We start from the raw sequence: 58,269 nt of genomic DNA, 5'->3' as shown, positions 1-58,269 counted from the left end.
ATTTCTAGACAATGGTCCTAATATTGTCCACCACCTACTGTAGGTCCTGTAGCATCTAATCTGGAGAGGGCATTCTTGCCTGAAATTTCATCCCACAGGAAAAAAAAAAATCACTCACCTGCTTTAAACCGAGTTCTCATGGGCTAGATGAGGCGAGGCACAAGGTCTCCGAGTGACTGGCGCCAGGGCCCTGAGATTTTATGTATTTGCCTGAGGGCCTCAGAGGCAGCTGTTATTCCAGAGAGTCCAGATTTAGAGCTGTCCTTTCAACAACATCTCCTTCCTCCCACACATGGGATCAAGTCATTATGGCTCTTCAAGTCTTTTCTTTGCACATCCCTTTGTTATTTGCGTTCATGTACTTATTTCTAATAAATTGTTAGCATTACCACAATTTACTCCTGTTTCTATTTTAATGCCAATTAGTAAATATTAATCCTGTTCTCAGTCAGCACAATTATGAAAATCAACATAATTTAAAAACAGATAACAAAAGTGTTCCTTGGTAATGTAGAGAAATGAAGTAAATTTATGCTACATTTTGTTAAGTCAATACAACTTTGGGGTTTGTAATAATGTTTTAAGTATTTACATGAAAATACTTGAATAACTTTTGGAAAGTGTACTTGCACTACTTAATGCGAATCAAGGTCAACTATGAAAATCACTCTGTATCATCTTTTCCTTTGGCTACCAAATGATCTACATTTAATTTTCAGTTATCTTATTCAGCTCTGCTTCTGGTAAATGTATCTCCACTTTTTCGTATCTTTTTATTTTTATTTAATTAAGCCAAGTAACTGTATATATAAATACTTGTATATGCCTAAGAAATATATTTTTATCTGTGCATTATGTTTAAACTATAGCATTCTAGTCAAAATGATATAAGAAGGTGATCCAGAATTCTACTTCCACTTAATTTATACACTGAGTGGCCAGGTTATTATGATCTCTGAATGCATAATAATCTGGCCACTCAGTATATATATATACACACACATACACACACACACATACATACATACTAGCGGCCTGAAATTAGTGCAAGAGGGTTGTCCCTCAGCTCGTCCTGCACCCTCTCCAATCTGGGACCCCTCGGGGGATGTCCAATTGATGGTTTAGCCCTGATCCCTGTCTCTCTCGCAATCCGGGACCGTTGGCTCCTAACCGCTCACCTGCCTGCCTGCCTGAATGCCCCTAACCATTCTGCCTGCTGGCCTGCTTGCCCCCAACTGCCCACCCCCGCCGGTCTGATTGTTCTCAACTGCCCTCCCCTGCTGGCCTCATGGCCCCCAACTGCCCTCCCCTGCCGGCCTCATGGCCCCCAACTGTTCTCCACTGCTTTCCCTGCCAACCTGATTGCCCCACCTGCCCCCCTTGCCAGTGTGCTCGCATCCAACTCCTCCCCCACAGCTAGCTCACCCCCAACTTCCCCCTGCCAGCCTGATTGCTGCCAACTGCCCCCTATGCCGGCCTGATTGCCCCCAACTGCCCCCCCCCCATCAGCCAGCTCGCCCCTAACTGCCACCCCTGCTGGCCTGCTCACCTCCAACTGCCCCCCCTTCCAGTCAGCTCACCCCCAACTGCAGGGGAGGGCAGTTGTGGGGGACCAGGCCTGCAGGGGAGGGCAGCTGGAGGTGAGCAGGCCAGCAGGGGAGGACAGTTAGGGGCGACCAGACTGGCAGGGGAGGGCAGTTAGGGATGAGCAGGCCAACAGGGGAGCAGTTAGGTATTGATCAGGCTGGCAGTGGAGTGGTTAGGGGTTATCAGGCTGGCAGGCAGAAGCGGTTAGAAGCAATCAGGCAGAGGCAGGCAAGCTGTTGGGAGCCAGCAGTCCTGGATTGTGATAGGGATGTCCGACCACCTGTTTAGGCCCAATCCTACCTGGATCAGGCCTAAATGGGTGGCTGAACATCCCTCAAGCCCTGCCCCCCCGTGCACGAATTTTGTGCACTGGGCCTCTAGTATGTGTGTGTGTGTGTATATATATATATATATATATATATATATATATATATATATATATAGTATATATGCCTGTTCTCATATATTTACCCATTCATAGGTTGATGGACAATCAGGCTATTTCCATGTATTGTAACTGTAAATAATGCTACAACATTATGGGAATGCAGATATCTCTACAAGTTCCTGATTTTAATTTCTTTGGATGTACACTCAGAAATGGAATTGCTGAATCATATGGTAGTTTTATTTTTAACTAGAGGACTGGTGGATGAAATTCGTGCACGGGGGTGTGTATCCCTCAGCCCAGCCTGCACCCTTTCCAATCTGGAACCCCTCGAGGGATGTTCGACTGCCCTTTTAGGCCTGATCCCAGTAGGATTGGGCCTAAAAGGGCAGTTGGACATCCCTCTCACAATCCAAGACTGCTGGCTCCCAACTGCTCGCCTGCCTGCCTTCCTGATTGACCCTAACTGCTTCTCCCTGCCAGCCTGATCACCCCCTAACTACTCCCCTGCCAGCCTGATTGATGCCTAACTGCTCCCCTGCAGGCCTGGTCACCCCTAACTGCCCTCCCCTGTAGGCCTGGTCCCCCCCAACTGCTCTCCCCTGAAGGCCTGTGTGTCCCTCCCCCCATCAGCCCTTCCCTTATGGCCCGGTAGCCCCCAACTTCCCTCCCCTGCCAGCCTGGTCACCCCTAACTGCCATCCCCTGCAGGCTTGATCGCCCCCAACTGCCCTCCCTTGCAAGCCTGGTCCCTCCCAACTGCCCTCCCCTGCTGGCCATCTTGTGGTGGCCATCTTGTGTCCACATGGAGGTAGCCATCTTTGACCACATGGGGACAGCCACCTTGTGTGTTGGAGTGGTGGTCAATTTGCATATTACTGTTTTATTAGATAGGATAGAGGCCTGATGCATGGGTGGGAGCTAGCTGGTTTGCCCTGAAGGGTGTCCCGGATCAGGGTGAGGGTTCCCTTGGGGTATGGGATGGCCTGGGTGAGGGGCTTGTGGTGGTTTGCAGGCTGGCCACACCCCCCCGGCTACCCATGTGGAGGCCCTGGTATCTGGGATTTATTTGTCTTCTATAATTGAAACTTTGTAGCTTTGAGTGGAGGCCTGGGCCAGCCAGGGTGTGCGAAAAGCTTGGCTTCCTCCATCGCTGGGGAAACCTAAGCCTCCTGCTCGCTCTGTGGCTGCAGCCATCTTGGTTGGGTTAATTTGCATACTTGCTCCTGATTGGCTGGTGGGTGTAGCGGAGTGATGCTTAATTTGCACATTACTCTTTTATTAGATAGGATGTTTTGAGGAACATCCATACTGTTTTCCATATTGATTGTACCATTTAGCATTCCACCAATAGTGCACAAGGATTCCCTTTTCCCACGTGTTCTCATGGCTCCTCGTGCGGTTCCACCAGAGCCTAGGCTAGTGTCTTCCATCTGTGAATCTGCTTAACAAACCTAATCATTATGGGAATGTAATATAAACTACAATGATGTACCTTTAACAACCTATTAGAATGCTTAACTTGAAAAAAAAAACACCAAGTTCTGATAAGGATGTGGAGTAATGGCAGCTCATACTTTGCTGGTGGAAATTCACAAAAGTATTGGGACTTTGGAGAAATTGGGCAATTTTTAAGTAATGTTAAATACATGCTCAGCTTAAAATCTGGCAATCTTAGATTGAGATTTTTCTTTTAAATCCTCACCCAGGGATATTTTTTACCCATTGATTTTTTTCTTTTTTATTGTTTAAAGTATTATATATAGTAGTACATATATCTCCTTTTTTTCCCCCATTGACCTTCCCCAGCCTCCCCTACCCCCTGTCGCATGCCCTCATCCCACCCCTACAGTGTCTAGGGTCCATTGGTTGTGCTTATATGCATGCATACATATAAAAATACATGACCTCTTTCCCCCACTCCCCAATACTCCCCAGCCTTCCTGCTGTAATTTGGCATTCTGTTCAGCGCTTTACTGCCTCTGTATCTATCTTTTTGTCCATCAGGTTATAATGTTCTTTATTTTCCATAAATGAGTGAGATCATGTGGTATTTTTCTTTCATTGCCTGGCTTATTTCACTTAACATAATGCTCTCCAACTTCATCCATGCTGCCGCAAATGGTAAGAATTCCTTCTTTTTTATAGCAGTGTAGTATTCCATTCTGTAGATGTACCATAGTTTTTTAATCCACTCATCTGCTGATTGGCATTTAGGCTGTTTCTAAATCTTAGCTATGGTGAATTGTGCTGCTATGAACATAGGGTTGCATATATCCTTTCTGATTGGTGCCTCTAGTTTCTTGGAATATATTTCTAGAAGTGGGATTACTGGGTCAAATGGAAGTTCCATTTTCAGTTTTTTGAGGAAACTCCATACCGTTCTCCACAGTGGCTGCACCAGTCTGCATTCCCAATCAGCAATGCAGGAGGGTTCCTTTTTCTCCACATCTTTGCCAGCACTTGTCGTTTGTTGATGATTGTGATTCTGACAGGTGTGAGATGGTACTGCATTGTCATTTTAATTTGCATCTCTCGGATAATTAGTGATTTTGAGCATGTTTTCATATGTCTCTTGGCCTTCCTTCTGTCTTTTTTTCAAAAAGAGTCTATTTAGGTCCGTTGCCCATTTTTTTTTATTGAATCATTTATCTTCCTTTTATTAAGTTGTACAAGTTGCCTGTAGATGTTGGAGATTAAACCTTTATCAGTGATAACATTTGCAAATGTTCTCCCATACAGTGGGCTTTCTTGTTGTTTTGTTGATGGTTTCTTTTGCTGTGCAAAAGTGTTTTTTTGTGTTTTTTTTAATATATATTTTATTGATTTTTTACAGAGAGGAAGGGAGAGAGAAAGAGAGTTAGAAACATCTATGGGAGAGAAACATCGATCAGCTGCCTCCAAACACCTCCTACTGGGGATGTGCCTGCAACCAAGGTACATGCCCTTGACCGGAATCGAACCCGGGACCTTTCAGTCTGCAAGCTGACGCTCTATCCACTGAGCCAAACCAGTGAGGGCTGTGCAAAAGCTTTTTTTAAAACTATATTTTATTGATTTTTTACAGAGAGGAAGGGAGAAGGATAGTTAGAAACATCGATGAGAGAGAAACATCGATCAGCTGCCTCCTGCACACCTCCCACTGCGGATGTGCATGCAACCAAGGTACATGCTTTTGACTGGAATTGAACCTGGGATCTTTCAGTCCGCAGGCCGATGCTCTATTCACTGAGCCAAACCAGTTAGGGCTGTGCAAAAGCTTTTTATTTTGATGTAGTCCCATTTGTTTATTTTCTCTTTAGTTTCCATTGCCCTAGGAGCAGTATCAGTGAAGAAATTGCTTCGGCATTATGTAGTGAACCCCTTTTACATCCCGCATGGTTCAGGGTTCGGGTTTAGGGTTCGGACTCTGGAGGAGGCCGCACACAAATGAAAGAGACTAGACAAGCAAGTATAAATTTTTGAATTGGGGACTCCGCCTTGCTCTGGCCTTCTGATCCCTTTTATTCAGGTTTTGGGATACACCCAGGCAATTCCAATAATAGCCAATCAGCAAGGATTTACATAAAACTAAAAGGTGGAAGTTGCTTTAGCTACCATTGTCTTAACTAAACAGTGGTGGTTGGCTCTGACCTTTCAGAGCTTCAAGGTTGACCAGCCTTCCGGGTTCCTTGTCCACACCTCTCTGGTGGCAAAGACAATGGGCGGCTTCCAACAGGCAAATGTCTGAGATTTCTCTGCCTGTGGATTCCTCTAGTATTTTTATGGTTTCCTGTCTTATGTTTAAGTCCTTTATCCATTTTGAGTTTATTTTTGTGTATGGCGTAAGTTGGTGGTCTAGTTTCATTTTTTTGTATGTATCCATCCAATTTTCCCCATACCATTTATTGAAGAGACTGTCTTGACTCCATTGTATGTTCATGTCTCCTTTGTAAAATATTAATTGAGCATAGTGGTTTGGGTGGATATCTGGGTTCTCTGTTTTATTCCATTGTTCTGTATGTCTGTTCTTGTGCCAGTACCAGGCTGTTTTGAGAACAGTAGCTTTGTAACAGAGCTTGAAATCTGGTATTGAGATCCACCTACTTTATTCTTCTTTCTCAGGATTGCTGCGGCTATTCAGGGTCTTTTTTTATTCCAAATGAATTTTTGGAGAGTTCTTTCTAGGTCTGTGAAATATGCGTTGGTATTTTAATGGGGAGTGCATTGAATCTATAGATTGCTTTGGGTAGTATGGACATTTTAATAATGTTGATTCTACCAATCCATGAACATGGTATGTTCTTCCATCTGTTTACGTCTTCCTCTATCTCTTTTTTCAGTGTCCTGTAGTTTTCCGCGTATAGGTCTTTTACCTCCTTAGTTAAGTTTATTCTTAGGTATCTTAATTATTTTGGTGCAATGGTAAATGGGATTGCTTTCTTAGTCTCTCTTTCTGTAAGTTCACTATTGGTGTATAGAAATGCCATAGATTTCTTGGCATTAATTTTGTATCCTGCTACATTGCCGAATTCATTTATTAAGTCTAATAGTTTTTTGATGGAGTCTTTTGGGTTTTTTATGTACAATATCATGTCATCTGCAAATAAGGACAGCTTTACTTCTTTTTTTCCAATTTGAATGCCTTTTATTTCTTCTTGTCTAATTTCAATGGATAATACTTCCAGTATTATGTGGAACAAGAGTGGTGATAGTGGGCATCCATGTCTTCTTCCTGTTCTTAGGGGAAATGGTTTTAGTTTTTGCCCATTGAGTATGATGTTGGTTGTGGGTTTATCATATATGGCTTTTATTATGTTGAGGTATGATCCTTCTATTCCCACCTTGCTGAGAGTTTTTATCAAGAAAGGGTGTTGGATTTTGTCAAATGCTTTTTCTGCATTAATTGATATGACTATGTGGTTTTTATCTCTCAATTTGTTTATGTGATGTATCACGTTTATTGATTTGCGGATATTGTACCATCTTTGCATCCCTGGGATAAATCCTACTTGGTCATGGTGTATGATCTTTCTGATGTACTTCTGGATCCGATTTGCTAGAATTTTGTTGAGGATTTTGGCATCTATGTTCATGAAGAATATTGGCCTATAATTCTCTTTCATTGTGTTGTCTTTATCTGGTTTTGGTATTAGGGTGATGCTGACTTCATAAAAGGGCTTGGAAGTGTTCCTTCCTCTTCAATTTTTTGGAATAGTCAGAGGAGGATAGGTTTTAGTTCTTCCTTGAATGTTTGGTAACACTCCCCTGTGAAGCCATCTGGCCCTGGGCTTTTGTTTGCTGGAAGCTTCTTGATGACTGCTTCAATTTCTTTTATAGTGATTGGGCTATTGAGGTGTTTAGATTCTTCCTGATTGAGTTTTGGAAGGTTGTATTTTTTTTAGGAATATGTCCATTTCCTCTAGGTTGTCCTGTTTGTTGGAATAGAGTTGTTTATAGTATTTTTTAACCTTTGTATTTTTGTGGGGTCTGTTGTTATTTCTCCACTTTCATTTCTGACTTTGTTTATTTGGGTCCTCTCTCTTTGCTTCTTGGTGAGCCTGGCTAGAGGTTCATCAATCTTGTTTATCTTCATCCATTGATTTTAGAGAAAGTTGAAAGAAGGGAGAAGGAGAGAGAGAGAAACATCAATCTAAGAGAGACACACATTGATTGGTTGCCTCCCACACCTTCCCCAACCAGGGCAGAGTTCGAACCTGCAACCCAGGTACCAGCCCTTGACTGGGAATCAAACTCGAGAACCTTCTGTCTGTGTGTCCACACTCTAACCAATGAGAATCACAGGCCAGGGCTAGACTTAGGTTTTTAGCCAAATGAAGTGTAATTTAGTTTTTACTTCATATCAAATATATAAAATTTTAACATCTTTATTTGTAATTATCAGAACCTGAAAGCAATCCAAATTTATGTACTCCAGCTGGAAAATGAATGACTTAATCTGGTACATCCATATAATGGAATACTGTCAGCAATGAAGGAATGAACTATTAATACAAGTACAACATAGAAAAATTCAAATGCATTAGGTGAAGTGAAGCAACCCAGACTGCAAAGGGTATGCACAGCATGACTCCATTTATAAGACATTTTGGAAAAGACAGAATTGTAAGCCCAGAAAACAGATAAAAGGCTACAAGGGCTGGTGGGAGTTGACTAAAAGGGTGCCCATGGGTGTTTTTTGGGAGGGTGATGGAACAATTCTGTATTTTATTGTGGTAGTTGCATGTTTATTGAAACTCAGAAATATAAACTAAAAAGAGTGAATTTCACTTTATTAATTTGTATGATTAAACATGAAAAAATAGAATGATGAAAAATGGTACCTTAAATTCTCATTTTGCTATTGGATTCCATTCAAATTTTGGAAAACATGAATTTTCTAGAATTTCTAAAAAGTGCATTTAAAAACTTTTTGCACATAAAAAGCACATATTCAGCAGGATACAGTCACCCTCTTCTAGTTGCAGTAAAAATTTTCAGAATCTCTCCTAGTTTACTAAAATAGAGTATACCACATAATAGTATGTTATACATTTATTCATCTTAATATGTATGTAATGTTCTTGATGCCAAAGAAAAATACTTGTTATACAACATTACATAAAAAAGTAAGGCATAAAATATGTGAAAATCTGCATAAAGAACAAAACATTTTGTAATTATGAACTATTTAGCTTAATGAGTATGATTAGTGATAATTAAAATGCCTCTTTGTTATTTTATATTTTTATACCAACAGACATTTAAAAATTATTCAAATGCTAAATTAAATAGAAACAATATTTTAAAATAATATAATTCATGTTTGATTTTGAAGCACTTGTGAAGAACACAAAAGAAACAAAAAAAGTCATAATTTGACTATATAATATTTGACTGATGTATAACTAAGATTAATAAACAGGCAAAATAAGGAAATGTTTTAATAAACATTATGTTCTAGAACAATGGGAAATTTTTAAATAGACTGCATGTTAATAATAATGAAATGGCTAGGTGAATTATAGTTCTTCCTTAAACTTTTATATTTTACCGCCAATTCAGTTATGTTAAAAATTATGTTAAAATGCTTATAAGTCTATGTGAAAATGTAGTTTTATATTTGTAAAACTGTAAGTAGATTTTACATAGAATATGTATGTAATCTATGTGAAAAATAGTATCAGATGTGTAAAAGTCTAATTAAAAACAAAAAAGGTACATCACATGAAGAGAAGTAATAAATTTAACTTCTCTATGTATTTTATTATCTTCAATTTATTTAAAGTGATAAATTCATAGCTTTATAGTTTACAAAGAAATGTATTTTAAACATCTTAACTTAGTGTCTACTCTTTCAGATGACATAATGGACATTAGGAAAGTAACGTATATAGAATGCTGAGCTTGCTCTCAACTGGGAAATGAACAGTAAAAAAGTAATTAAAATTTATACAGAAAAATGCTTTTTAAAAGCATATGCTTGTCTAAATTATATATGGCACATAGTTGTATGATTGCAGTAGAGAGATAATAAAAATGCCTGCAGAGGTGTACAGTTTTAGCATGAGATTATATCTGCATTAATTTGCTAAGTGAGAAAGGTGCATTCTAGAAGAGTAGGTGGAATGTAGTTCAATTTAAATTTTTTATTTACCGGCATACAGATATACAGTAGAAAATAAATAGCAATCTGTTGTAAAATGTTAGCAGTAAATACCTCGAATTTGAAAAAATGGGTTTTTGTACATATTTTATTTCTGCTATACTGTGCAGTGGTTCTCAACCTTTCTAATGTCGCAACCCTTTAATACAGTTCACGTTTTGTTGACCCCCAACCATAAAATTATTTTTGTTGCTACTTCATAACTGTAATTTTGCTACTGTTAATGAATCGTAATGTAAATATCTGTGTTTTCCGATGGTCTTAGGCGACCCTGCTAGCAGTTCTCAACCTGTACAGTTATGAAGTAGCAACGAAAATAATTTTATGGTTGGGGGTCACCACAACATGAAGAACTGTATTAAAGGGTCACGGCATTAGAAAGGTTGAGAACTATAAGGTGAGATGAGTGAGGAGTTTCTCAAATGAGAGAATGCTTCACTGTGTCAGATGGTGCTGATGTGTCAAGACCTTGTCTGATGTTACTATTATTATTATTATTGTTATTATTATTATTTTAATTCTCACTTGAGGATATGTTTATTGATTTTAGAGTATGAGAGAGAGACAGAGACAGAGTACTGACCATTGGATTTGGCAATGTGGAGGTTACTGTGCCAGGCTGTGCCATGGCATAGGAAAACTGTCTGACTAGGGTGAGGTTAAGAAAAACAGAAAAAAACTATTGACTCTTGAATGTAGAGACAACTCTTTCAAAGTCTTTTACTGTGATGGAGAGAGAGAAAGAAGATCAGGAAGAGGAAGAGTAGAAGGAGGGGAAGGAGCAAGAGGGGAGGGGAAGAGGATGAAGGCAGCAGAAAAGCTGTAGGGGAATAGGATGCCAGAATGTTTTTGCTTGATCTCTCCCTCCTTCCTCTCTCCTAACCTCATCACCACATCAAGACATGAAAAAAACCAGAAAGAATAATCTAACATTATCCATAATTGATCTCTTTTAAAATACTTCTTTAGAGTTATAGACTAGGAATGAATTAAAAAGGTGAACTGGTTTATTTTTCAGAGTCTGAGATAGCTCTATTATTATTACTATTACTATTATTACTATTATTATTATTATTATTATTTTAATTCTCACTTGAGGATATGTTTATTGATTTTAGAGTATGAGAGAGAGACAGAGACAGAGTACTGACCATTGGATTTGGCAATGTGGAGGTTACTGTGCCAGGCTGTGCCATGGCATAGGAAAACTGTCTGACTAGGGTGAGGTTAAGAAAAACAGAAAAAAACTATTGACTCTTGAATGTAGAGACAACTCTTTCAAAGTCTTTTACTGTGATGGAGAGAGAGAAAGAAGATCAGGAAGAGGAAGAGTAGAAGGAGGGGAAGGAGCAAGAGGGGAGGGGAAGAGGATGAAGGCAGCAGAAAAGCTGTAGGGGAATAGGATGCCAGAATGTTTTTGCTTGATCTCTCCCTCCTTCCTCTCTCCTAACCTCATCACCACATCAAGACATGAAAAAAACCAGAAAGAATAATCTAACATTATCCATAATTGATCTCTTTTAAAATACTTCTTTAGAGTTATAGACTAGGAATGAATTAAAAAGGTGAACTGGTTTATTTTTCAGAGTCTGAGATAGCTCTATTATTATTACTATTACTATTATTACTATTATTATTATTATTATTATTTTAATTCTCACTTGAGGATATGTTTATTGATTTTAGAGTATGAGAGAGAGACAGAGACAGAGAGAGAGGAAGAGAGAGGAGAGAGGGAGGAAACATTGATATGAGAAAGAAACATTAATTCGTTTGCCTCCTTGACCCTGACCAGGGATTGAACCCACCACCTAGGCATGTGCCTCGACTAGGACTTCAACCTCCAACCTTTTAGTGTATGGGATGACACTCCAACCAACCAAGTCACCCAGGCAGGACCAATATATTATTATTGATCAGAGATGTGAAAATATATGTTCCCAAGCTCACCTGTGGATTTACTTCAGAAACTTACACTCAGTGAGACATTTATCTAGTCTCAACTGTTCCTTAATCTAGTAGGGGTTCCAAAGCTCACCTCATAACTGTTGGGAAAACAGTAGCTTGGTTTCCATTCTCAAAATCATATTTCTTTTGGGAAGAAGACATGAGTCATCTGATCCCTGATTTGTTTGGTCTTGATCCCATAAATGACGGTGAAGCATCCATCTTATATAAAAACTGCTGTTTTAAATTTTAACCCTGCTTTTTGGCTTCTGTAAATGCTTGCTTGTTTGAATAATAAGGAAAATAAGACTACTCCCACTTCTGAGAGGCCATTAAAACTTCCCCAGATGAAATTATGAGTGCTGGCACCAGGCCAAGGCTTTGGTTGAGGTCTCAAAGCCACAGCACATAGGGGCTCTTTAAGAACTTGCAAAGGGGGCCGGAAACACCCCATATTTGGGAGTCAAAGAAGGTAAAAACATATAAATAGGGAAAGTTCCTCCATGTTGGGGCCCAGAATTTGAGAGACATTTTCCTCTGGACCCGCGCGTAATAAATGTAACTCCATCTCTCTAAGTATTGCTTGGTTCTTCTCCGGTTTTCTGTAATAATGGGATTCAGCATAGGAGGAACCAGAATGCAGACACTGGCCAGCAGTACATGGATATGGGGTGAAATGTGCCGTCCAAACCGGTAAGTGAGGCTGAGAAGATGATAAAAGTGAATAATGACACAGACATGGGAACCACATGTGTTGAGAGCTTGTGACGAGCATCTTGGGAAAGGATGAGAAAGACAGCACGGAGAATAAGCATATATGAAACACAAATTAGCATAACATATAAAATCACTGTTGACATTAGGACAAAAAGTCCATACCAGATGTTATTTGTATGTCATCACAGGAAAATTTGGCCAACCCAATGTGCTCACAAACAGTGTGTGGAAGAATGTTACTTCTGCAAAACTTCAGTCTTTTCAGAAGAAATACTATGGGGAATATTGTACTATAACTTCTCAGAAAGATGGACCAATTTTTCCAATCAGTGTATGTATAAGAATGGTGTTGTATCTCAGTGGGTAGCATATGGAAATGTGGTGGTCAAATGCCATCATCAGCAAGATCCCTGACTCAAAGACAAAGGTGGAATTGATGAAGAATACCTGAACAATGCAGCGATCCAGGGAATCTCCTGAGCATGGAACTAGAAGATGGCCAAGGCCTGAGGTACTGTGCATGTGGAGAGGACAATGTCTGCTGTGGCCAGCATGCAGAGGAAGAGGTACACGGGGTCATGAAGACTACGCTTGGTGAGGATAATGAAGATGAGTAAGCTGTTCCCAAGCAAGGCGATGACATAGGAAATGAAGAAGGGGATGGAAATCCACATGTGCTTGTTCTCAGCTCCAGGGATACCCAGAAAGTGGAAGACAGTGTGACTAACACCAGTGTGGTTTAAGGTAGTTATACCTGGAGCATATGACCTGGGACTTCACCTTCTATTTACAGACATAGTCAACATTTCCAATTGTACTCAAACCTTATGGCACCCAATTCTTTTCCATAGCCAGTGGTCCAGGAAAACTAGGATGAAAAAAGAAATAGGGTATTGTCTTTTTTTTTTTTTTTTTTTTTAGTGAAGCAATAATTTTACAGAAAAGATAGATATTTATTTAGCCAATAAAATAATAACCTAAGTGAACATGTTAATTGTAAATAAAGCTACTATAGGAACCTAATTGAGGGGGTAATTCAGCCCATTTAGCTGTAGGATGTCAAGTGAATTAGGTGGAGAATGGGATGAAGTCGTCTTGGAGTTTAAGGATTGACTATTGTCATATAAATATTTAATTCATTTAAAACATATTACAATCCTGTGTGATTGTGTGATCGCAGCTACTATGCAATGGTAAAAAGATCAAAACAGAAGTATATTGTTTGGTTACAAATTAAAGAGCTTGGATGCTATCCTAGCAGGAGGTCATCAACAACCTTCAGCTTTAAATTGGATTGGAGAGCATTAGATATTACTCTGCTTACTTAACATCAGACAAGGTCTTAATATTCTCAAATGTTTACCTTAGGCCCCATAGCCCTTTAATATATATAGGATACTCTCATTTTTACTTCCTAGAAGATTACCCCACACCAATACATACCTTATTCATCTGCTTCAAATGTAGTCTTTATATCCTAGAGCATGATGAATCAAGCAGGTCTCTGAGTTTTGGGCTCCACAGAGCAGAGAGTTTTATGTATTTGCCTGAAGACTCCAGGAAAAGCCAGTTTCTCGGGGAACTCAGATTTACTTCAACAACAACCCTTCTTTCACATACACATGGGTCAAGTTATTATGGCTCTTTATATCTGCCAACCCCACTCATCCTATACAACTCTATCCCTGGATTGGGTGTGCACATATATTATTTCCAATAAATAAAATATTAGGATCATTACACCAAATATTTCTGTTTCTGTTTTCATGAGAAATAGTAAATATTAATACTATTTCGATCAGCACAAATAAGTTGACTATAAGATATGGAGATTATTTTAAAAACACTTATTCCTGCAAGGTTTTCATTGTGATTTTGATAAATTTAAAATGAAATTTGTACCTGAACATATGTAATATTAAGAAGAAGGAGCTCCCTGGTTTGGCTCACTAGTTAGAGTGTTGGTGTCACAGCTTTGATTCTGGTCAAGGACTTGCACCCTGGCTGCAGGCTTGATCCCAGGCCATGGTCAGGGCATGTGGGGGAGGCAACCAATTGATTGGTCTCTCTCACATGGATGTTTCTCTTTCTTTGTCTCTCTCCCTTTCTTCCTCTCTCTCTCTCGCTCAAAAAAAAAAAAAATTTTTTTTTTCAATGAAAAAAATATCTTTGGGTGAGAATCCTATCTGATAAAGCAGGAACATGCAAATTGACCATAACCCCATGACAAAGATGGCGGTGCCCATGGCCAATAAGGAGGGGATATGCAAATTGACTGTCACTCTGCAACCAAGATGGCGGCTGGGCCGGGGTGCAGGCATTTTGCCCCACATTACCTGCGGAGGGCATCTGGGCCTGCTTCATTGCCACTGCCATGGGGGGCCAGAGGAGCAGAGACACAAACCTGCAGGGGGGCCCGGCACCCAGCAGCCTCGAGCCCCAAGGCAGCAGTGGCACTGGGACCACAGTGGAGACAAAAACCTGCAGGAAACCTGTGGAAAGGGAGATAAACTATCATAACTTTATCTCCCTTTCCACAAGATGAGAAAACTGATCCTGATTTATTTAGTGATATGGCCCACACCTTTCTACAAGCACAGGGTATGTTATGACCACTCCCAGGAAGGTCTGGTCAGAATACTGTCTCCAGGGAATAGCGCTATTGTGGCAAATCATCTAAGAGAGAAAACAAGCTTTTGTTGGGTTTATTTTGAGGGTCAGAGAACATGCTACCCCAACATATGCCGTGTTTTTATATTGATGATCTTGAGCTGCAGATGCTTGAAAAACATTAAATGCAAGGAGAGGCTTTCACTGAAGTCTCCTGATCTGCCTAAAATCAGACCCCCCTAAAGGAGTTTAAATGTCATAGGTCCCCTCGATGGGAAAAGTGTCATCAGCCAGCGAAGACTGACTCCTGTCACGGGACAGGAGACTACAAGTTGACATCACACCCAAACTTTGTTACAAACTATCTCCCCCAACCCCCATTCATCTTTCCTAAAAATCATTTACTCTCCTCTAAGAGGCCTACATCTCCCAACCCCTTTCCCTAGGAAGAAGGTTTTTCAATCTGGATTCTAAGCCACCTTGGGGGAGTTATTCATTTTTCCCTGGGATATCCTACATATACACGAGGTACACATGTTAATGAACTTCTGTTTTTCTCTTGGTGATCTGTCTTTCATTACAAGGGCCTCTGCTAATAACTCAGAAGGGTAGAGGAAAACTATTTTTCCTCCTCTATAATTGTATCTCGGGAAATCAAGTTTCAGGCTGAACAGTGAGGTTGGCTGAAGTGCCAAGCAGTCCCGGCTGAGGGGAGAGAAGCTTCTAGGGGGAAATCAATGATATTGGCATCAAAGTAGAACAGAGGGCACATGCATGGTTAATGGTGGGAGTTTAAAGTGGTTCAACAGTTTTGGAGGATTTGGCAAAATCCATAGAAATGTTCAAGGTACATCCAAGAGTCTTATTCTAGGAATCTCATCTGCTGAGATAAAGTATGAGTGCATAAGCCCTGGTCAGAACCCAGGATGCTACTGTGGGTTCCCCTTCCATGATAGGAAAACCTGTTATCAACCTGCATTTTTAGGACAAGGTGGCATCTATCTATACTAATAGAAGGATAATATGCTAATTAGACTGAACATCTTCCGGACGACCTTCCAGACAAAGCCATGGTGGCGGGGCGGAGGCAGAGGTGGTTAGAGGTGATCAGGCAGGCAGGGGAGAGCAATTAGGGGGAATCAGGCCAGCAGGGGAGAGCAGTTAGGGGGATCAGGGCAGTGGACAGGTGAGCAGTTAGGAGCCAGCAGTCCAGATTGGAGAGGGTGCAGGCCAGGCTGAGGAACTCCCCCCCATCCCTGTGCACAAATTTCATGCACCAGGCCTCTAGTTAATAAATAAAAGAGAAAAAAAAAAAGAAGCCAACAGAGAGGAAGAGTGAAATCCTAGAGTGACAGATTAATGGGGAGAAGTTTTTAAAGATAACAGATGGAGGGCAAAGCAAAATAGGAGGAAGAGGAATAGAGGAAGAGATGAAAGATGATTCAAATGTAAATGAATTTGAAGGTGGCAGAGTGAGGATGGGCAGGTTAAGGGAATAAACAACAGATAAATCTTCTGTTTTTCTTTTTTGAGCCATGAGTCAGGAATCTCCACACATCACACATCACAATCGCCTGATGAAGGGGTCTAAGGTGGCCTAGGGCAGACAGGAAGTGATTGGAAGATGTTCTAGCTCCACCCTTCAACAGGCAGGGGACCTTGGGTAGGGAAATTATTTAAACTCTCTAAGCTCTGCTTGCTCCCTCATTAGAAAAACATGGGGAAATGACCACAGTTATCTCACATGTGGTGACTGAGATATTGCATGTACAGCCTTTAGCACTAAGCCCCTCCTAACTCTGTCTTCATTCTGTTCCCAACGCCCATATTGCAATCCAATTCACCTCTTTAGGAAGAAAGAAGAGGTGATGGCCAAATCCTATATACCCACTTGTATTGTCCTGGGCATGGTAACCCCCAACCACTTTGGCACTAGCCACTTGGTCTTCATTCTGCTGGGCATCCCTGCCCTAGAAGACCAGCATGCATGGATCTCTTTCCCCCTTTAAAACAATTTTTCCACCTTGCTGCTCCCATTGGGAATAGCCTCTTTGTCTTCATCATTACTGAACACAGCCTCCATGAACCCATGTACCCCAGGCCTTCCCATGCTATTGTCTGTGTCCATAGGTTATCCATATATGTATATATGTTCTTTGGTTAATCTCTTCCTGTCTGCTCCCCCCCACCGCCACACACACAATTAAGGTTTGTTATTTTGTTCCAGTGGATAAAATTTTAATTTCCTTTTGTCTTAGCAGGTTTATCTTTGAAATTTCAGTGTAATAATTCCTGCCTCTTCTGTGCAAAAGGAAGTTATAGAATCAAAGAGATCACAAAAGTCAATAGATCCCATTTGAATTTTAAAGGATATTAATCAAAATTAGAATAGATGGTAGAATCTTCCCCCATTTCTCAAGAGATACCTGGATCCAGGGGGAATACCTGGATCACTTGCTAGTAACTATTTGTGGGAATAAAAGCTGAGATATATAAAATCTCTACTACTTAATTCTTCTTGATGGAGACCAAGGAGTTGGTAATATGTCATCTGTGTAATGTACTAGTAACTGTCCAAACATCAGAGTAACCTGATATGGCAAGGTATTCGGATTTTGAGAAATGAGAATATTTAAGGTTATATCATTATGGTACTCTTCTCCCACTATAATATGTCAATTGAAGGGAACAAGCCATCATTTAACATTGACCAATCCCAAGGCAGACACAGAGAAGCAGAAAAGCTGATTAATATAGTCTTTTAAAAAGATTTCTCCATGATCCTGACATACAGAATCCAACCATTCCCAGTACACCCCCATTCATATAGGACTGATTTCTCTTCCATATCCTTCCTCTGGTTTATCAATCAAGGCACTGGTTGATTTTGCCCACTTATATTGATTTAGCTCCTGTAATGATGTCATCTAGCCTGAGAATTCTGTTCTCTTTATCCTTTCTATTCAGTGTTAAGATAGAAAGAACTTTTTTTTTTTTGTCAATAAACTCTTTTCAAGGTCACCAACATTTTTTACAGTATCTGAATTTTTCATGAAATTTAGCAGATGTTCTAAGGGCACATCTGAGATTCTATTTTAGATAAGAAACCAGGCTTGCTGGAAGGATAATGGCTCTCTCATGGCCTATTATTGCTCAGGTACAGAGCTTCATTGTTTCAACCTTAAAAGTTTAAACTCAAAAGTGTTGGCTTTCACTAGGTGGTGCTGTCATCTCAGTCCTGGCCTTCATACCAACCACAGTTCCACTGGAGAAGCAGAACTAGTAAGTGATAAATATTGAGATTTATTGCAAGGGATTCACTTAGGCCAGTGGTCGGCAAACTCATTAGTCAACAGAACCAAATACCAACAGTACAACGATTGAAATTTCTTTTGAGAGCCAAATTTTTTAAACTTAAACTTCTTCTAACGCCACTTCTTCAAAATAGACTCGCCCAGGCCATGGTATTTTGTGGAAGAGCCACACTCAAGGGGCCAAAGAGCCGCATGTGGTTCACGAGCCGCAGTTTGCTGACCACGGACTTAGGCAATTATGGGGGCTGGCAAGGCAAGTTCTAAATCTGCAGGACAGACCATTAGGAAGGGCAAGGCTGGAGCTCTTGGGTATGAGCTTAAGCTGCTCTTCATAGGTGGAACATCTTCTTCAGGGAAGGCTTGGTTCTGCTGTTGGTGCCTTTCACCTGATTGAATCCGACCCACTCAGCTCATCTAGGGAGATCTCCCTTACTTACAGTCAAATAATTATGGACTTTAACAACATCTACCAAACACCTTCACAGCAACATGTGGATTAGGGTTTGATTGAAAAACAGGGTGCTTAGAACCTAACCAAGCAGACACATCAAAAATCCATCACAACTTTCATTTAGATTGATGTGCCCTTTAACAAACTCCATTATCAAGATATGGTTGGGAGATAATGGTAAGAATGGGTATTCAGGCTGGATATTGGCAATCTAAGGTGTGCATAATTCACCTTAAAAAAAAAATGTGGAGCAATCTATGATGTGTTTGTGTTAGAAAGATTGTCCCAAACGAGTATGAGAACAAGAGTTGAATGGGGTAGATTGAGGCACAATTTCCTTGGAAAGCCCTTTTGCAAACTATGTAAGATAAAATAGAGATCTGAGCAAAGGCCTAGAGATGGGGAGGAGAAAACAAAAAAAGAAGGCAGAACATGTTTTGGTTGATCCAGATGAGTTTGGGCCAAATATAATTAGTTTCTTTTGTAGCAGGAATCATAAACAATCTAGGGCAGGAATATTGAGGTTGAAGATCATTTGACATAGATGTTCAGTGACCTCCTTGTCAAACCTGGCTTGCTGGTATCCCAACACCTCTGCAGAGACAAAGGCAGTTCAGAGGCCATGGGGAAATAAGACAGGATCAGTGGCTGAGGAGGGGAGTCAACAAAGGAGGTGTCAATGTCCAGAGAGAGCCATCAACAGTCAGTGGATCCCTATCATCCCATCCTCAGAGGACAGAGGGTCAGAGGGGCCGAGTTTCTTCCGCCATCATTGAAACCAGGATTGAAGAAAGGCCGTAGGGGCCCAGTGAAGGCACATTCTGAGAAGGTGTAGATGAGGGAGCCGTGGTCAGTGATGTTGTAGAAGGAGACAGTATGGGCCTCATAGTCCAGGAAGATCCCAATTTGGCGTGGAGGCACCGAAAGGTGGAGTGGAGTCTGCGGGCAGGTGCCAGCCTCATATCTTTGTTTCTTCCACAGCCAAATTGTCCAGAAGCCATTCATGGGGCTGAGTATAAAATGCCCCTTCCTCTGCACAGAGTCTCTACAAACACCCAGGTCCCAGGCCTCCTTTCCCGTCACATCTACCTCCCAGTAACGTTTTCCAGAGTCGAAGCACGGGGTACCCAGGACCATAGGATAAGTATCAAATCTCTCCTCATTTTCAGGCACCTTCTGTTGGGTGTCTCCAAGCCTTACTTGTCTCTTGTCCTCTGAAATGATAAGCCACGGATTGGCTGTGTGTGGATCCAGAGTGATGTGTACTGCAGAGAGAGGACCACAGTTAGGCCGGGAGAGTGTGTGTGGGGAGTAACTAACTCTGTCTCTGTGGTGGGGGGATGATAGGGTGAGCCTGACCATCACTGTGTGAAGAAATGACCCCCAAGCCAAGCCAGCTCCAGCCCTTGTCGGGACTTTTGAGGGAATCACTTTCCCTAGCTCTGTTCCTGCCCCACCTACTTTGACCTGACATCTCTTTCTGACCCTGGACCTAGTCACACTCTTGTCATCCCATTGCTGTTCAGCAGGCCGGCTCTGTGCTCCTGGAGCTTGCCTCACCTCCACACATCCTCAGCATACTCTTCAGCCCCGGCACAAGGCACACACTCCTCAGGTCTGGGGAGGTGATGTCCATCTCTCCCAGTTTCCACGATTCACTCCTGGGGGAAACAGAGTTAGACGCCTCATCTTCAACTCCTCCCCAACCCTCCCCAAACCCTAATGCGATAACCTCTCTTGCAGATGACTGATAACTTAATTAAACATAAATTTACAAACACCTGTTATATTAGAATCCCTGGGGGTGAGAGGCAAAAGGAGGCAGGATTTACACGCTATCCAGGCCTCCCATCACATGGGCCTCTGGAGCACGTGCATAGTCCGTAGCTCCTCTCCAAGCCCGAAGTCACCAAACAAGCACATCCAACTTCATTTTACAGGCAGGGTGCTGATCTACGCTGAATCATTTTCTAACGAACGTCATGGAGTCGCACCCATGCCGTGGGTCCTACTCATGGCTCTTTCTGGGAGGTGTGTAGCTGGTTAGTTTTTAAAAGAAGTCTCATCAGGCTGTAGACCCAGAACTTCCCAGAATTTCCCTGTTTGTCGGGGCTTCGTTTTGTGAAGATGTTATAGTCCAATTACTATGGACAACTCACCAAATGAGATGCCCAAGAATTAGCCCTTTGAGACCAGAAAATATTTTATGGAGGATTGTATCTCTGAGAATAGGAAGGTGCATGGGGAAGACTTCAGAGCATGTTTCTCTAACTCAATAATCATTTATGCAGGTAAATACACTTCCTGCCACCCCTTCCTCCAATAAAGAAAACCTCTCCTTACCTTTCCAGGACACTTTTCACCTCCTGAGGAAAAAAGAGGCAGAGAGTAAGTTCCAGAATCACTGGTTTAACGACTGAGACGTCAGTCCTGTGGGTGATGTGATGCCACCCCGAGGTCCTTAGGACACTGCTCTGCCCAGTTCCTCTGGGCCATGGCCCAAAAGACATCTCTGACCAACTTGGAACTAAGGGATGTGTGGATGCTAGTGGGTAACCAGAAACCCACATATAACCCTATGTAACTTATAGCCAAGGGGATGATCAAACAAGTTAAAAAGAATAGATTCTTGGGGAGAGGAAGTGGGAGGCGAGAGTGGAAAGAAGTAAATAGCCCAGCCTGGCGGAGGCCCAGAGACAGTCACAGGGAAAGAATAGCCAAGTCAGGATGCACAGAAACTGCTCTGTCTCATTTGTGGGCTTGAGTTGTTTGGAGAGAAAAGGCTGGTTAAAGCTCTGTCCTGTGCTGTCGTTAATGTTGCTCCCTCACGTATGTGAAATCAAATCACCTGAGAATATTCTGTTGCTGAAGTTGGGAGCCCGTATCTGATCCTGGCAGGCTCCTCAGTGCTCCAAAAGTGCATTAGAAGCTTGGCAAATGTATCACTGGTGGATATGAGATCATTTTAAGTAGCATATACACTGGTGACTTAAAAAAATAGTTATGTACTTATTGTAATCTTAGCTCTATCTCATACTATTCGGGTGAACTTGGTCAAGTTATTTAGCTTTTGTCTCTCACTAAGTCTCTTAACACCTCTGTGCCTTAGTTTTCTCATCTAGAAAATGGAATAATAGGAGTACCACCTCAGCACAATGCCAGGAGGGATTCAATGCCGGGCGTATAATATGTGCTATTTAAGAATATTCAGCCCTGACTCGTTTGGCTCAGTGGATAGAGCGTCGGCCTGCAGACTAAAAGGTCCCACATGTACCTTGGTTGTGGGCACATCCCTGGTAGGAGGTGTGCAGGAGGCAGCTGATTGATGTTTCTCTCTCATTGATGTTTCTAACTCTCTTTCTCTCTCCCTTCCTCTCTGTAAAAAAAAAAAAAAATCAATAAAATATATTTTAAAAAAAGGAATATGCAGTTATTCTTATTCTTATGAAATAGAAAAATTATCAGCAACAATATCAACATGATTGGCTATTATTGGTTAGGACAAATTTCCTTTTAAACTAAATTTATTCTGGCAAAAGATTGAGACAATTGAAAAAAATAACATGTTAAGATCACTTAGGTAGTTCATAGAAGTAGCAGAAAGTATAAAGGAGATACAATTATGACTAAAGTTTGGGGAATTCTCGTTTTTTAGTCCATCTCCTTTCCCTTATTTTTCACAAATGGAGAAATTAGGTCCAGGAAAGGAAAAAATGGCTTAACCTAGAGTTAAGGGAATAGAGGGAATTGGTGACAGGGCTGGGGCTGGGCTACCGTCTCTTAATTTCCAGTTCAATATTTTTAGTTTTTTAGGAAAACTTTCCCATGGCCAGATACTCATCAAAAAGCCTTAGTGGATTATCTCATTTAATTCTCACACAAATTCTTTGAGATATGTAATATTATAATATCCATTTACCACATGAGAAACCTGATTAAGGACCTTTCTCAAGGTCATGAACCTGGTACACGTTAGAGCAGGCAGTTGTCAGAGACGTTCATTTTTAAAAAATTGCTGCATGGATTACTCCCTCCTAAATCTGTATCTTTCCATGCCTTGAATGCAAACCATTCATGGGTCTGAATTCCAGTTTGTTTTATTAAAAAATAAAAATAAAAAATTCCAGGGACCAGGTTTCTGTTTGCTCTGATGGTAGCCCCGGGGAGCTCTGGCTTTTGTTTGGTTCCTCCTTGAGAGCAGAGTGGGAGCCTCTCCCGTCTCACCTGCAGCAGCTCCAGCTCCGAGCCCCGGCTTCTCCTCTCCAGCTCTGAGATCAGCTCCTGCAGGGCCTGGCAGCGCTGGGCCAGCTTGTCCTCCGTCTCCCCCAGGATTCTCAGCTGTTCCCTCTCTTCCTTCTCTAGCTTCTGCAGTTGCCTCTGTTTCTCTTCAGCCAGGAAGTTTTGCTGCTGCTCAAACTCTGCGTGAATCCTCAATTTGTGTTTCTCAACCTTCTCCTTTGGTGTCATTGGAAAGAGAGAGGTGGGTTTTTTTAAAAAATCAAAATCTCCCAAGCTTGGAGAATTGAGGTGTCCATACCCATTTCTACTCCCTGTCGACTCACTACTCTGGCTCTGTCTGGGAACACACACACACACACACACACACACACACACACACACACACACACACCATTTTGCTGGGAAAGTGGGTGGGTGAGGCTTCTGGGATTAAGAAGGGAATGGGATTGGTGCGGCACACTGCAGTTGCCCTAGAATAACAGCCGCATCAGCCCATGGAATCAGAGACTCTCCTCAACTTCTTTTAAAACCAAATCAGCACTCAAATGTGTCCTTTTATCTTCATATCTCAGTGTTACTGAGGAGTAACACCTGTCCCCACTCAACCTCACAAAGAAGGTCCACAACACCATTCTTAAGTCCTGGGGCAAGAAAGTCTTTGTGCTATCTATACTTTGCTCGCCCTTTTGTGCTAGTGGTTAGAGGGCTACCAATGACACAGATGACTCCTTCTGCTACCACAGCTTGGTTCACCCTCCCTATTTCCTAAATCTTCCTCTTCTGGTATCTATTGGCCATGACTTCCTTCCACTCCACTCCTGACCTGCCTCCCCTCCATATCACCAGTGCAGAATACGCTTTAGTTCCTCATTCTACTTTGGACCAGTGATCTGGACACAGTCAAACAATCACCTGGTCAGACTGGTTTTCCCAGCTCAGGCCTTGGCGGTTCCCTTAAGTCTGTTCCTCACAGCCCCTGTCATTTCCTGACAGGTGTAGCCGTATCTCTCCTGGGTTAGCTCTGTCCCAGATACTAAGGCATTGGTGCGGTCATCCCCTAAGACTGGGCAGGAGCTTCAGGGTCTGGCTTTTCCCTCAGCATCTTCTCTTAAGACTCTCAATTTTTGTGTCTGATTGGGAGCTCTCTTTGAGCTCCATATTGCTTATTTCCCTCTACCAGGAGACCCAGAGGACTGTTAGTTCTTGGAGAGTGACATACGCTGACTCTATCACTCTTCAGACAGGTAGTGATAAGGTTAGGGTTTTCTTGAGGCTAGGACCCTGGCCTCTGTCTAGGCGTTTGATCTAAGACGCCTTTGGGGATGTGACTCTTGCCTTCCAGGCTGCTCTCTTCGTTACAACATCCATTTCCAACTTCTCAGCCAATTCTTGCTCTTTTCTCAGTTTCTTTAATGCCACCTGGAGCTTCTCCTGCAGAGAAAGATAGCAGGGTAATGCCCAATCAGACCAAGAAGGAGGTGGGGGAAGATCATATGAGTTCTCAGAAAAGCCTGAGGGCAGAAAAGGAGGGAGGACTAGAGTCCTATTGGGGTTCAAATTTTTGTGACATTTTTTTGGAAAAAGCCTCATGTTTCTTAAGAAAGAGCCACACTGTTCAGGTGGCAGGAGTGGGGGCACTACTCATTCCTAATTAACCAGGAAACCACAAGGAAACAAGATCTTTGCAGCATCTTCCCTGCTCCTGGGAATAAGAAAGTGCTGATGAGCCTTAAATTAGACAAGAAGGTGGGGAACGCGCTCCCTTTCTCCAGTCCCCCACCTCTACAGGCAACTCCCTCCCATCCCGTCTCCTGTTCATGCCTCTGTGCCCAGACCTCACCTGGTACTCCTGGGCAGCCTCCTCAAGCGGGACCACAGGGTGGTCACGGTGTTTCCGAGACTGGGAACACACCAGGCAAAGAGCCTTCTCATCTCTCTCACAGAACAGGAGAAGTTTCTCTCCATGCACCCCACATTGCTCCTTCTGTGTGCCCTCCTTGGCGTTTTGGCTGATTTGTCTTAGGTTGTCCACCATGTTGGCTAGCTGGAGATTGGGCCGGAAGTTCCTGAGCAGGAATTGCTTCCTGCACACAGGACAGGTGCCGCCCCCAGCTTTGGCGACCTGAGAGATGCATTCATGGCAGAAGCTGTGGCCACATTCAATGCTCACAGGCTCCACTGTGGGATCCAGGCAGATGGGGCATGTGACCTCCTCCCACATCATTGCCAAGGGCTTTGCTGACGCCATGGGGGGGGATGTTCCTAGTAAGCAGCACTGTCGAGATCGCGAGGTGACCTAGTGGGGGGGGGGGGGGAAAGTTAGGGAGAAGACGAGAAAGGGTGTGAGGAAAACAAAACAATTCAAAGGAAGATACGAGGGAGAGTGAACTGGAGGGGTTAAAACAAGACAAGAACATTAACCTGAATAACAAAACCTCCTCCTCCATAGTCTGTCTGATTCAGTAAGACAGAAGGGGGTAACTGAGTCCCCAAAAGAGGCAGTGAAAACTGTCTTCCCAACCAGGGATCCAACTCCCAACCTAGGTTATGTGCCCTGACCGGAATTGAACCCACAGCCTTTGGTGTATGGGAGGACACTCCAACCAAATGAGCTGCACTGGCCAGGGCTATTCTTATGTATTCTTATAAGTATATGTAAATTTACACACACACACACACACACACACACACACACACACACACACACGTATGTGTTATCAGCACTCTCTGGGCTCTTCTCTCAGCTACTCTGAACTTGGCAGCTGTCTTCATTTCCTCCATCCTAACCCTGCCCCTCTTTCTTCCAGAGGAGTATTTTTTTGAGAGAGAGAGAGAGACAGAGAGACAGAGAGAGAGACATTGATGTGAGAGAGAAAGTGCCCAATGTCCGGGGATCGGGTGCCATCCATAGGCGCCCCGTTCGGGGATCGAACCCACAACCTTTCGGTGCACGGGACTATGCTCCAACCAATGAACCGCACGGGCCAGGGCTAGAGGCGGGGATGGGAGTCTCAGGATCGCAGCCCTCCCCGACACTGGACTCCTCGGGACCACCCTCCGGCTGGGTTTTCGGCTTCCGCCCCGGTCCCAGCTCCGGCGCGGGCAGCAGGGCAGCCCTAGCTCCTTCCACAGGACTTGGAAGTCACGTTCCCAGCCCAGCCTCCTCCCTGGAAGACCTGCTGCGGAGAAGGGGAAACTGACCCCCAAGGCTCTAGGGTGGGAACTGGAAGAAAGGGGATCTTCAGGCCTGGGCAGGGGTCCCTAAGCCCAACCCGGTTCACTCACCTTTTCGGGGGACTCGGGACGGCAGCCGGCTTTCGATTTCACTTTCGATTTTCTGTAAGAGGCAAGTCTGAAAGGGAAGCGGGCCCCGGGGAGAGAGTGGGAGGAGCAAGAGGAGGAGAGGAAACTGGAGGGGTGGGGCGAGGCGGGAGAAGGGCGAGCGGAGGTGGAGTTGATAGCCGCTGGGGTCGGAAGCTGCAGACGCCTGGGCTAGTGCTACTGGGCGGCTGGGTCCGAGTGACAGCTCCGCAGCGTTTGCTTCCTGCTTTGTGCCCCCGCCCACGTCCTCACTACCTAATACAGTTGTACATCTGTCTCCTAGATGGAGGGGCCATCAGCCCACCCCGACGTGCTGTGCCCCCGTGTGGGAGCTGCTCTTAGGGAGGTTTGGTGGGAGAGAAGAGCGCCTGGGGTGCGCCCTCACTTGCCATCATCTGCTTCCTACTTTCAGAAACAAGTCCTTTCCCCAACACGTGTTATTCTTTTAACATCAGGGCATAAGAGATTTATTTTGCAGGACCTCAAGGCGTGTATCACACCAGTGAGTGGAAGAAGGGAATTGACAATGATTGAGCACCAACTGTGTTCTTGTCACTGAGCTAGGGATTTTCTTCGATTATTTCTTTATTATTTTAAAGATTGTGCTAAATACCCATAACGTAAAATGTACCATGTTAACTATTTTTAGGTGTACAACCCAGTGGCATTAACTGCATTCACATTGCCGTGCAGCCATCACCACCATCCATCTACAGAACTTTTTTCATCTTGCCAAACCAAAACTCTGTCTCCATGAAACAATGATGGCCCATTCCTCCCTCCCTCCCCCCCCCCCCCCCCCAGCCCCTGCAACCGCCCTTCTAAGCAGACACGGTGTGGTACCCTGCATTGGATCCTGGATTAGAAAACAGGCACGAATGGGAAAACTGACGAAATACCGAGGAAATCTGGATTGTAGTTAATAGTCATGGACTATCAGTAATTCCTTAGTTTTGACAGATGTACCATGTTTGTATTAACATTAAGGAAACTGGCAGGAGAATATACAGAAACTTTTTATGCTATCTTTGAAACTGTTCTGTAAATCTAAATTTATTTCCAAATAAAAAGTTTAGTTAAAAATCCCCAAACTCTGACTATGAGTGGGAAGCATGACATGTGGATGGACAATGTAGAGGAGTCCAGACTACCAAAGCCTGTTCTCAGTCCCATGTTGGGAAGGAAAGGGAGTATGTATGGAGAGTCTATGAGGTTTCAAGTCCTTTTCGGAGTGCTCTCACGTCTTATTATAATTCTAACAATGGTCCCCTGAAATAACCATTATTCTCAGTTGACAAGTGAAGCATAAACGGCCCCAGGGGTTAAAGTAACTTGCTTATTATCACAGTTGATAAGTGACAGATCTAGAAATATGTCTCAGCTTTTCCATTACATCATGCTTGATGGATGATTTCCAAGGGTTAACACTGGCAGAGAAAGGGAGAGACATTACTTCACCATCATAGGTTTATTTTCCACCACCTTCATCCCCTAGGTGTAGGCATAAGGTTTGAGAACTTCTCTCCTCTCTGACATGCTCCCCATGTTTAAAGCGCTCGTGCACACCCCTTTGGCTGTGTTGCCTGATTTCTCGTTGGCAGAATTTGGAAAAAGCTTAGGCTTAGTCTCCTGAGAAATTGAAATGCCTCACTGTCTCTGTTGCTCCAGAAGGACCGAGTGTGTCCCAGTCCCTAACCATCCTCTTGGTCGCCACCTGCCTCTGTTCGTCACCAGGCAACTCGTGGGGCTGACTCTTTGGGAAGAGCAGGTGCTCAGGACAGGAAACCTTAGTATTCTTCTGGTGCCCTCTATGAAAATTATCAGGATGTTACCACCTGATGCTTCCTACCAAGTCCCAGAGCTGCCTGGCCCAGGACTCAGGGGGTTCAGTAAGTTCAACTCTGAAAATCTCTTGGATTTGCACCGGGATCCCCGCAGACCTGTTATTTCCCTAATTCTACCAGGAGGATTATAAAGTTCTGGTCTTTATTGACACAGCAAGAAATGCATTTCACAAATGGACAGATAGATGAGAGGAGACACAAGCTCTGCAGCTATGGTGAGTGCTGGGCCTGGAGTGTCAGAGCTGGGCTTGCGATGGGGAGACTGAACACCGAGGCCTTGCACCACCAACTTACATCAGCGTTTCTACTTCTGGGCAGCACTGAACGCTTTTTCACATGTCCCCCTTCATCCCTAGAACATAAAAGCTCCAAACAGCTAGAAAGCAGCTGGAGGTGAAAGGGATCTGAGTTGTTTCTGGGGAGCTGGAGACCCTCCAGATAGTGTTTGACTGCCCAGGTACAGATGTCTGGCCTAGACAGGTTTATGCTAAGCTTATTTCTGAGCAGAGCAGTATCAGAGCTAATTTTTCAACCACCTTCATCCCCTAGGTATAGGCATAAGGTTAGAGAACTTCTCTCCTTTCTGACATACTCCCCATGTTAAAGCACTCATGCACACCTCTATTACATCATGCTTGATGTAATAGAAAAGCTGGCTATGTTGCCTGATTTCTCATTGGCAGATTTGTTTTGTTTTGTTAATTTTCACCCTAGGATATTTTTCCATTGAGTTTTAGGGAGAGTGGAAGAAAGAGAGACACATTGATGTGAGAGAAACATATTGATTGGTTGCCTTCTGCAGGAGCCCTGACCAGAGCTGAGCCAAGCAGGAGCCTGAAACCAAGGTACGTGCCCTTGACCAGTACAGAACCTGGGACCCTTTGGTCCATAGGCTGATGCTCTATCCACTGAGCCAAACCAGCTAGTGCTGGCAGAACTTGAAAAGAGCTGGTGCTCAACAGCAACACGGGCTTGGGGAAAACTTAGGTCCCCAGCTCTTGACCGTCTTTGCTAGGCTAAGGCTGCTGTGCCAGCGCCTATTTCTCTGTCATTTCTCTTAGCCCCAGGCATGGGGCTTCTTCAGTCTCAAGACTCAGTTGGCAAGTCCAGAGACTTACAGCCTAATATCCTCTTGAGTACTGGAGACTAATGCCTGGTTGCCATGGAAATCTTCTCATGGGAGAAGGGTCTCCAACCTTCTCTAAGCTAGGTATTATTCTTAATGGCTCTTAGTTTGGCCATGAACCATTTGGGGACAGACTTCCCTGATCAGAGGAAGACACAGTCTTTGCACTATTCATGGTCTTCTGGAACCAGGATGAATAGATGGTAGAGGGGCAGAGAATGTGGTTTAATTTCCCCCACACCCTGAGAAGGTTCTGCTCTGCATTGATTCTCTGTCTCTTTCTTCCTCCCTCTCTGTTTCTTCCTCTCATTGTTTTCCTTTGCAGGTGTAGGTTTATCATATTTCTCCTTTGCTCTTTAGGAGATTTGATTTTTTTTTTTAGAGGGAAGATTTTCTTAAGCCATGAGTCTATATTGAAACTCATGCACTATGAAATGTAGGGATGGCAAATTAACACATGGACCTCTGATAAGCTTAGAACTTTTCAATGGGGAAGCTCAAGGATTGATGCATATAAGAGGTGAGGGAGGAGGTAGGGGTGGTAGATGAGATTGCATAAATCTGAAATTGTATTTCATCTTCTTTGGGAATGAAAATTTTAAGCATTAGTGATATTAATAATCATCATAGCTAGCAGAAAGAAGCAACATAACACAGTGCTGAAGAATGTGGGCTCCGGAGTTAGACTGCTTAGATTTGAATGCTGGCTCATCTACTTTCTTACTTCACAATCTTAGGCAAGTTATCCAACTACTTGGTACCTTAGTTTTTCCATATGCAAAATGGAAATGATAATTATACCCACCTCATAAAGTAGTAAATACTAAAACAACCCATAATAGTTAACATTCATTAATTGAATATTATGTGCCAGGCACTATTCTAAGTGCTTTGCATGTATTCTCATTTAATCTTTATAATGATCTCAAGAGACAAGTATTATCATTAAAGATTTTAGAGATGAGAGTGCTGAGGAATGGACAGACACATGAGCTTTGGAGTCAAATGAACTGCACTTGAAGCTGGTCTCTTATGCTTACTCTTAATGTGGCCATTGACAGATTTCCACACCTCTCAGGCTGTTTCCTCATCTAAAGAAAGGAGATGGTGCCATTCACCGACTTGGGAAGGAGGGAGACTTCATGAGATAATGGATGTGAAATCCTAGGGTATCTCTGCTTATCATCACATTTTCATAAATGCCTACTGTGTGCTAAACAGTTTGTAGTCTTTCCCATGTCCACACCATTCTGTGAAGTCAGCATTATTGTCCTTTTATTATTATTCTTAAACATGGCAAAAACACAACATTTTGCTGAACTCCTTCTCACCCCTGCAGCATTAGAACAGGGGGAGGAGGATGCCTTTTCCCTTGTATCAGACACTGCAGCATTCTTGGGTCTTGGGTAAAGATGAGTTGTGGAAGGTAACTTGGCCATTGCATCTGGAGGATGAAGGGACTGGTCCTGAGAACTACTTTCAGCAGGTGACCTCACTCTGATCTCAAAATGCTGCATCTGCTTTAGAGAGACATGGGGTTGGATAAAGGGGAGAAAAAAAACTGTCCTTCAAATGATCTTGATGGCTTATGTGAGTTTTCTTTGCTATCTGTCATTTCCTAGTACTGTGCTTGACACATAACAGAAAGTCAGTTTAGTAAGATAGTGCTGGTAAAAATAATAAAATCATATATTCATTTCTTCAACAAACAGACGTAAGTTTGAATGAAGGAAGGCAGATAGAAAAAAGTATATCCTACATGATTGTAATAGGCAAAACTAACCTGTGGTATTAGAAGTCCGGGTGATGATTAACCCTGAGAGGAGGGGTAACTGGAAGGGGTCACAGGAGTTCCCTGGGGCTGACAATATTTTGTTTCTTGATCTGAGTGCTTGTTGCTTTGAGGTAATTCATTCATCAAGCTTTACAATTATAATATGCAGGCTTTGCTGCGTGTATTTTGTACTGCAACAAAAGAGATATTTTAAGAATTATCAAATATGGTAAATATTTGGTGAGTAGAAAAATGTCTTCTGAATAGTGTTTATAATGCTTAGGAGAGAGGTAACTGAGTAGGTTAGAAATGTAGGATGGACAAGGTCCTTCCCCTTATGGACCTGTTTTAATGATCTCACTTAGACTTGATCCTGCAGCCTAAGGGACCTGTGAGAGTTATGAAACAAAGATATTATAGGAGACATCTTCCTAAAACAAATCTGATCACTGTGTTTCCTCCCTATGCACATGTTCATTTAAATGTCCACTTTCCTTTTCTCAAGTAGTCTGATCATGATTCAAATTGAAATCTGGACGATACATTTAGAACAATAAAAAGTGACAAAAATGACAAAAGTAGGACAGTTAGGAGGCTGTTATACTAGGGAAATGATGGTGATTTTTTGCTACATTATTTAACTGGGATGTGAAAGGAGGGGATATTTCAAATATAGATATGGGGAATATGTTACAGGGTGAAAAGAGATACTAGGCATGTGTGTGTGTGTGTGTGTGTGTGTGTGTGTGTGTGTGTGTGTGTGTGTGTTTCCCCTGGAAATTTCATGGATAACAGGAAAGGAAATAAAGCCTGAGAGGTATTAGAAGGTGAACTTTGGGGAGAAAATGGGGGAATTACAGTTTGTGGTTCTGTAGGATATTTAATTTACAATGAAAATCAATGTGAAGATGCTTAGGAGACAAATGGAGATGCAGTCCTGTTGATGAGGAGAGAACTTGTGGAGACTGCAGCCTAACTGCTATGGAAACAGACGAGCTTGCAGTACACATTCTCAGCTCTTTGGGGTTCTGGAGCTCATGCTTCTCTGCCTCATTCTTCAGGTGGTGTCCTCGATACCTGTCAGTCTCACCATTCTGCCCACACTGAGGAGAACTTCAAAGTACTTGGGAATGTCACAGAGTACTTGGGGCTATCACAACAGCTTTTATGGTAAAAGGGATGAAAAAGAGATATGTAAGAGGAAGGTGCCTTCAGATTAAGTGTGTCCAGAGAACTGTCTCAGAGGCAGAGTCAGCAGAAAATGTGCAAGCTTTAAGCAGCCAGTGATGTGGATGTGGGATTTAGGAAGAGAGAGTTTAACAAAATTGAGTGCATTTGAGTTTACCAGACTTAGCTTTGAAGAACTCTTGATTACTTTTCCTAATTCAACCCATCTTCATAGGAGAGAAATGTGTCACCATTGAATACATTCAAAGAGCCTGTTAGGGGCCCCAAAAGCATTTCCAGAAAATAAATACAGAAAATGCTGGTTGCATAATGGCACCAGAGGAAAAACCAACCAGCCTCCACAGAAGATGGTTTTGAAAATACACCATTTGTTTGAGTATCTTTTCTGGAATATTTGTTAACATGTATATAAAACTGTGGAAAACCTGTCTCTAAGAATATTATTCTCCTTTTTATTTTTAAAAAATATTTTTATTGATTTCAGAGGAAGGGAGAGGGAGAGAGAGATAGAAACATCAATGATGAGAGAGAATCATTGATTGGCTGCTTCCCGCACACTCCACACTGGGGACTGAGCCCACAATCTGGGCATGTGCCCTGACCGAGAATCGAACTGTGACCTCCTGGTTCACAGGTCGACACTCAACCACTGAGCCACTAATTATTTCATTTGAGAAGACACTTTGAAGAGATAAGTGACTTCTCAGATTAAATAATTAGTGGCTCAGTGGTTGAGTGTCGACCTGTGAACCAAGCTTTTGGGTATTGCTTAAAAGAGGTTGTTTAGGCAAAAGAAAAGATAGGTATTGAGTAGCTGAAGCAATAAGGATAGATCAACTCAAAATTGATTCAATACTACTTATTCAAAGATAATATTAAACTAGCCAGGAAATGGAAGGGAATGGAGCTCCTAAGAGGAATGAGGTTTCTTTCATGGACTAAGAAAGGGTTATGGAGCAACTCTTCTTTTGCAGCCCACACTTAGGGACTTTATAAGTGACTAGTGGCCTGGTGCACGAAATTTGTGCATGGGGGGGAGGGGTTCCGTCAGCCCAGCCTGCACCTTCTCCAATTGGGGACCCCTTGGGGGATGTCCGACCGCAATCTGGGACCACTGGCTCCTAACTGCTCACCTGTCTGCCTGCCTGATCGCCCCTAACTGCCTCTGCCTGCCTGCCTGATTGCCCCTAACCCCTCTGCCTGCCTGCCTGATTGCCCCTAACCTTTCTGCCTGCCTGCCTGATCACCCCTAACTGCCCTCTCCTGCCAGCCTGATCTCGCCCCCAACTGCCCTCTCCTGCTGGCCTAATTGCCCCTAACGGCTTCTGCCTTGGCCCCCACCACCATGGCTTTGTCCGGAGGGAACTCAGACATCCGGAAGATGTCCGGTCGACCTGGTCTAATTAGCATATTACCCTTTTAGTAGTATAGATAGATTATATAGGATAGGATTGCTTAAATCGGGGGGGGGGGGCTTTTTCAGCAGGAGGAGATGCTCTTGGCAGACAAAAATACATAATCCCTATATCTGGACTGATAGCCAGCCATATGCACTATACTGCCAAACCAGTCATTAAAAAATTGAACCACTTTCTTACACCTTACACCAAACAGCTGTTGCCCTTAAAACCCCTCCTCAGCCCCCACCTTAGGTTCTGCCTTCACAGTTCACCCAGATTAGGTTCTGATTGGTCAGTTTCTATGCCAGTCAGCGTCAAAAGCTCTGCCTTCTAGGCAGCCATTGGCTCCTTGCACTTCACCCAGATTTGGTTCTGATTGGTTGGTTTCTATGCCAGTCAGTGTCTCCAGGCCTATCAATGGGCCTGATCAGAGAGGCAGGGCTGATCAGCAGCCCCAGCAAGGCCAGATAGAAAGAGAGGCACGGCTGCTGGCCAGGCCCATAGTGAAAGAGAGAGGCAAATGCTGATCAACAGCTGTCACTGAGGCTACGGATCAGACCCTGCTTCTCTCTCCCCAGGCCTCTCTCCAGGCCTTATCTGCAGCCCCCTTAGCAGTCAGTGCTGGTTCCAGGCTCCCACAGCTGAGGCAGTTAGTGCTGGGTCGTCCTGACTTCTGGTTGGTCAAGCTTCCAGTCGTTGTGGATGTTATGGACCCTGGGGTTTTATTATTTTTATTTTTGTTTTTTACAGAGAGGAAGGGAGAGGGATAGAAAGCTAGAAACATCGATGAGAGAGAAACATCGACCAGCTGCCTCCTGCACACCCCCTACCGGGGATGTGCCCGCAACCAAGGTACATGCCCTTGACCGGAATCGAACCTGGGACCTTTCAGTCCGCAGGCCGACTCTCTATCCACTGAGCCAAACCGGTTTTGGCGACCCTGGGGTTTTATATATTAGGATGATCAAATGAATGAATGCCTCTTACTTGTAGGTTGCACAATCCCTTCCTGGAATCATGATGTTCTCCTGCAACACCAGCACTTATGGTCATTCTACCTTCCTCCTCACTGGCTTTCCAGGCCTGGAAGCTTCTCATCATTGGGTTTCTATCCCCATCAACCTTATCTGTGTGGTTTCCATCCTGGGCAACAGTATCATCCTCTTCCTGATCCGCACAGACCCAGCCTTACAACAACCCATGTACATCTTCCTATCCATGTTGGCAGCCTCAGATCTGGGCCTCTGTGCCTCCACCTTCCCAACTATGGTACGGCTCTTCTGGCTGGGTGCTCGTGAGCTGCCCTTTGATCTCTGTGCTGCACAGATGTTCTTCATCCATGCCTTCACCTATGTGGAATCTGGTGTGCTGCTGGCCATGGCCTTTGATCGTATTGTTGCCATCCGAGACCCTCTGCACTATGCCACAATTCTTACCCATTCAGCCATGGCCAAAGTGGGGGCTGCCATCCTGGTGAGGGCTGTTGTGCTCAACCTCCCAGGACCCATACTCCTGTGGCGTCTGCTCTTTCCCCAGATTAGTGTACTCTCTCACTGCTACTGCCTGCACTGTGACCTTGTAGGACTGGCCTGCTCAGACACCCAGATCAACAGCTTGGTTGGCCTGGTCTCCATACTCCTCTCACTGGGCCTTGACTCCTGCCTTATTGTGCTCTCCTACACCCTGATCCTAAGGACCGTGCTAGGCCTTGCATCACCTGGGGAACGTCTCAAGGCACTCAACACGTGTGTCTCACACCTCTGCATTGTTCTCATCTTTTATTTGCCCAAACTGGGGCTATCTGTGTTGCACCGAGTAGAGAAGCATAGCTACCCTGCTCTGGCAGTGCTCATGGCTAACCTGCACTTCTTGGTCCCGCCCTTCATGAACCCCATTGTTTACTGCATCAAGTCTAAGCAGATCCGCCAGGGCCTCCTAAAGCGCTTCCGGGAAAAAAGGATTGATGTTTCCTAGAACAGCAAAAGGACCCAGGTCAACCCAGGCCTTGGGGTGGAGGAAGATTAGTAGTGAAGATTTAAATTTTAGGGGTTTTTAATGAATCAGCTCCAACTATTGAGCCCTTTGTGTGGCACAATCAGCTTCTATAATTATAGTTTTTGGGGACTGAGACATCGAAGTATCATCTTCTAATTGCTCTATCTGATTAGAGCTGAACTATTTCAGACTCATATATACTGTAACTTCTCCTTGTCAGGGGGACTTAACCACACTAATTGTGAGGATGCATGTGCATATCTTTTTGTGCAGGTACCTCTCTCCTTTTCTACCTGGATTACCACCTCCACCACCCAAACATTTATTTTTTAGGCCTAAGGAAGAACTGTATTCCTATTATGTATAAATAGACTATATTTACCTTAACACTGGCCTTCTTCTTCCAAATTTAATATAAACCATCTCACCAAGAAGTAAAAAAGGGGAGTGGGTAGTGGGAAACTCACAGGACAACATAATAGATGCAGAATTTATCTAGCACTTATTTGCAGTTCAGGGAGTGGTAGTTTTCTTCTGGTTCTCTTCACATCTGTCTCTATTTATTTTTCTTTTTTTCAATTACCGTTTACATTCAATGTTATTTTGTATTAGCTTCAGGTGTAAAGGATAGTAGTTAGGCAATCATATACTTTATGAGTAATCCCTTTGATATTTCCAGTACCCACCTGGCACCATATATAGTTATTATAATATTATTGACTATAATCCTTATGCTGTACTTTATATCCCTGACTATTTTGTAACTACTAATCTGTACTTATCACTCCCTTCATTTTTTAAAATTTCTTTATTGATTAAGGTATCACATATTTGTCCTCATCCTCCCATTCCCATCCCACACTCCTCCCCACGCATGCCCCCACCCCCCTGTTGTCCTTAACCACTCGTTAGACTCATATGCATGCACACAAGTCCTTTGGTTGATCTCTCCCCTTTACCCCTCCCCTCCCCTACCCTCCCTCTGAGGCCCAACAGTCTGATCCATGCCTCCTTGTTTCTGGGTCTGTTCTTGTTCATCAGTCTATGTTGTTCATTATTTCCCCTAGATGAGTGAGATCATGTGCTATTAGAAATACACTTATAAGAACCGAAAATGAGAAAAGCAATAATGGTTATGCTGACAGGCAAATGAATCAGTCTGTAGTGAGTTTCTTTCTGGTCCAACAGTTCTTTTGAGACCTAATTTCAATGTTCACCAGTTCCTTATGTGTACATGTCAGCCATGTCATTTCAGTTCTGGATGGTGGACAAATGGTGGTATCCCTTCATTTTTTTCACACAGTCCTCCAACTTGCCTCCCTGTGTCTCTATTTTGAACTAGAGATAAAATTTGACACTTCCAAGCCTAAGAAAGTTATTCAGTATAATTTCTGGATAGAGCTGGTTTCTCAAGCATCAATGGTAAAGGTGGAATAGCCACGCATGTCCAATGCAGGTGATCTGCTAGGATGTAAGCTCCATGAAACCCAGGATTCAGGGACTATTTTGTTCACTGATGTGTCCCCAGCTTCAAGAACAGCACCTACCATTTACTAGGTACTTAACATATATCTACACTAATAAAAAAGAAACATGCAAATTGACCATCCCTCCACTACGCCCACAGCCAATCAGGAGTGAGTATGCAAATTAATCCAACACAGATGGCAGCGGCCATGGAGCTGGAGCGAGCAGGAGGCTTGGGTTGCCCCCGGCGATGGAGGAAGCCAAGCTTCCCGTCTGCCCTGTCCTCCACTCAAGGAGGGCCTGGGAAAAAAAAGGAGGGCCTGGGAGCCTGGGTTGCTGGGGGGCGTGGCCAGCCTGAAAATGGCCCTCAGCCCCTTACCCAGGCTGGCCACACCCCCATGGAGTAAGAGTCCCCGCTGTGGAGTGTGGCCAGCCTGCAAACAGCCCTCAGCCCCTCACTCAGGCTGGCCAGGCACCCCAGCAGGGACCCCAATCCTGAAGGGGGTGTGGCTAGCCTGAAAACGGCCTTCAGCCCCTCACCCAGGCTGGCTATGCCCCCATGGGGGGAGGGTCCCTGCTGGGGGGCATGGCCAGCCTGTAAACAGCCATCAGCCCCTCACCCAGGCTGGCCAGGCTCCCCAGAGGGAACCCCCACCCTAAAGGGGGTGTGGCCAGCTTGAAAACAGCCCTCAGCCCCTCACCCAGGCTGGCCACGCCCCCCAGCAGGGACCCTCACCTCATGGGGGTGTGGCCAGCCTGAAAACCACCACAGACCCCTCGCCCAGGCCACCCCACGCCCTAAGGGAACTCCCACCCTGATCCGGGACACCCTTCAGGGCAAACCAGCCGGCTGCCACCTGTGCACCAGGCCTCTATCTATACTAATAAAAGGGTAATATGCTAATTAGACTGGGAGACCTTCCAGGAGACCTTCCGGACGTTATTCTAGACAAAGCCATGGTGGTGGGGCCGAGGTAGAGGTGGTTAGAGGCCAAGAGGGGAGGGCAGTTGTGGGTGATCAGGCTGGTGGGGGGCTGTTGTGGGTGATCAGGCTGGTGGGAGGGTTGTTGGGGGTGATCAGGCTGGTGAGGGGGGGCAGTTGTGGGTGAGCAGACAAGCAGGGGGGACAGTTGGGGGTGAGCAGGCCATCAGTGGGGGTCAGTTGGGGGTGATCATGACAGCAGGGGGGGGGCAGTTTGGAGTGAGCAGGCCAGTAGGGGGGCAGTTGGGGATGAGCAGGCCAGTGGGAAAGAAAGGTGGGGGCGAGCAGGCCAGCAGGGGGGAGCAGTTGGGGGCGAGCAGGCTGGCAGGCAGAGTGGTTAGGGGCAATCGGGCAGGCAGGCAGGTGAGCGGTTATGAGCCAGCAGTCCTGGATTGAGAGAGGGATGTCTGACTGCCAGTTTAGGCCCGATCCCTGTAAACTGGCAGTAGGACATCCTTCGAGGGGTCCCAGATTGGAGAGGGTGCAGGCTGGGCTGAGGCTCCCCCCGTGCATGAATTTCATGCACCAGGCCACTAGTTGTTAAATAAATGAGTAGAGAAGATGAAGGAGAAAAAGATCTTTGACAACTGATTCTCAGGGCAGGAGAGGACTGGAAGGTCTGAATGGCTGAGGACTGTGGGGATAACAAGCAGTTGGTAAACTTCAATGGAATGAAGTGAGGTTGGATGTCAGAGATTTTGGGGACAAGGTAAGATTTATATGGTCAAGAAGTCTGTTTCTAAGGGTGCAGCTCAGCAAGGAGCTAATTTTTTTGTGTGAAGCTTTGTCCAAAGCTGCTTCCAGACTTTGAGGGGGACTTTTACCTAGAAACTGAAGGATGTCTCACTTCATCACTAGCATTGCCCTTGGCCTGCTCAGTCCTAAAGAACATAAAACATTTCTTGAAGAATTGAAATAGGAATATTCCTGGTAAAAACAACCACTCAAGTTTAGTTGGAAAGGTTGTTTCCCCTATTAGATGTATTTACATTAGCAACCAAAGCATGCATTACTGTGTCTATAGTAACTCACAGGACTTTAGAAAGAGGCCATTGCCAACCCTGTGTATCTGAAGGTCACAGATCCTGCCCCTAGAGCCCAAGAAGCAAGGACAACAGATGGTGAGTTCAGAGTTACCTCTTTAGAATATTATCTATATACATAAAAGCCTAAGTGACCGTTAGGACCAAACAACTGGAATGACCAGAACGACCTGTTGACCAGTCACTATGACGGGCACTGACCACCAGGGGGCAGACGCTCAACACAGAAGCTCACACAACCAACCTCCCGTGGCTGGCCAACTGCCTGTGGCTCCTTCCTCCCCTCCCCCACCCTCAGCCATCAGCCCCCATCAGCCCCTGGTGCTAAACCATTTGAGAAGACCTGCTTCTGGGTTTGGGTTTTGTACATAGCAGAGCAGCTCCCTCACTGCAATCTATTGAAAGTCAGCCCTCGACACAAGGGTTTGTCTCACTTTTATCCTCTCCCTTCCCTGGGGGCCAGCGGTGAGGAAAGGAGGAGTGGGGGAAGCAGGGAACTGCCTCTTCCTCGCCCTTTCCCGGGAGCTGCCCACCCACCATGGTGGCAGTGCAGTGGCAAGGGAAGGAGGAGAGGGGGAGGCAGGGAAGCACACAGTGGCAGGGCAGTGTCGGCATCCAGCATCCGTTTCTTCTGTGCCCAGCCTGGTGACCATTGCCTCCTCTCCCGACCCCCCTGGGGCCTTTGGGCCTCGGGCTTGGATGGGGAACCGGGGGTGGGTGGCGGTGGATGTGACCCCTTTCCCAGGGGAGCTGAGGGCCGGCTCCCTCCTCAGAGCTGGTGGCCTAACTCCCGCGGTCCCTCTCTCCCCCTCCCTGCAACCCTCCATGCACAAATTTGTGCACCTGGCCTCTAGTGTCTAATATTAGCCAACCAAGTTTTCAGTAAATCCAATCTAACTAGCCACTTTGAAGACGAGGTAATTAGAAAAGACAGCTACTCGGGGCCATAAATCTTGGACTAAACAAGCAACTGCCTTATCCAGGTCCCTCTGTCAACTTCACATACCATCCCAGTAACAAAACGGTTCTGACCAGGGAACCAGCATGTCCCTCTCACTGAGGGTCCTACCAATCTCTACCAGAAACCCTTGGCTGACATGATGGCATTTGGGACCACAAGCACCCTTGGGAAGTGAAAACAAAACAAAAAACATTGAATACAGGCCCAGAGGCTGGAAATTTCCTCTTTAGAGGGTTAGCAGAGTTAAGCTTAGATGTGAGACACCCAGTATAGATTTGTGGGGGTTGTTTGGCTTTGTTGGTTTTGCCCTTTCTCAACAGCAGCTCTGAGCTTGGAGCCTTCTCCCACCCTTAACTCCTACCACCTTACTGTTAGTTATTCCACAGCTTTACTGACCTCAAGGGGCAGGCATCTGGGGTCCATCTGCTCACAACTTTATCTTCAGGGTACAGATGCATCAGTATGTCCCATAATGCCTTCCTCTGCTCACAGACCCAATAACTAGTATCTGAGCCTGACACAAGGGGGCGTTCTGAGATGGTCTCTAAAAAGTTTTACTACCAGTTCAGTCAGTTTAAAGATTATCAGGACATGATATACAGTGGCTTTTAGATTTTGGCATTAGTTTTAAAAAGCGTTTATGTACATGAATCTAAGGCTCCTGCTCTTAATCTTCAAGTTAATCAGACTCTTTCACTCATCCATGCAGAAAACCTGTGTTAAGCAAAATTTTACCTTTGGCCTATATCAGCTGTGTGACTTTTAGTTTATTTCATCTTCTCTGAAATTCCATTTCCTTATCTTTATTTTTTTAAATATATTTGTATTGATTTCAGAGAGGAAGGAAGTGGGAGAGAGAGATAGAAATAACAATGATGAGAGAGAATAATTGATTGGCTGCCTCCTGTACACCCCCTACTGGGGATGGAACCCACAACCTGGGCATACGCCCTTGACCAGAATTGAGCCCAGGACCCTTCAGTCCACAGGCCAATGCTCTATCCACTGAGTCAAACCAGCTAGGGCCATTTCCTCATCTTTATAAAGTGAATACCTGCCTCACAGAGAAGTTATAAAGATTCAACCATATAATGTATATAGAGCACTAAATCCAGCAGCAGAGAACCAATTTTAGGTGTTCTTGTGTAGTTATTAGATCAATGCCGGTCTTCCTTATTCATTGCAAGCACCAGAAGGCATTGTTTCTCCTGACTTGTCTAACCCATGCAAATGGGCTGAAATATTGTAAGCCCTTTATGTATAAAATAAATGAATGAGTAAAGGAAAGACTGAATTCCTGGCAAATGGTAAATGCAGATAATTGTATAATTTTTATTGAGCTCAATAGATGGGAGCATTTATTATTATTACCATTATGTATTAGGTAGCTATGTACCAAGTATGATTTTAAGGGTGGCAGAGATATGAAGAACACTGAATGTTTAGTATCAACAGGTCATCTATGTCAAAGTAAATTCCCTGACAGAAAAAGTGTGGGTCTTTAAGAGCAAGAAATAAGAAATTTTGGTGGATGAGCCCAAGCTACTGAATCTTCAATATTTTTCTGAACTCTTCAGGCTGGCAGAATCACCTTCCTTACCTTGCCAGAGAGAACAGTTTCTCTCTGCCTCACCCCAAGCTGGTGCTTTGCAAGAACATTCGTGTTTTCTTCAAGATCCACTTATCATTGGTTATTGCTTCCAAACCAGGTTATATATTAGAATAGTGTAAGTGGAGAAGTATAATACCTGGCTCTAGAGAAAATAACTCACATGCAAAGAAAATTGTAGACTGTATAAGTATGGTGTGTTTCTTAGTCTTCCCCTACAGAGAAAACCAGAGATCTGTGAACCTCAGTTGAGAAACTTTGTAGCAACATAATAAAATCTCTATACAGATTTTTAGTTAATCAGTTTCTTCCTTTTGCTGTCTTTTTCTCTTCTGACCTTGTATTCTGGGGTGGGTCAGAACTCTGTATACCACTTATGACTTTGGCAAATGTCTCCATTTCTTGGCAAAACTGAATGTAGGCTGTCCTACTTTACTTCACAAAGACATTCCTCTGATTCCAGTCACCAGGACATTTAGTATCTGTTTTATGATTTTGAGATGGCCTAGGTAATTCATCTTACTCATTGCTCCCCATTGCTTCAAAGAATTTATTAGCACTGATGATACCAAACACCTTGGTTATCCAGGAGGACCATAGGTGGGGCAAGGAAGTATAATTACACAGGGGTCGCCACCCAGCTTCCCTTCTGTATATCACAAAATCAAACTACTGTTCCTTTGTGTATAAAATTGAAGAGAGGTTTCTGGTTTGCGTAGACACCAAAGGAAGGGACTATCACTACTTGTTCCTGGGAGAGGTGCAGAAAATGTAACTAAGACCTTTTCTATACAAAAAGAAATTGACAGCCAGTTTGAAATGGAATGGCCATGGCCTGGAGCAAAGAATATCCTTACATGATATTATTCTACAATGTCATTATAATTTTCCCCAGATTTGTGTTACCCCCATTACGTATAATAGTACCTCGCACCCTTGGGAGTCAATAAAAAAATCATGTTTTTGGTGCTCGGAGACAAAGGTAACACATCTCTTGATATTTTAGAATTACAACAGGATAATGTACAATTATCCCAAACAAACTTACAAACCAATTCTTTGAATGTCTGGCAGCAATTTAAAAATGACATGAAAGGATTTAATCCCTTCCACTGTGTAGAGGGCCCCCTGGGAAGGCACCTGAGCATTCTATATTGGCCCCTCTTGCCCTTTTGGCCAAGAGAGACCCTCTTCTCGCGGTCCAGTTCCCCACAGCTGTTGCCTGAGTTTTCAGTTCATGCCGAGGTTAAAGCATCATGGTGGCTGGTACCATGGATATGTCTCTCGCCCAGTGGGGTGAGCTGGGCCATCCCTGGAGAAGAAACCTGGATTCCCCAAGATATGTGATCAGTGCCGGGGCCTCTCCAGCTGGCGAGGGGATCCCAAGGCAGGTGCTGGGCATTGAGGCCACGGGGGCATAGATTACCAAGGAGACAGAACTGAACCTCACATCACCCTGCTTGGCCCTGGAGGATGGCTGGTTAGTCAGAGACGGGTAAGATTCCTCAGGGAAGGAACAACCTAAGACAGGCACAGTTGCAGAGGGGCCATCAGGAGAAAACTTGGGGGTCAACAGAGGTGGGGCACAGACCCTTACCCACCCCCCAACTTTGCAGGGGCCTGAACCTTCACCCCTTCTGAGGGAGGTCTCCTGCCCCCATGGCTGCTTCGCTTCCCATGCACAGCTCAAATCGGGACCCAGGTAACAAACAGAGACTTGGCCAACAGCAGATGCCCTCTAACTGCAACAAGACTTGTTTGAGATGTCTTGTAGCCATGGTGAGGGGAAGCAGGCTTTTGATATTCAAATCCAGCCTAGTACCAGGAATGCTCAGGGCCTACTCAAGAAGGCAAATAATCCTTTCCACTAATATACACAGGGTAAAATAAGATTGTTGTTAGAGTGTTGAGTTTGACTGTAGAATAGTAGTCAAGTTTTCAGAGTAATTTAAATTGGCTAATTGAAACAAGCGAATATTCTAGAAAATTTGATTGTAATGTACAAAAAGCTGTTCCTAAAGTATTAACAAAAATTTTTATTGGCAGTTCATCTCATGGTAAAATTGCGCCATGTAATGAACCTAAAGCCGTCATATTTTAGCGCAAAAAATTAAAATGTAAAAGCTATCAAGACTACATTATAAAATTTCCAAAAGCCTCCTAATATTTAAATTAAAAAAGGGGGTGATAGTAGAAGAATATCATGTAAGGAAAAATATCCTGTAAGTAAATTACATCTAGAAAATTTTTACTTTGAAAATTAACTTTCATTTGTAATGCTAACAACAAGACATTCATGAAAAACACACATATTACCAGGTCTGGGGCAGGGAATATGTTTTGTGTCAAAACAAGCCAGAGGAAAATCATTTGGGCAAAAAATGAAAAAGGATCCCAAGTCAAATTTATAGAAAATATTCCTTTATTAACTTTTGGTCAAGAATATGTTTGTATATTTTCAGAAAACAACTCCAGGATCATGTGGATTCCTGCAACAGAGAGGAATTGACAGGACTGCTCCAGCCATGAAGACAGAAAAGAAGCAGTCCAGAGATGGAAGACGCTGACAACGCCTTGCCATACTAGCAGACAGCAGCTGTGCATCACTGAAGGATGCCCAGGACCAAACCAGAGACGGTCAGACCTGCATCACCACCATTTGTCCACCATCCAGAACTGAAATATCATTGCTGACATGTACACATAAGGAACCGTTTGACATTGAAATTAGGACTCAAAAGAACTGTTGGCCCAGAAAGAAACTCACTACAGACTGATTCATTTGCCTCTCAGCATAACCATTATGGCTTGTCTCATTTTCGGTTCTTATAAGTGTATTTCTTGTATCACATGATCTCATGCATCTAGGGGAAATAATGAACCACATAAACTGATGAACAGGGATAGACCCGGAGACAGGGAAGCATCGATCAGACTGTCAAACCTCAGAGGGAAGGTAGGGGAGGGTGGGGGAAAGGGGAAGAGATCAACCAAAGGACTTGTGTGCATGCATATAAGTCTAACCAGTGGACACGGACAACAGGGGGGTGGGGACATATGTGGGGAGGGGTTTGGGGTGAGAATGGGGGATGAGGACAATTAGGTGATACCATAATAAATAAATAAATAAATAAATAAATAAATAAATAAATAAATAAAATTTATTAGTAGCAATAACTTATGTAAGCCTATCTAATCACTCTTCTCAATAGTATATAATGTTGGTCCTAGGTCTATTGTAGTTACAAAATAGAGAAAAGTGATGTCCTGAGAAAGGCTTAGACCCCTAATCCTGCTGGAAGAATGCATAAAAAGCAGGTGTCATAAAGGACCAAAAGAGGATCCTAAAATTGACCCTCAGGTGAGGAGAACAGGTGGGCTTGAAGAGATGAGAACAGAACAGAACATGTTATAATGGATCAGCTGGACCAAAATGAAAGGAGGAGAGAGTGCAATGATCCTGACCACAAGGTGTAATTCTTCTTGTATTACAAAGCCATGAAGACTGCAACTAAAAAAGTCACTGAACAGTAGCTTTATTTAGAGTAACATCCTTGATATCAGCAATTTCCAGTGCTAGGAAGACAGAGTTTGACATTTAAGTTTCACTGGTCTCTTAAACATTCTTTCCCAAGGATTAAGGGAAGAGGATAGGGTTCCAGGGTGGGGCTGAAAACTTTATGATGGTGCAGTGCCCCACTTCAGCAGTCGGAGAGCCCCATCCCGGATCTGTTTGGTCTTCATGCCATAGATGATGGGGTTGAGCATGGGTGGCACAACGAGGTAGAGGTCAGCCAGGAGGATGTGGATGTGCTGGGGCACATGCTGGCCAAAGCGCTGTGTGTAGAATGAGAAGAGCCCCGGTGTATAGAAGAGAAGAATGACACCAAGGTGGGAGCCACAGGTGCCAAAGGTCTTAGCCCTTGCCTCCTTAGAGGAGAGGCCTAGCACAGCCCGGAGGATGAGTGCATAGGAGACAGCAATGCAGATGGAGTCAGTGCCCACCACCAGTGTGGCAGCAGTGATGCCATAGATGTTGTTTGGCTGTGTGCCCCCACAAGCCAGCTTCACCACAGCCATGTGTTCACAGTAGGAGTGGGCCACCACTCGGCTACAGTAGCTCAGCCTTGCCAGCAAGCAGGTGAGTGGAGTCATGAGCCCCAAGCCACGAAACACAGCAGCAGCCCCCAGCTTGCCCACAGCCTCTGGTGGCAGAAATGACCCATAGTGTAGTGGCCGGCAGATGGCCAAGTAACGGTCAAAGGCCATTGCTAGCAGGATACCAGATTCTACAGCTGAGAAGCCATGGATAAAGAACATCTGAGCAGCACAGGCTTCAAAGGCAATCTCAGCAGCATTTGCCCAAAAAAGTGCAAGGAGCCTGGGCACAGTAGAAGTGCAGAGCACCAGATCAATGATGGACAGCATGCATAGGAACAGGTACATGGGCTGGTGCAGTGCAGGCTCTGAGCGCACCACCAGCAGCAACACCATGTTGCCAAGCACTGCCAGGGTATACATGGAGCAGAAGGGAAATGCAATCCAAAAGTGGGATGCCTCCAGGCCAGGAATTCCCACAAGCAGGAAGGAGTTTGGGTTCTGATGGCTGTTGTTTGTGAATTGCATGGCCAGGTCAAGGTTAGGTAGTATAGAAGATCTTACTGTCTTACCCTTAGCCATAGGAAGTCTTGACAGGTGAAGGTATTGGGATTTATTCTTATGCTATTGCTGAAATGGAAATAGCAGCAGGAAATATTTGAATTATACAACATGAAAAACATCCAGATTGTAGAGCAGTAGGAAATGATGTAAGGCAGGAAGTGAAGTTATCTTTACTAGGGCTCCTTTACATTTGTGTCTAGGGAGTCCTTTACATTTGTGTCTCAATGATGTCATGGTTGTAGAATCCTCTCCATGGTAAAGATGAGGGCTAGGAACTCTTAGAGCTTTCTTCTTTCTGCCCGTGAATCCTCTTCTGCCTTTATTTTCTTCTGAATCATCTGACAATATAAGGGTAATATAATTATTAAAGTTCAGGAAGATTGGATGAAAGACTAAAATGTGGCTACTTTTCAAGATGGAAAGATCAGGACTGAGGAGAAGAGAAAGGAAAACAGTGAGATTTTGGATGGGTTTTTCAAGTCACTGAGCCCATGGTTACTCATAGATGAGGCTCAGAAACTGGGTTCTAACCAGGAACAGCAAAGCACATTTGAGGAGTTGAATCTCTTGTAGTCTGCTACCACCATAACATTCCTAGGCTAATGTTAGTACTAGGATTCCATTCTTGCCTTAGGTGTCCAGTATGGATGCTGGTAGAACCAGGTGAGGTCATGCAGAATTGGCCAATGTTAGATGTCAGGCTGATTTGGCCATAATATGTAATTTGATAAAGTTATTAAGAGATGATTGCATATGAAGTATACTTTCTTATAGAAATCAAAGGTACATGGAAGAAAGAGGAGATAAGCGAATTTTAATAATTAGGAGTGGAACCACTGACTGTAAGCAAATATGGAGACTAAATTTGGTCAAATGATAGTACTGAGCTCCTACACATCTCCACCCCTTCTATTTGTACATTATCTATATTCTCTATATTCCCTGATCTTCCTTCACCTACATGTACTTTCTCATTTTTTCTCTTATCCACTAGACAGCCATTGATTGAGAATTTGAAAAAGAAGGGAGATTTGTAAGAAAATTTAAGAAGGGGACCTTAGAGGCGAGAGGAGATGAGGATGAAGAGAAAAGAAAAAATAAGAAGTAGACATTAGAGAGTAGAGAAGAGAGAGAGAGAGAGAGAGAGAGAGAGAGAGAGAGAGAGAGGAGAGAGAGAGAAATGTATCTTTCCTACACTGGTTTCTAATAGAATGAAATGTGACTGTGTTCTAGTTGCTAGTTGGGACACAGATATCTGACTAATTGGGCCCTCTGGAAAGAACCCATTTGTATCCTTTACCTTAAGCTGCAATACTCCTTCAAACCCTTGCATCACCTATTCATAACCAGAGAGATAGAGGCAGGAAGAAAGGAGGAGCCCTGGACCAGGATGCCTGCTTTCCCATCTCAGTGCCAACTGTGGCTGTGTCATATTGAACAAGTCACCTGTCCCTTTCTGTCTCATCATCCTGTCTTTCGTGTGTTTTCTATTTTCTCTTCTGTGTTATTTCCCTTCCTGAGTTTTAATCATTCAGCCTGACCCAAACATATTTTGAGGGGATTTTAGCTTTGGTGGTGGCCAAAGGATCAAGAAGAGAAAAATCTGAGTAGGGTGTGGGACCTTGGGAAATGATATATGTAAAACTGGTCCATTCTATGAATGAGCACACTGTGTGTTTGACTGAGCATGTGATTGTCTACATATATTGCTGTGCAAAATGCATGAATAAGGCTGTACTCAGAAGACAGGTACATTTAGGTAAGAAATTGTTTTAGGCGTGCCCATGCTTTTAGTGCTCTTTCTTTGGTGTGGAGAAAATGGAGAGCTGAATAATCCAGCCATAAATGAGACAACCTTGCTTTCTTCTTTCTCTTTTCTTCTTCCATTCAGCCTTTAAATAATTGAATCAAGAAACTTTTTTTCTATCACTGTAGCTACACAACACAATGACCTTAAAGTTCATCTTGCTTCAGTCCCGTTTGCACAAATGGAGAAAATGAAGTTGGAAAAGCATATGTGGAGCATAATGTTCTAATATTCCAGGAAAGAGATCAAGGCCAAGGTGAAGGCCTTGAGGTTCTCACTTCCTGGCCCTCTCACTTATATTTGAGTTAGAGCTCATGAAAAAAATGTCTGGGAGAAGAAGATTGTAGGGCACTGGAAAATGATGCCAGGTAGGAACTGGGTTATCATCACAAGTGTTCAAAGGAACCCTTGCCACTTTTGTTTAATTCAATGATCTCTGAGCCGTGGGCTGGAAGGTGACTGGCATGGCTACGGAACCCTCTCCATGGTAAAGGTGAATCACTAGAGACTCTTCCAGCTTCCTTCTTTTTGCCTGTGAACCCTCTTCTGCTACACCCTACTGCTGTTTTCTTCTGATTTGCCCCCTCTGGAGATTAGGCAAGGAGAGACACCCTGCCTCTTCCAGATGACTTGTCTAGAATAACTACTTTTATACTCTTCACCTCTCTTTGTTCTGAATTAACTTAGCATTTGGTGTAATAAAGGCCTTACCTAAAATACAGGGCAAAAGTAAGTTAATAATAAGAAATAATAATAACATAAATAAATAAATAATACAAGAATAAACTCTGTTTCGTGTACTTACAACTTTAAACCTACATTTGCCACCACTGTATATAAGAATAGGAGCTCAAGTACCTGGAAAGGAGCATGTTCTTCATCAATGGAGGTGCTCCTGAGCATCTGGAAGCTACCTGCCAAGAACTCAACACTCATTTTTGGAAGACCACGGGAAGCCTGATTCAAATCCCAGCTCTACTAACTCACCAGCTATGTGATCTCAGTCAAGTAACCTAACGTCTCTCAACCTGCTTCCTCATCTGTGACCTGGATAAATTAATTCCTACTGTAGAGGCTACCATGAGGAATTATTCTAGGAGATACATATCTGAAGAGCAATAGCACTACATAGAACATAACAGTGATAAAAAAGTATGATTCACTTGTAAGTCCCTTTTATCTGAAGTGGAGACCATCTCTGTGAGAAGGTTATCTTAGTGGCATCAGGTCTTTGGTCTGATCATAGTGTGCCTATGGTAGGGTTGAACAGACAGACAGACTTACCAGGTCTGGGGCAGGGAATAGTAGTGGAGTCTTAGGTACTGCCGGGTTTAGAGTGTGGGGACCAAGAGAGCTGGAGTATTTATCCTGTGATTAAAGCCCTAGCTGAAAGTAAACATTCCCTGGGGATAAAATCAATAAAAGGACCTCTGGGGTGGTGGAAAGATGTAGAAAATTGAAGCTAGGAAATTTGGGCCATGATAGGATAGGCAGGAAGGATAGGATAGCAGAGAAGATTTACCTTGAAAGTTCAGTGTGGCTAAGGAGGGGGAAGGTGGAGAGCACAAATAATTCTAAAGGCTTTTTGGCATAGAAACAGTTTAGAATATTTTGCTTTTTTTCCTATCCCCTCGCCTCTGTCAAAAATATTTGCTTTTCTGTTTCTTTTGAGCAAGCTACTTCTCTGAATGTTAGTTCTTCATCTATAAAAGGAGAAGCAATGATTATTAAATGAGATGATATATGCAAGGCATTTACCATGTTGCCTGGTCTATGCTAACCTCTCAATAAAAAGCAGAATTTTAATTTTATTATTTTATCTAATTCAATGATCACTGATTGAGCATCTAGTATGCAAAGGACTATGCTAGATGTTAGGGCATAGAGTTGAAGGGTGATGCCACTGTTCTTAAGGAGGTCACAGCCTGATTTGGAGGACAGGCAGACAGATGCAAATTAATTACAAGTCAATGATATATATGTAGACATAAAAAAGACACAAAATCACATTAAGAAGGGAAGTGGTTAGCTCTGTAAAAGTCAGTCGAGAATTTAGGGTTTAGAAGTTTAAGGTGAGCTTGGAGGAAGGTGCACATTAGGGATAGAAGACAACATATGTAAAACATGGTAGGAAAGAGATTATGGGCATGTTCTTGGAACCATTAAAGCCCAGTTCAAAGTTAACACTTTCATAAGTCTTCTCTGATACTCTGAGTCACCATCACACGTTCTTTCTCTTCTCTTGTCCACACAGCATCTTACCAGATACTGTTTTTTGTGATACTGCCCACTTTAAATCTTGTTGGTATGACCTTAGGTGGGTTAAGTAACAGCTGTTAGCCTCTTGTTCCCCACCTACAAAATGGGGAGTGTTGTCATGAGATATTACATATAAGATCTTTAATACAGTGCCTGGAACATAGCAAGTCTTCAATAGATTTTTGTTGTTACTATCATTACATTATCTTTCAGTTAGCTTTCTACACAATGGGCTTTGTAAAGGCAGACGCCAGGTGAATTCATCTCTCTGATAATGCTTCAAAGATTATGATGATGTTAAATTTTGGGAGAAAGCTATTGAATAAGCAGATGGGATTTTGGTCAAATGTAGGCCAGGCAGACAAGCTTGATTTCAGATAATCAGTAAGTCAACCAACATATATTGATGACTTAATATATATCTGGACCTGTCTTGAAGATACAAAGAATTGAAAACATTCCTGTATTAGAGAGCTTTCAATGTGTTCATGTGATGGAGGGAAGAACTAGTGGATGATGGCATGGCCTGGGTGATAGAGAGGAAGGTGGAAGCTTTGTTCTCTAAACACATAGATTCCCTGGAGAGCATGGAGGAATGATACTATAATAATTAAGTTTTAGGAGTGCTGAGTTTTGGCCATTCCCCATTTAGACCTTCCAGAGATAAAACAGATTCTAATAGAGGGAATAAGTGATAATAGCAGATAAATGAGATGAGCCTTAAAATTTTCTGCCACTACCACAGTGCTTAGAGCCAAACCTAGGATCTCTGTTGCCTTGGTGGGGCTCAAGGTTATGCATGACTACTCATTGTTAACTTGTGATACCATTGGGAAGATTTTTGTTCAACCAACAATATTTACTCAACAGAATATTACTGAACACCTCTTATGTACCAGTATTTCTCTAAGTACTAGGAATGTAGTAGTGAAGAAAGAAGACTAAGTCCTTGTTCTCATGGAATTTCTATTGCTCATTTAAAAATAATATATAAAAATGGATATTGAAAAGTTCTATAAAAACAGGATAAGAATAAATAATATTGTAATGACTTGGGTGACAGATGGTTACTGTATTTGTTGTGGTGTTCATAGCATAAGGTATATAAATGTCAAACCACTGTGCTGTATACTGGAATTGATATAATATTGTATATCAGCTATACTTTAATAAATCATAAATTAAAAACAAAAACAAAAAACCCAAACACACACAGCAGGCATTTGTTTGCATATTCTAAGGAGACTCCATTTCTCAGTAGATTCTACAGGGGAGGAAGGTGAGGGTGGTGAGAGGCACAGTAATTACTGAAACCAGACTACACTCTGCCTCAAGGGACACATGATTGAATGCTACATAATGGTGAGGGAGTAGGGAATATAGAAATCCAGGGGTCAGAACCCCAAAAGACCGGAGACTGGCATGGAGAAGTTCCCTAGAGTCACCCCCAGAGAAGACACCAGGCCCATCATGGGGCCTTTTAAGGACATTCTTCAGGGAGAGAATCTGCTGTTTTCTTTTTCTTTGGGGAGAAGACTAGCTGATTGGGAGGATATAGCCAGACCTTCCCTTTCCAATTCCCTCTTTCTTGCCCTTCTCTCACTGAGGAGGAAACTACCAGTGTCCGTGTTCTCTGAAGCCTACAGAAAATGAACTGAGCATCACACTGAGAGGTGAAAGCACACTGGGTCAGTGGTAGTAGGGGTAGACCAGGAGTACACAGGGAGCAGTAAGGGAGTTGGCACAAATGGGATGAAGGGTGAGCAGACCAGGGAGGGGTACTTATGCTGAGGTCAGCCGGCTACCTGACTCTGCCCCTGTTCAAGGGCCTAGAACAGGGGCAGAGTCAAGGAAAGAGGCCATGTGAGCTGAGGTTGGCAGAGAAAACTGGAATAACCAGGATAATGATAGAAATAGGACTGAAAATACTAATCGCTAAGGGAAGTCCCCAAAGGCTGAGTGGAGCTTCAGTAAGAAAAGAGTATGTTTAATGATTGACAGAAATAAGCTAGGTTGGGGGGATGAGTCCAGAGTGCACAAGGCAGAGTCCATCTCTCATGTACCTCTTATGTCCAAACAATTTACCTCAGTCTCAGGCATTACCTCACCTCCTGATTCTCTTGTTTTCTATCATTCTCATCTTTGTCTGTCTGAATCTAATAGAACTTCTTTCTATCCTCCTCAAATACTCTATCTTCTACAAGTTTCAGATCCCACCATTATTACAAGAAATTCTTTTCTGCCTCCCAGGCCTGTGTTCCAGTGTTGTGTTCGAGGGGCCACCTTAGGAAAGCCTTAGCTAAACAACCCAGACAGGGTTAGTCACATTCCTCCTGTAAGTGCTGCTTTCTTTATTCCTACTTCACATTCTGACTCCACCTCAGTCATAGCTGCTGTGTTAGTCCAGGGGGAAAAGATGGAAACCTGAAACAGGGAGATGGAAGGGACAGATCAGGTTTCAGCAACAAGCAGTTTTATTTTTAAAGTATGGTCTATAGACAGAATCCTGGTGTAAGAGTTAGGAGATGGAAAATTTGTTCTAGATCTGCTACTAACGTCCCCCATGGCCATTTGAGGCCTCAGTTTCCCAAATACATTATTCTGAGGTCCTTTCAGGATGAAGGTGTGGTCTACTGGATAGTTTACAGTACTGACTAAATACTCTCTAGGTACTTTTGGGGGATACCAAGAAATAAATAACCAGTTTTGCTCAGTGGATAGAGCATTGGCCTGCAGACAGAATGGTCTTGGGTTTGATTCCAGTCAAGGGCACATGCCCAGGTTTTGGGCTCGATCCCCAATAAGGGACATGCAGGAGGCAGCCGATCAATGATTCTCTCTCATCACTAATGTTTCTATCTCTCTCTCCCTCTCCATTCCTATCTGAAAAAAAAGAAATAAATAATGTCTCAAGCTTCCTTTTGTCATTTGATGATATCTTGACTGTGGAGGCAGGAAACAAAAATTGGACAATGGCATGTAAGGACTGGACAAACACTCATGCAAGCAGGGGGAAGGGAGTTGGGGCAGTAGACCAGAGAAGCAGAGTAAATGAAATCTTGAGTTGTAAATGGAACTAAAGATATATTTTAGTTGAGCCTGGGAAGAAAGGAGGTTGAGAGATTATTTGGCATTTTAAACAGAATAGGCCAGCTGTGAGATTGAGGTGTGGGAGCCAATAAACTGAGGGCCAGGGATGTTCAGCAGGAGCACACAGGAAGTAAGAGAGTTAGTTATACAAGGGCATTCAGGAAGAGGAGATACCTGTTTGGGATTGGAGAAGCACCTTGACTTAGGATAAGGTGACAGCATATATAAGAGGACATTCATTTATTTATTCAAGAAATATTTAACAAGTTATGCATGGCTGCTATGGATATTAGTGGCAGTAAATAGAAAACCACAGCCCTGTTATTGTGGGACTTCCATACTGTCCATCCCAATGTTAAGTCTTAGAGAAAATTGACAGATATACATTAGACTTGGAGAAGACGTTTCTACAATGAAGAGGGCTTTTATTCTGATCTAAGTAAATAAAATCGATGGAAGAATTTTATACACCTTCTATTTGTGCAGGTATCTAAAATTGGGAGATACCCATAAGTCTCAGTTTGGATCTGATGGCGGTATATTATGAAACAGTAGAAGAGAAGAAAGTTTCTGCAGGAATGGAGTCATTTATGCATTAGTTTAAAAAGCACTTTTGAACACTAACCATGTTCAGCTGAGTCTATGAATTTAGAAATGAGTAACTCACAGTCTTATAAATGGACAGACACATGCATTGGCAACACAGATCATACTCTCCTTACTTAATTTAGCATATTAACAAATCCTCATTGAAACACAGAAAATCCTCCTGGAGGAGTCTGAGAAGGTTTCATGAAGATGATGGCACAAGCTTGGCAAGGTAAGGAAGGAGACAGAGGAAAGCATTCCAGATAAATTGTATGAGCTACAAGCATGGCTGTGTTAGGAAGTGGCAGCAAATCTAATGTGGCTGAACATAGGATAAATATTTAGAGAGATGGTACGAGGTGAGATAAATAATTTAGTCAGGAGCAAGTTTGTAAGCATGTTGAGTAGTTTTCTATTTTTCTTGTAGCAATGAGATCTCATAAGTGGTTTCCAATAGTGAAATAACATGTTGTCTGTCACATTGCAGAGGATGGATTGAGAGTGTGTGCGTGGAAACTAAAGAGGAGTCATTTATAGTGATACAGGTAAGAGATGATGTGAATTTGCGAAGACACAAAGAGAACAGAGAGGAGGAGAACAGTGTGGAAAACTCAGGGGGACGACCAGGGGCATCATTATTAAGTGAGACAGAGCTCCAGGAGGTCTAGCATCTGGCAGAAGGCTGTGTGACTGGAGTATAATGAAGAGAGGTGTGAAGGGATGAGGCTGAAAAATGAGTAGGGACCAGCCCATGCAGACACTTGTAAACTAAGGTGGATTCCATCCTCAAGTACAATGGTAATTCCATGAAGGTCTTGGGTAAGGCCTGGCATAATATAATTTGCCTTTACATATAAATAGTCTCTTTGGTTGCAGTATAGACAATAGATTATAGAGGGGCCAAGATTCAGACCGCAAAGATCAGTCAGGAGGCTTTGTAGACTGGAAGAGAGATGATGGTGATTTAAAAAGAATGTTGGGAGGGGAAAGGAAATGAATAGGGAATGACACTTTTTTTTCTAGATTGATAAGATTTTCTAATGAACTGGAAAGGAAGGAAGAGGGAGGGATCAAATTAAGGGTTATCCCTGGATTTCTGACCTCACTTGTTGCAGGATGGGTGGCAGTAATATGTACTAAGATAGATAAGGCATGGGGAAGAAATAGTGTGTGGGGAGGTAAGATTTCTTTGTGGGTTGTAATTTGTTGGAGATGATCATGGAACATCTAAGAGGAAATGTGTAATAGGCAGCAGGATATACTAGTCTGTTGAACTAGTATATCCTGAGTAGAAGCTATACATTTGGAAATTCTTTGAACAGAGTAGAAGCTATACATTTGGAAATTCTTTGAACAGACATGGTGAAAAAGCCAAGAAGAATAGGAGAGAACACCCAGAGAAGTATGAGAATAGAAGGGGAATAAAAAAGAAATGGAGAGAATGAAGGAAAAAAGAAGTGATGATAAGATCAGTGTAAGAGGAGTAGTGGAAATGGAAGCTAGATTGGAAAGGACTGGAAATTAAATGAGAAATGAAGAAGTAGAAGTTGAATAATGTCAAAGTTTTTAACAAGTTGTGCTGTGAATGGGAATAGAATTAAGGGATATTAGATGGAGGAAGATATAAAGCCAAGGATTACAGGATCATGTTAATGTTAATCAAAACAAAATTTTAGAAAAGGAGATAGGTTTGTGCAAGCGGAGGAAGCTAGTAATAAAAATAGTTTTGGTACAATGCTTTACAATTTTCAAGGTCTATTTTTATATGTGATTTCATCTTTTTTTCACAATAAAACTCAGTAAGATGATCAGGGAAAGTATAATTGTTTCCTTTACTTATAGGTGAGGAAACTAAAACATTAAAAATATCAGTGAATAATGTCAGCTTCCGCTGGTAGACTGATGGCATAATCATCACTTGGGCCCAAAATTCTAAAGCTTTCCCCTATATATGCTGGATTTGAACTGATCTTGGAGCACATGTGACATTGACATTTACCATTCAGGACATTGTCAGTAAGTAACTTAACCTTTAGTTTTCTTAATTGAAAAGAGTAATCACATTTACTAAGCACTTTTTAATGTTCTAGATTTGTGTTAATTTTTTAAATTTAAATATAAGAAAAAATTTTTAGTTTCATTGAGATGCAGTTGACAATAACATTGTACTAGTTTAAGGTGTACAACATCATGATTTGATATAGGTACATATTGCCAAGTGATCCCTACAAGTTTAGTTAACATCCATCACCTTATATAGTTACAATTTTTTCAACATCCATCACCTTATATAGTTACAATTTTTTTCTGGCGATGAGAACTTTAAGGTCTACTCTTTTAGCAACTTTCGAATATATAATACAACATTGTTAACTATAGTCAACATACCATACATTACTATTCCCAAAACTTATTTATCTTGTAAATGGAAGTTTGTACTCTTTGACCATCTTCACTCATTTCCCCCAACCCCTGGCAATCTCCAATCTGTTTTCTGTTTCAATGAGTTTGTTTTTTGTAGATTCCATATATAAGTGACATCATACATATTTGTCTTTCTTTGTCAGAATTATTTCACTTAGCGCAATACCCTCAAAGTCCATTCATGTTGTTGCAAATGGCAGGATTTCCTTCTTTTTATGACTGAATAGTATTCATTGTGTATAAATACCACATTTTTTATCCATTCATTTATTGTGCTAAGTGTTTTAAAAGATTATCTAAATTAATCCTCAGAAGAAACTTTTTAGGTAAGAACTGAAAAAATAGAGAAGGGCACATAGGTCTAAATTTTGGGAAACAAATGATTAAGCATTTTCAAAGGAAATAATAATCAAAGAGAAAAAGAGATAGAAAGATAAAGGATAACAGGAGGAAAAAGAATGGTGTAAAGTTTGGAGGTCAGTCTTGCAATCAGGTGGGAGTGGACTATTGATTTTTCTGAATGTCATGAATGCTGGAGAGGAAAGTGGGTGAAGGCAGAAGCACCTAGATATGGAAGCTAAACTAAAGTTAGGTGAGGAGGAAGAACAATGGACCTTCTCATGTTCTCAAGTTAGCTGGAGGTAGGGCTTCATGGTGAGATTTCTGAATGTCAAATAAGGAACAATGGAACCCCTGCTATAGAACTTGGAGGGAAGTGAATTATTAGAAGATGCCATGCTTAATTGTTGTTTACACAGCCAAACTTGACATTTCAGACCAGAGACTCTTCTTTCATAATTAAGAGTGCAGCTTGAGTTGGGAGGAAACAAGAAGAAAGTGAAAGTTTTTGGTTAAGGTTTGAATTAGGCATGGATCTACATCTTCTATAAAGCTGTTCTTGACCATACAAAGACCGTAAAAAGCTCTTTGTCCACTCAGTTACTTAATGAAAACTGCCTTGTGATACTAGCTCTATTGCTATTTAATGTCCTGATCACCCAATGATTTTCTGAGCAACCTGAGGGCAGATATCATGTATAATATTTCACGATGCATATTAGGATAATTTTCTAATTTCTTTCAAGGTCTAGAAATGGGATCAAGGGCTAATCCTCCCATGTGAATGATTAGAGGTTGAACTTGAACATATAATTTATCTCACATTAGATATTCTCTGGGAGGGCCCTGTGGAAGTCGAAAATAGGAAGAAAAATTCCAGGGGCATGTTACTCTCCAATGTCACCTCAACTCATCCAGCAATCTTCTTGTTGATGGGGATCCCAGGCCTGGAGCATCTACATATCTGGATCTCTATTCCCTTCTGCTCGGCCTATACTCTGGCTGTACTTGGTAATTGCACTCTCCTCTTCATCATCCAGGTTGATGCAGCCCTTCATGAGCCTATGTACCTCTTTCTGGCCATGTTGGCAACCATTGATCTAGTCCTTTCTTCTTCAACATTGCCTAAAATGCTGGCTATTTTTTGGTTTAAAGATCGAGAGATTAACTTCTATGCCTGCCTGGTCCAGATGTTCTTTCTCCATTCCTTTGCCATCATGGAGTCAGCGGTGCTGCTGGCCATGGCCTTTGACCGTTATGTGGCCATCTGCAAGCCACTGCACTACACCACGGTGCTGACCAGGCCCCTTATCACCAAGATTGGTATAGCTGCTATGACTCGGGCTGTGACACTAATGACTCCACTCCCCTTTCTGCTCAGACGCTTCCACTACTGCCGAGGACCCATGATCGCCCATTGCTATTGTGAGCACATGGCTGTGGTAAGGCTGGCCTGTGGGGACACTCGCTTCAACAATATCTATGGCATTGCA

The 58,269-nt window shown here is 43.0% G+C and overlaps 4 protein-coding genes and 1 pseudogene across 5 annotated transcripts in view; 2 read left to right on the top strand and 3 right to left on the bottom strand.

Annotated features, from left to right (window-relative positions):
• Positions 1-11,702: 11,702 nt before the first annotated feature.
• Positions 11,703-14,659, bottom strand: LOC307110131 (olfactory receptor 52B4-like; annotated as a pseudogene). Its single transcript has 3 exons — positions 14,620-14,659; positions 12,176-13,037; positions 11,703-11,771 (listed from the first exon to the last, which is right to left on the bottom strand). The product of its transcript is annotated as an olfactory receptor 52B4-like (transcript).
• A 4,444-nt stretch (positions 14,660-19,103) lies between these two features.
• TRIM21 (tripartite motif containing 21) lies at positions 19,104-26,259 on the bottom strand. Its single transcript, XM_079788348.1, has 7 exons — positions 26,183-26,259; positions 24,738-25,193; positions 24,233-24,328; positions 22,883-23,113; positions 21,002-21,024; positions 20,219-20,319; positions 19,104-19,923 (listed from the first exon to the last, which is right to left on the bottom strand). Exons 2-7 carry the CDS (start codon positions 25,143-25,145, stop codon positions 19,376-19,378), a joined length of 1,407 nt encoding a protein of 468 aa, XP_079644474.1. The 5' UTR covers positions 25,146-25,193; positions 26,183-26,259; the 3' UTR covers positions 19,104-19,375.
• Positions 26,260-34,570: 8,311 nt separating this feature from the next.
• Positions 34,571-35,524, top strand: LOC307109565 (olfactory receptor 51G2-like; the record flags this gene model as incomplete). The annotated part of the gene is made up of 1 exon (XM_079788378.1): positions 34,571-35,524. One exon carries the CDS (start codon positions 34,571-34,573, stop codon positions 35,522-35,524), a length of 954 nt encoding a protein of 317 aa, XP_079644504.1.
• A 9,761-nt stretch (positions 35,525-45,285) lies between these two features.
• Positions 45,286-46,287, bottom strand: LOC307109543 (olfactory receptor 52P1-like; the record flags this gene model as incomplete). Its single annotated transcript, XM_079788355.1, has 1 exon — positions 45,286-46,287. The coding sequence occupies one exon, from the start codon at positions 46,285-46,287 to the stop codon at positions 45,286-45,288; it is 1,002 nt and encodes a 333-aa protein (XP_079644481.1).
• An 11,373-nt stretch (positions 46,288-57,660) lies between these two features.
• Positions 57,661-58,269, top strand: part of LOC307109593 (olfactory receptor 52K1-like) — a gene marked incomplete at both ends in the record, with an annotated part of 945 nt that continues 336 nt past the window's right edge. Inside the window, one exon of the mRNA XM_079788406.1 lies at positions 57,661-58,269. This exon is cut by the window's right edge and continues 336 nt beyond it. Within this exon, the coding sequence (XP_079644532.1) occupies positions 57,661-58,269 (609 nt within the window).

The sequence above is a fragment of the Cnephaeus nilssonii genome (assembly GCF_951640355.1).
Source record: "Cnephaeus nilssonii genome assembly, chromosome: 13".
In the NCBI taxonomy this organism is placed as follows: Eukaryota; Metazoa; Chordata; class Mammalia; order Chiroptera; family Vespertilionidae; genus Cnephaeus; species Cnephaeus nilssonii.
Note: the sequence above shows the minus strand (reverse complement) of the source record. Positions and strands in the feature narration are given on the sequence as shown.

What these genes read in the sequence shown, in the direction of transcription:
- TRIM21 (XM_079788348.1), bottom strand. Translation starts at nt 25,145, where the DNA reads ATGGCGTCAGCAAAGCCCTTGGCAATGATGTGGGAGGAGGTCACATGC. An exon ending in CGGAGCTGGAGCTGCTGCAG is followed by an intron (nt 21,025 to 22,882) that starts GTGAGACGGGAG and finishes TTTTTTCCTCAG; the next exon opens with GAGGTGAAAAGTGTCCTGGA. An exon ending in TATGCTGAGGATGTGTGGAG is followed by an intron (nt 19,924 to 20,218) that starts GTGAGGCAAGCT and finishes CTCTCTCTGCAG; the next exon opens with TACACATCACTCTGGATCCA.